We start from the raw sequence: 59,719 nt of genomic DNA on the forward strand, positions 1-59,719 counted from the left end.
CGAATATTCCATCGAAGACCGTTGATGAAATGATTAATCTTGTCATTTTCACTTGGTACGAACCGTTGGGCAAACTGAAGCTTCCGATTGAACTCGGTTTCATATTCAATCACCGACATGAATCCCTGTTTAAGCTCTAGGAATTTCTTCTCAAGCTTTTGTTTCAAATCATCCGGGCAATATTGTTCGAAGAACAGCACTTGAAACTCTTCCCATGTCGTTCTATCCGTAGTATTAGGATCCATTGATTGATATGTGGCGTTCCACCAAGTGAGTGCACGATCGGTAAATGTCGATGTAGCATAACGTACTTTATCCTCCTCCTGTACGTAAACAATCCTGAAGACCTTTTCAGTGTTTTCGACCCATTGCATTGCAAGTACTGGGTCCGTCTGTCCCGATAACTCTGTAGCCCCACTGCTTCTAAATTATTTAAATAAAGGTCGGTCCGACCTTGGTTTGGGTACGTCTTCATTAACCGGCTTCGGTCCTTGGACAATCGGATTCTGAGCATTAACTGGATTTTGCACTTCAGATAACTTTCTTTCAAACTCTATTCTTTGCTCTCGTAGAGCAGCCCGTGTTTGATCATTCATTATTCTCAATAACCTCTCAATACGAGGTGATAGATGGGTTTCATCGTCATTGTCCACATTTTCTTGGACATTCCCTTCTAAGTTGAGGTTGTCATCCCCAATTTCTTGAGAAACTGGTGCGTTGCTAGATGCATCGTGATCAGACATCATACTGAAATTATAATACATAAATATAGGGGTCAAATAATATTCTAACCCTTGTACACCAACAAATCCTAGGTTTCTCCTATTGGTCTATATCCCATATAATCATAACTTAGTCACTATACAATGTTAATACCTAAGTTTGAGTCTGAATATCATTAATGATATCCAGTTCACTCAAACCATAGCTTTGATACCATATTTGTAACATCTCGCTTGAGCAAACCCCAATTTACGAATCTTATAAAATCTCCAATAAAATGTAATTTACTGATTATTAGGACTAAAAATTGAACCTAATTATTTTAAAAGTTTTGCCAAAACCATCAGGGCCAAGAATGGAAAATCTGAAAATGTTGCTGAAACAACTAAGTYWKGAAGAAGTCCARAGGCGATGAAAATGGACCAGAGGCGAGACTATGAAGGACCAGAGGCGATGAATTGGTCCAGAGGCCATGAAGGACCAGAGGCCATGAAGGACCAGACGCAATGGTTGGACCAGAGGGGTAATGGTTGGACCAGAGGGGCAATGGTTGGACCAGAGGCGAGAGTATGAAGGACCAGAGGCAATGGTTAGACCAGAGGGGCAATGGTTGGACCAGAGGCCATGAAGGACCAGAGGCCATGAAGCACCAGAGACCATGAAGGACCAGAGGCATGAAGGACCAGAGGCATGAAGGACCAGAGGCATGAAGGACCAGAGGCATGAAGGACCAGAGACCATTCAATGGTCCAGAGACTAACACCTTGAAATACACAAATCTGGGCATAACATTAATTAACCTCAAAATATGGGATATTAATTTCTAGAAAAACAACGAAATATTCGTTCTATTTTAGTGATAAAACCACCCAAAACACAATTCCAAATCGGATATAAAGGATTTTACTTACAATCCAAATTATGTAGCCAAAAGAATACGGGACAAGACTATATATATATATATATATATATAAGCTAATATTTACCCAAAAGCAAGATCGATATCTTCAAGATCCCCGGTAAATCTTCAAGTCAAACAACGGAATCTTTCTTTTTGTCCGTCTTCTTTCCTGAAAGAGGTTGCCACTTAAATAGCCAACGCTTAGTGAGTTAAATAGTTAAATATTACATATCAATATCACACATGTTTATAAACACACATAATAAACTTTTATCAATAATAGAGTTCAAGACATTATGCAGATGTGAACCGAGACTTACAAGGAACCGAGTGAACAATTACGTACCGGATGCCAAGATCATTGGATTCCAAATTCAAATCACCATAGTATACCATACCATTGATGCTCAATACAACAAGGATACAGGATCAACAACCAAATATATTCAGCAACGTTAGAATACCAATAAATATCAAGAACCAAGAGATCGAATCGGTATACATAACGAAGACAGTGCATCCCCCCGTCCTTCACTTTCCGGGCTCATACCAAAGTCTGAGTCAGAATCATACATCACGGGAAACCTCGCACTGCCCGCCTTCCTCTACCGGGTATGTGCCAAGGTTCCCTACTCATTGCTCTTCCTCCTTTTTGAGCAATGAGTATTCACAACCACAGAAAGTCTCACCCGTCCAACCCGGGATCTTGACTTCGCCATAAACTTCCAGTGTGCCACACGAAGTAGTACTCGTACTATGGCGTACAACACAAGGAGCAAAACAAACAAGTCCGAATCCGGAAAACAGACCGATGTACCAAGATAGTAATATGGAATCGACTCAAGAGACGGAATCAAAGACAAATCAAGATCGTGTGACTTCATTCAAGACCAAAACATTCATATGAAAATATATATGTTCAAATCAATATGTAACAATTAACTAAATAACTCACCGGGCAACCGTGTAATACCGAAAAGCTCCGAATTGAGCTCACAAAGCAAGTCCAATCTACCACACTTAGATTGCTTTCAAAATATCAAAACATGTCCTAATTACCCCCTGGAGTAAATGTACAAAATCTCATAAGCAACCGATATAAGAAACCCATGATATACACATATCCTATTTGAACATTTTACCTAAATTTCTATGTACAGCTACTGCATGCAGAACTATTTTGCTCATTTTAAGCTCGAAATCATGTCTTGATCATAAAATAAGAAATAAACTAGACTCAAATATCTAACTAATGAAATTGGCCTCACCTTATTTGGATTTTTCTACGATTTTATACAGATTTTCAAAACCTGCACACTTTCAATGCATTCAAAAGTCGAAAATTCTCATTTTCATACATTTTCCTCAAACCATTTCGATTCCAAAATATTCCAACTTCTGAATCTCAACTTAATATAATATATTTGACATAAACATCCAAAATCCAACCTTTATTTTATCATTTATATTATCTTCCAAATCATTGACTTAATCAAGTCAAAGTTCATATGATGAACTTGCATAAATCTTGATAATCTCTTGAATCTAATGACCATTTCATGTCATAAACACTAAAAAGTACTCATTTTATACACTTAAGATCAAACCCATATGAAACCCTAACTCTATCTCAACATGCAATCCATAAAACAATAATGTCAACCAAGAACAAGTGCAAAAATAGATTATACCTTACTTGATGATCAAATCCTCCCAAGATCTTGTAGTTCTTCTTTGATTTGAGTTGAATCAAGCCTATGTGTCTGAAAATCACACCACTAGTGTGTGTGTGAGTTATGGACTTAGATGACATGAAAAATGGGCCAAAACTCAAATTTATAATGCTAAAACTCGAGTTGGGCCGGGTTGGCCCGTGTAGGTACCCATTTTGACCATCAACACTTAAAATATTCATAACTTTTCGCTCGGAACTCCGTTTTCTATGAGATTTTTGCCTACACGCTCATAAAGAGATAATCTATAACATCCAACAACAATATTTCAGAAAATATCTCCCAAGAAAATCAGTTTTACGTATCTATTTGACGTAAAAAAAATTTTTTTCCAAATCCTCTAATATATTCTTAAGAAATAAAATTCTAAAACTTCAAACCTAAACTCCCACTAAATCATAAACTCTCTTTAACCCAAAAGTTAAATATACCAAGCAAATAATTGGGCATATTAGAAATTAGATGTTACAGGTGATCCTATGAAGTTTAGTTTAATAGGTACATCTTTAGTGATGGTAGGTGTAAGGGTGGTTTCAATAGGTGATTGGGCAGGGGATGGATCACACTCTGGTTCCTCCCTAATCATCCTATCCATGGCTGCCAAAGCTGCACTAACAGAGTGCTTAAGGGATGAATTTCCCTTTTTTGGTGCTTGGGCAGCCATAGAAGGCTGATTTTGGATCATGGCAATAGCAGGGGCACAAGTTGCTGTCTTGAGCCCCAAAACTTCATTGGAGGCTGCCATGGCCTCATCCACAGTCTTTCTCAACATAAAGCCAACACTGGATTGAGGGTATACAAGAAAACTAGACAGTAAATCCATAGTCAAAGGTCTAGTGATTTTCAAACCTGTATGGAGCCTTTCTGTCATGCTTGGAGGTATGCTTGGAGTGATCATTTGTGTAGCTGCCTCTGCCAGGGTATTTAAAGAGGCAGAGTCCTCTTTTGTTGATCTGGATGCACTAGCTTGAGCAGCAGGTCTCTCTGGTGGTGAATCACTATCATCAGATAGTGCAATCACAGTGCCCTTCTTCTGCTTGACTGCCTTGAAATTGGTAAGGCCCTTAGCTCTGCTTCTGGTCATTATGAAGGTAGCTTGATATTGTGGTTGTGGTTCAAACCTTACAACTCTTTGGGATTGAGTTTGAGTTTGAGTTTGAGGAGGTGGCTGGGTTTTAGCAAAAGGAACTTGCCTCAAGGGAATGGCATCAATGGGTTCCTCTTCACTCTCACTAGAGTGATCATGGCTGTTTACAAGGGGCATGGAATCAGAATCTCCTTCTCTTCTTCTTGGCCTTGACTTAAGAATGGCCATACAGAGGGAACAAGGGAATGATTTTTGGAGGCAAGGAGAAATCAATGACTGTGAATAGTGGCTAGAGACAAACCCGAATGGTGTATGAACAGTGGTTAGGGTTTTTAAAGCCTCTAAACTTCATCTCCAAGATTGTAGCCTCAAAAATTTCAGATTTTCACTGATCAATGACAGTTATCGAGTGATTAGTCAGAAATGGTACCTTCCTTAACAATGCCAGTTCATTGAAGTCTTGTCCTTCTCGAGAATGGTTATTTGATGCTCTCTGGCTGATTGTTCTTGGTATGATGGAGCGAGTACAATGATGGAAGTCTCGCCTGAGTTGAGAGTTTGGAGATGAAAGGATGGTCACCGGTCGTGGTCTGGTATGAATGCGAGGGATCTTTGACAGGCCGTACCAAACTCGAGCTGTGATGTTAGGCCTTTTCTCCATGGGCTTTGTGACTTGGGCTGCTTTAAACACGGTCTTCTCTTTTGGGCTTTTTCAATCACGGCCTGCTAATAAGAAAAGCAATTGGGCCAAGCTTTTCTTTGGCCGACTTGGTTAATCAAATTGGGCCATTTGCTTTGAATTAAATTCCAGCCCAAAGATTAAAACAAAACCCAAATTTTAAATATAAAACCTAACTAAATATATATATTAAGAAAGAATTAGATAATTATTCTAGAAAATGAAGAAAAATAAAAATAAAAGCTTTACCTAAAAAAATGTAAAAATAACATAATAACTTATAGAAAAAAAAAATATATATATATATATATATGTGTGTATGTATAAAGACTTAATATTTACAACAAACTATTATTTTAGAAATAAAACCTCAATAGGTTGCGTAAAAACCATTTAACCAAAGAAAGATTTCACTCGTTGCCCGTTTACTTTGAAAGTAGTACCCCTCTCCAGATCTATCAGGTTAATTACTCTGTAGGGGTATACTTTGGAAATAACGAAAGGTCTGGTCCATCTGGAATTCAGCTTTCCAGGAAATAACTTTAACCTTGAATTGAACAATAGGACTTTTTGGCCTTCTGTGAACTCTTTTGGAAGAATCTTTTTATCATGCCTTTTTTTTTTGTATTTTCTTTGTATAACTTAGCATTTTTCATAGGAAAAATTCCCATATTCTTCCAGTTCATAGAGCTGCAAAGTCCTTTTTCTTCAGGCCTCATCTAAACTCATGTTAAGTTCCTTAATGGCCCAATAGGCTTTGTGCTCTAATTCCATAGGTAAATGACAAGCTTTTCCAAAGACCAATTTATAGGGAGACATACCAATAGGGGTTTTGTAAACAGTCCGGTAGGCCCATAACACATCATCTAACTTAGAGGCCCAATTCTTTCTATGTGGCTTGACTACTTTGGCCAAAATCCCTTTTATCTCCCTATTTGACAATTCAGCTAATCCGTTGGTCTGGGGATGGTAGTGTGATAACCAGGTTTTGGTTATTACCCAAGGTATTTATTATGTGAATTAATTAATTATGTGGATACATGTTTACATGAAATAAATATGTGAATATGTGTAGTTTATGCATGGGAATATATGTGCATAATGTGTAAGGGTATACATATATATATATATATATATGCAATGTATGAAATAATATGTAAAAGTATTTTTGTGCCTGCATGCATGAATGAATTGGTTATATGCATGAATATGGGGGGAGGGGAACCGACGTTCGAAATTTGGAAAGTATAAATAGGAGGGCTTTGGAAGAGGCAAAAGTTTCTTACCGCTTTGAGATTTTGGAAATTTTGACAGAAGAGTTGTCCGAAGATCTAGTGTTGATCAAGTTGGCCTTTGCATTTATTATCTTCTTCAAAATATGAGTTCATTCTTAAAGGTGGGTGATTTCTAAACCCTTTTTGCATAAAATTTGTTACTGGTTTTTACTTGAATGGTGTTTATTTTTGGAAAGAAATCAGTTATTCAATTAATGTTTTTATTCGGACAAGGGGTGACCGGATTAAGTCTAAACCGGACAAAGCTTGTCCGGATTACTCTTAAACCGGATAGGAGGTGTCCGATTTATTCATAAATCGCCTAAGTGTTGTGCGATTTAGGGTGTTAGTGAGAATTTTGAAATATGTAAACCAGACAAAGGTTTTGAACGGAGAAGTATGAATACGACCAAGTATTGAGCGGTTTAGCCTTAAATCGCTTAAGGGTCATGCGGATTAGTAATAAACCGATCACGTATTGAGCAGTTTAGTCTTAAACCGATCATGTGTTGTCCGGATTGTTTTAAACCGGACATGAGTCATGCGATTTAGTCTTAAATCGACCAAGTGTTGTCCAGATTATATATCCGGATAACTTATCCGGGTGACCTATATTTGATTTTCAAATGTTGAATATTTTGGACATTTATATAATTTAAAAATGTCTATTATTGGGTTTAATTATGGATTTATAAAAGGGGTATTTTATATCTTTTTAAATAAAAGATATGTTCCTACCAAGCGTGGTGACGTAAGTCTGTTTTGGTATGGAACTGGATTTGTGAAAATGGTTTGTCATAAAGGGCAAGTATTGCCTTAAATTTTTCCGTTAAATATTTACAAAGGAATGGTCTAATAATTCAGAGAATCTTTGGTTACAATATTTGTTTCATACTGAGAATGTTGGATCTTTAAGCAGATGTATTTATTAATAGAACTGAGGTTCTTGAGTTTATTCTTTTATACATGTCACTAAGGACTGTATTAGTTGATGGTATTGCAAATATTTCTGAGCAAATATACTTTATTATAGTTTGGTGTTTATTACCATGTATTTGCAAGGAAGGGATTTACTCACTAGACCCTTCTGGTCTAACCCTCATTTTCTGTTTTAAAATTATGCAACGCAGGAATGGTGTCCAGGGATATTAAAGGGAAAGGGAAAATGTGATTATTTTCCTAACCTGTTATCTGCTTTTGAAGATCTGTTTAAGATTGCTTATTTTGAAGATACATGTTGTATTACATGTGTTAGTACAGGATTTGTCTTGGAATTTTTCATATGTAGATTTTGTACATATAGGAATCCTTGTACTAGTGGGACCTTGGGATGTAAACTATATTTCGATGTAATGAAATATGTGTTATATGCACATGTGGTGTTTAGGGGTGTTACAGAAGTGGTATCAGAGCCTTAGTTTAAGAGATTTAAGTATTTGAAGCATGATGCCTAGACTTAAACTGTCATTTGCATGTTAAGAGTCCAAGACATAATTAGTATCATTGGGAATGAAATATAATGGGTTAAAGAGGGCAGTATGGAAGGTGAATTCGAATTACAATGGCCAATGTAATTAATGAATTTATAGGTACATACCAATACTCGGATACCATATTATATTTGGGAATATGAATACGTGATAATTAATACTAAAATATCTGTAGATGTCTAGTCGATCGCGAAGATCAGAAATAATATCCCGCCCTGAATTTGAAGAAAGGGAGAAATCTCCCGTTAATCCACCAACCTATGCTTCAAGGAGTAGAGGACGTGGAAGGGTTAGGGGTAGAGGTCGAGGAAGAAGTCAGATTCCTGAGAGGAGTCAGGCCGAGATTCGCCCTGATCAAGGGGAATCTATTTCGGGGAATGCTCAACAAAAACAGAGGCAACAATCAGAATTTATAACTAGAAACGATCTGGCAGAAAAATTGGAAAACTGAGGGAAACTCTGATATCCATTATGGGACTGCCAGCWAGAGTAGAAATCGAGCGAGTTGGAATTAATCCTCCAGCTCCTTCAGCAGGCAGCAATACTCAGGGAGGGGATATAAAGATGTTTCTAACATGTAAACCTCCAACTTTTTTAGGACAAAGAGATCCAGTAAAAGCAATGTGCTGGATAAAAGAGATTGAATTGGTATTCAACACCAGTAGATGTTCTGAAGAAAATAAGGTTAGGTTTGCAGTGTCTATGCTTAAATCTAGTGCTTTATATTGGTGGGATGTGGAGTCCTCAGCACAACCGAATATACTGCAGACAATGTCTTGGGAAGAATTTGTGAATAAATTTAAAACACAATTCTGTCCTACGACAACAGTTAGACAAACAGAGGAGGATTTTCTGAAACTGGAGCAAGGGAATAGATCTGTATGGGATTATGTCGAGAAATTTATTGAATTTTCTCGTTTTGCAGAGCATTATGTTTCTTCAGAGTCTCGAAAAGTGGAAAGATATATTTGGGATTGAAACCCTCCATCCGAGAGTTCATGATTGCTATGAATCCTAATACTTTCTCTTTAGCCGTCAATTTTGTTGAAGTTACTGAAAGAAATAAGAATCGGCAAGGTGAAGAGAAAATAATAGAGAAAAGAAAGTAGGTGGGGTCTGCAGTCAGTTTTTGAAGACCCAAGTTTATTAAGTCAGATAACCATGCTCTACAGTCACTACCTATTGGGACTTGTCCATAGTCTCAGCAGGTGCATAAAGGGAATTGTCCACCTGAACCAAAGAGATGCTATCGTTGTGGTGAGGCAGGGCATTTGTCAAGGGACTGCACTACACCCAAAAGATGTTTTCAATGCAATTCACTTGACCATATCCGACCGAACTGTCCACAATTAAGAGTTCCTCATTTGACAATGGGAGGAAATGCTCCAAGTATTCGTGGAAGGCCTAGTGCACGGAGGGGAGGCCAGAGTGGAGCCAGAGGTAGATCGTTCCAAATGACAAAGAACGAGGCAGAAGCAACCCCAAATATGGTAACAGGTACCTTTCTTATGAATTTTATACGTGCTAAGGTGTTGTTTGATTCTGGTGCAAAATTTTCATTTGTATCACCATCATTTGCTCAATTTGCATGCTTGAATTTTGTGCTCCTTGATGATGAATTAGTAGTTGACACTTCTAATAGTCAAAATTATGTTACTAGAGTATTCAATAATCGTATTATTGCTATTGAGGGGTATGAATTACCGATTCGACTGTTTCCTATGCCGATGAAAGAATTTGATATAGTGGTGGGTATGGACTGGTTGGCAGAGCATCAGGCCAGTATTATTTGTAATAAGAAGATGATTAGAATTACTCTGCCAGATCAAGGAACAGTTATTATTTATGGTGATTGTCAGGATCATCATACTAGTTTATTATCTGTGTTAAAAGCCCGAAAGTGTATTCAAAAGGGGTATCAGGGGTATTTAGCATATGTTGTTGATACAAAGAAAGAGAAAAAAAGAGGAATTGATTCCAATTGTTAATGAATACACGGAAGTCTTTCCAGAGGATTTGTCTGGGTTACCACCAGATCGAGTCATCGAATTTCGAATTGATCTTATACCTGGAGCAGCACCAGTAGCTAAGGCACCGTATAGATTGGCTCCTTCGGAATTAAAAGAGTTGGTTACTCAGTTGAAGGATCTGACTGATAAAGGATTCATCCGACCTAGCACTTCACCTTGGGGTGCTCCGGTCTTATTTGTCAAGAAGAAAGATGGATCTATGCGAATGAGTATAGACTATCGAGAATTATATAAATTGACCATCAAGAACAAGTATCCTCTGCCAATGATTGATGACTTGTTTGATCGATTGGTAGGAGCAAGTTATTTCTCCAAAATCAATTTAAGGTCGGGGTATCATCAACTTAAAGTTAGGGAGGAAGACGTTGCCACAACAACTTTTCGTACTAGGTACGGGCATCATTAATTTTTTGTTATGCCGTTCGGCTTAACTAATGGGCCCGCAACTTTTACGGATTTGATGAATAGAGTATGTAAGGAATATCTTGATAAATTTGTTATTGTATTTATCGATGATATTCTTATATACTCTAAAACTGAAGAAGAGCACGCGAAACATCTTCGCCTGATACTGAATTGTTGAAAAGAGAAAAGTTCTATGCCAAATTGTTCAAATGTGAGTTCTGGTTAAGGGAAGTCCAATTCTTGGGTCACGTTATTTCAGAAGCAGGGGTGAAGGTAGATCCAGCCAAAATAGAAGCAGTTGAAAAATGGGAAGCTCCAAAGACTCCTTTTGAAGTCCGAAGCTTTTTGGGACTGGCAGGCTACTACCGTAAGTTCATTCAGGACTTTTCTAAGATAGCCGTGCCATTAACCAAATTGACTCGGAAGAATATTAAGTTTCAGTGTGAAAAAGAACAGCAAGAAGCTTTCCAACTATTGAAGGATCACCTTTGTAGTGCGCCGGTGTTAACCCTACCTGATGGATCCGAAAATTTTGTGGTATACAGTGATGCTTCGAAGTTAGGGTTGGGATGTGTTTTGATGCAGAGTGAAAAAGTGATTTCTTATGCGTCAAGACAATTGAAGGATCATGAGAAGCAGTATCCGACTAATGATATGGAGTTAGCCACGGTGGTATTCGCTCTAAAAATCTGGAGGCATTATCTTCTGGAAACAAAGTGCTAGATTTATACAGATCACAAGAGTCTACAACATCTGTTTAACCAGAAAGATTTAAATATGCGACAACGTTGGTGGATTGAACTTGTTAATGATTATGATTATGAAATCCTTTACCACCTAGGAAAAGCCAACGTGGTAGCTGACGCTTTAAGTTATAATAAAAAGGAGCGAGACTATTAAAACTGTGGCAATGAGAATAAGTTTAGTCCCTGATATTCGTAAAGAAATTATGAGATGTCAGAAGGAAACTATGAAAGAAGATCTTATCAAGTAAGAAAGGTTGGGTAAGATGATTTTAACCTTGGAACCAAACGACAAAGGGATTATGTGTTTTCAAGGGCGAATTTGGGTACCATGTTTTGGGCATATCTGGAAAGTAATTTTGAATGAAAGCCATAAGTCCCGATACTCTATTAATCCAGGTACCAATAAGATGTATCGAGATCTAAAATCTTTTTATTGGTGGCCCGGATTGAAGAAAGATATCACTAGATACATGGAACAATGTTTAACATGTTTACAGGTTAAGATCGAACATCAGAAACCGTATGGAATTCTTCAATCTTTGGAGATTCCTGTATGGAAATGGGACCACATTACAGTGGATTTCGTCATGAAGCTACCTCGAACTCAAAAGGGATATGACGCGATCTGGGTAATTGTTGATCGCCTATCTAAGTCAGCACAGTTTCTGCCTATAAGAGAAAATTACTCTTTAGAGAAGCTGGCTCAGGTTTATATCAAAGAAATTATAACCAGACACGGTGTTCCACTGTCTATTGTTTCTGATAGAGATAGTCGTTTCACCTCAAAGTTTTGGGAAAAGTTTGCATAAAGCTTTGGGGTCTGAAATTCGGTTAAGTACAGCCTATCATCCGCAAACAGACGGGCAAAGTGAAAAAACTATCCAGACTCTTGAAGATATGTTGAGAAGCTGTATCGTTGACTTCGAGGGATCATGGGAAAATCATTTGCCATTAATAGAGTTTGTGTATAATAATAGTTATCATTCCAGCATTCAAGCGGCACCATATGAAGTACTGTATGGACGTAAATGTCGAATGCCGTTGTGTTGGAACGAAGTGGGTGAGAGGCAGTTAACGGGTCCTGAGATTGTTCTAGAAACTTCTGAGAAGATTGAACAGATCCGAGAAAGAATCAGAAAAGTATAAGATCGCCAGAAAAGTTATGTTGATAATTGCCGAAAGCCGATTGAATTTTGTGTAGGTGATTTTGTGATGTTGAAAGTTTCGCCATGGAAGGGTGTCATCAGATTTGGGAAGAAGGGTAAGCTCAGTCCGAAGTATGTTGGGCCGTTAAGAATAAGTAAATGAATCAGGCCAGTGGCGTACCAGTTAGAACTACCAGAAGAACTAAGTCTAATTCATAACACTTTCCATGTATTGAATTTGCGGAAATGTTTAGCTGATCTGAGTCTTGCTGTACCATTACCAGAGGTCAAACTAGACAGTAAACTAAACTTTTTGGAAACACCAGAACGTAATTGACCGAAAGATTAGAGTGTTGAGAAACAAAGAAATCAGTCTGGTTAAAGTACAGTGGAAGTTTAACAAAGGACCAGAAGCGACTTGGGAATTGGAATCAGAAATGAGAGCAGATTATCCATGGCTCTTTGATTAAAGAAATTCCGGCACAAAATTCTTTTGAATGGTGGATAATGTGATAACCGGGTTCTGGTTATTACCCAAGGTATTTATTATGTGAATTACTTAATTATGTGGATACATGTTTACATGAAATAAATATGTGAATATGTGTAGTTTATGCATGGGAATATATGTGCATAATGTGTAAGTGTATATATATATGATATATATATATATATATATATATGCAATGTATGAAATAATATGTAAAAGTGTTTTTGTTCCTGCATGAATGAATGAATTGGTTATATGCATGCATATGGGGGGAGGGGAGTCGACTTTCCAAATTTGGAAAGTATAAATTGGAGGGCTTTGGAAGAGGCAAAAGTTTCTTACCTCTTTGAGATTTTGGAAATTTTGAGAGAAGAGTTGTCCGGAGATCTATTGTTGATCAAGTTGGCCTTTGCATTTATTATCTTCTTCAAAATCTGAGTTCATTCTTAAAGGTGAGTGATTTCTAAACCCTTTTTGCATAAAATTTGTTACTGGTTTTACTTGAATGTTGTTTATTTTTGGAAAGAAATCATTTATTCAATTAAGGTTTTTATTCGGACAAGGGGTGACCAGATTAAGCCTAAACCGGACAAAGCTTGTCCGGATTACTCTTAAACCGGATAGGAGGTGTCCAATTTATTCATAAATCACTTAAGTGTTGTGCGGTTTAGGGTGTTAGTGAGAATTTTGAAATATGTAAACCGGACAAAGGTTTTGAACGGAGAAGTATGAATACGACCAAGCATTGAGCGGTTTAGCCTTAAATCGCTTAAGGGTCATGCAGATTAGTTATAAATCGATCATGTATTGAGCGATTTAGTCTTAAACCGATCATGTGTTGTCCGGATTGTTTTAAAACTGGACATGAGTCATGCGATTAAGTCTTAAATCGACCAAGTGTTATCCGGATTATATATCCGGATAACTTATCCGGATGACCTATATTTGATATTCAAATGTTGAATATTTTAGACATTTATATAATTTAAAAATGTCTATTATTGGGTTTAATTATGGATTTATAAAAGGGGTATTTTATATCTTTTTAAATAAAAGATATGTTCCTACCAAGCGTGGTGACGTAAGTCTATTTTGGTATGGAACTGGATTTGGGAAAATGTTTCTACCAAGCGTGGTGACGTAAGTCTGTTTTGGTATGAAACTATAGTTTGGGAAACCTTCCTACCAAGCGTGGTGACGTAAGTCTGTTTTGGTATGGAAGTGGATTTTATAAAACTGTTTCTACCAAGCGTGGTGACGTAAGTCTGTTTTGGTATGAAACTTGTTTTTAAGTAATAGTTCTCCCAGACGTGGTGACTTTTGTCTGTTCTGGCTTGGAACTGGAAATGGGTACTTTCAGACGTGGTGACTTTTGTCTATTCTGATAAGTAGCCCTGTTTTGATGAAGGAATAAGGGTGGCATATCAAGGAGAGGTGTACTTGGAATATGGGAGGCATTGTCATATGTGGATAATATTATAACTCTTATTATTATTAATAACTAGACTTAATAACTTTGAATCATCATTTCTTTGTGACCTGATGAATTAGAGATATTATTCCTATTAGAAACAATAATTTAGATGTTATTGAGAAGGGGAAAATGGGTTGTCATAAAGGGCAAATATTGCCTTAAATCTTTCCATTAAATATTTACAAAGGAATGGCCTATTAATTCAGAGAATCTTTGGTTACAATATTTGTTTCAAACTGAGAATGTTGGATCTTTAAGCAGATGTATTTATTAATAGAACTGAGGTTCTTGAGTTTATTCTTTTATACATGTCACTAAGGACTGTATTAGTTGATGGTATTGCAAATATTTCTGAGCAAATATACTTTATTATAGTTTGGTGTTTATTACCCTGCATTTGCAAGGAAGGGATTTACTCACTAGACCCTTCTGGTCTAACCCTCATTTTCTGTTTTAAAATTCTGCAATGCAGGAATGGCGGGGTCTAGGGATATTAAAGAGAAAGGGAAAATGTGATTATTTTCCTAACCTGTTATATGCCTTTGAAGATCTGCTTAAGATTGCTTATTTTGAAGATACATGTTGTATTACATGTGTTAGTACAGGAATTGTCTTGGAATTTTTCATATGTAGATTTTGTACATATAGGAATTCTTGCACTAGTGGGACCTTGGGATGTAAACTATATTTTCATGTAATAAAATATGTGTTATATGCAAATATGGTGTTTGGGGGTGTTATAGAAGTGGTATCAGAGCCTTAGTTTAAGAGATTTAGGTATTTAAAGCATGTTGCCTAGATTTAAACTTTCATTTGCATGTTAAGAGTCCCGGACATAATTAGTATCATTGGGAATAAAATATAATGGGTTAAAGAGGGCATTATATAAGGTGAATTCGAATTACGAATGTCCAATGTAATTATGAATTTACAGGTACATACCAATACAGGATACCATATTATATTTGGGAATATGAATACGTGACAATTAATACTAAAATATCTACAGATGTCTAGTCGATCGCGAAGATTAGAAAGAATTGCCCGCCCTGAATTTGAAGAAAGGGAGGAATCTCCCGTTAATCCACCAAACTATGCTTCTAGGAGTAGAGGACGTGGAAGGGGTAGGGGTAGGGGTAGGGGTAGAGGTCGAGGAAGAAGTCAGATTCCTGAGAGGAGTCAGGCCGAGATTCGCCCTGATCAAGGAGAATCTATTTCTGGGAATGCTCAACAAGAACAGAGGCAACAATCAGAATTTATAACTAGAAACGATCTGGCAGAAGAAATGGGAAAACTGAGGGAAACTCTGATATCCATTATGGGACTGCCAGCTAGAGTAGAAGTCGAGCGAGTTGGAATTAATCCTCCAGCTCCTTTAGCAGGCGGCAATACTCAGGGAAGGGATATAAAGATGTTTCTGACATGTAAACCTCCAACTTTTTCAGGAGAAAGAGATCCAGTAAAAGCAATGTGCTGGATAAAAGAGATTGAATTGGTATTCAACACCAGTATATGTTCTGAAGAAAATAAGGTTAGGTTTGCAGTGTCTATGCTTAAATCTAATGCTTTATATTGGTGGGATGTGGAGTCCTCAGCACAACCGAATATACTGCAGACAATGTCTTGGGAAAAATTTGTGAATAAATTTAAAACACAATTATGTCCTACGACAGCAGTTAGACAAACGGAGGAGGATTATAGAAACTGGAGCAAGGGAATAGATCTGTACGGTATTATACCAAGAAATTTATTGAATTTTCTCGTTTTGTGGAGCATTATGTTTCTTCAGAGTCTCGAAAAGTGGAAAGATATATTTGGGGATTGAAATCCTCCATCCGAGAGTTCGTGATTGCTATGAACCCTAATACTTTCTCTTTAGCCGTCAATGCTGTCGAAGTTACTGAAAGAAATAAGAATCGGCAAGGTGAAAAGAAAATAATAGAGAAAAGAAGGTAGGAAGGGTCTTTAGTCAGTTTTCGAAGACCTAAGTTTATTAAGTCAGATAACCGTGCTCCAGATTCACTACCTGTTGGGACTTGTCCACGGTGTCAGCAGGTGCATCAAGGGAATTGTCCACCGGAACCAAAGAGATGCTATCGTTGTGGTGAGGCAGGGCATTTGTCAAGGGACTGCACTACACCCAAAAGATGTTTTCAATGCAATTCACTTGACCATATCCGACCAAATTGTCCACAATTAAAGGGAAAGGGAAAATGTGATTATTTTCCTAACCTGTTATCTGCTTTTGAAGTTCTGCTTAAGATTGCTTATTTTGAAGATACATGTTGTATTACTTGTGTTAGTACAAGATTTGTCTTGGAATTTTTCATATGTATATTTTGTACATATAGGAATCCTTGTACTAGTGGGACCTTGGGATGTAAACAATATTTCCATGTAATGAAATATGTGTTATATGCAAATGTGGTGTTTGGGGTGTTACAGGTAGGCAGTTGCTACCCTATGCTTGATGTCATATTTTTCCAGAACTTCTTCTAACATGTTGTTTATGAAGTGAGTGCCTTCATCACTAATTAAGGCACGAGGTGACCAAATCTAGTGAATATGTGCTTTTGTAAACACTTAACAACTGTTTTAGCATCATTGAAATGGCAAGCCATGGCTTCCACCCATTTGAACACATAGTCCACAACTACCAATATGTAGGCACAATTATTGGATAGAGGAAAAGGTCCCATAAAGTCTATWCYCCAAACATCAAATAATTCTATTTCTAGAATCCCGTTTAAAGGCATTTCATTTCTTCTAGAGATATTTTCACTCCTCTGACACTCATTGCAACTTTTTACAAAGTTTTGAGCATCATTGTGCAAAGTAGGCCAGTAGAATTCAGATTGTAAAACCTTGGATGCTGTCCTACTTTCTCCAAAATGTCCTCCACAAGGTCCTGCATGGCAGTGCTTTAGAACTGATGTCACTTCTTCTTTTGCGATGCATCTTCTGATCTCCTGATCTGCACAAATTTTAAACAAGAAAGGGTCATCCCATAAATATTTCTTTGAATCATAGATGAGCTTCTTTCTTTGATACTTATTAAATTCCTTGGGAATAATCCCACAAGCTAAGTAATTAACAAGATCAGCAAACCAAGGCACTGCAGTATGATTAAGAACCAAAATTCTTTCATCTGAAAATACTTCACAAATGTCACTACTTTGCACTTGTTTATCTTGTTTTTTCAATTTTGACAAATGGTCAGCCACTTGATTATCCACCCCTTTTCTATCAATGATTTCCAAATCAAACTCTTGCAAAAGCAAGACCCACCTTATTAACCTTGGCTTTGCATCCTTTTTAGAAATAAGGTACTTGATGGCAGCGTTATCAGTATGAACAATCACTTTGGTTCCCATCAAGTATGATCTGAATTTTTCAAAAGCAAAGACCATGGCTAATAATTTCTTTTCAGTAGTGGTGTAATTGATTTGAGCATCATTAAGAGTTTTGCTTGCATAATAAACAGTGTGAAAAATCTTTTCTTTCTTTTGACCTAACACTACACCAACTGCCCAGTCACTAGCATCACTCATTATTTCAAAGGGTCTGGACCAATAAGGTGTTATTACCACAGGAGCAGTGACCAATGCTTCTTTTAAAATGTTGAAAGCTTTTCTACAATCTTCATTAAAATTGAAAACATGGTCATGCTGTAATAATAAACAAAGTTGTTTTGATATTTTTGAAAAATCTTTAATGAATCTCCTATAAAAACCTATATGTCCTAGAAACTTCTAATCCCCTTTACAGTTGTTGGTTCAGGCAACTTCTCAATTACCTCTTACTTTGCTTTATCAACTTCAATGCTTCTTTTGGAAATTAAATGCCCTAACACTATGCATTCTTTTACCATAAAGTGACATTTTTCCCAGTTCAAAACCAAATCTATTTCTTCATATCTTTTTAAGACTTTTTTCAAGGTTTTGCAAACATAGGTCATATGATGTCCCATAAACTGAAAAATCATCCATGAAAATTTCATGGAGTGTTCTAACATATCAGAGAAAATTGACATCATACACCTCTGGAAAGTGGCAGGTGCATTACAAAGTCCAAAAGGCATTCTTCTAAAAGCAAAAGTTCTATATGGAGATGTGAAAGTAGTCTTTTCCTGGTCATCTGGTGCTATGGCAATATGATTGTAACCGGAATAGCCATCTAAGAAACAATAAAACTCTTTTCCTACTAGTCTATCTAACATTTGGTCTATGAAGGGTAATGGAAAATGGTATTTTTGAGTGGCTTTATTAAGCCTTCTATAGTCCATACATATCCTCCAACTAGTTACTGTTCTAGTAGGTATAAGTTCATTCTTCTCATTTGGTACAACAGTGACTCCTCCCTTTTTGGGTACACATTGCACAGGACTGACACAAGTACTACTAGCAATAGGATAAATTATGCCAGCATCAAGCCATTTTAAAATCTCCTTTTTGACAACCTCCTTCATAACAAGATTTAACCTTCTTTGAGGCTCAACGGAGGTGAAACTTTTGTCTTCTAAAATAATTTTATGTTGATAAATGATGGGACTTATCCCCTTAATGTCAGCAATGGTCCATCCTATGGCCTTGGTATGAAGTTTCAACATGTCAACCAACTTTTCTTCTTGGTCAGCTTCTAATGATGAAATAATGACTGGCAATTTCCCTGAATCTCCTAAAAAGGCATACTTCAAATGTGAGGGAAGTTTTTTTAACTCTAAATTTGGGGCAACATCTAAGGAAGGAACAAGAGTCTTCCTACCCTCGGTTTCTAAAACTTCAAAAGCAGCAGACTCTTGTGGTGTTTCTAATTCCTCAAAATCTTCCTCTTCATCACTATCAGTCTCAGATAAACCTAAGATTTCCCCCAAACTTTTCTCTTGACACCAGGTTTCTATCAGACTCAAAGTAGAACACTCTTCTCTTTCTTCAGGGTACCTAAGGGAATTAAAAACATTAAAAGTCACTTGTTGGTCTTGGACTATCATGGTTAATTCTCCCTTCTGTACATCTATCAAGGTTCTGCTAGTAGCTAGGAAAGGTCTACCTAAGATGATGGGAATGTCTTTGTCGGCCACAAAATCTAGGATGATAAAATCAGCTGGGAAAATAATCTTATCAACCTGAACTAGGACATCCTCAATTTTTCCCCTGGGATAGGCTATGGACTTATCAGCTAACTGAAGAGTTACAGTTGTAGGTCTAGCTTCACCTATGCCTAGGGTATTGAAGACAGATAAAGGCATAAGGTTTATACTAGCACCTAAGTCACATAGAGCTTTTACTATCTCTTTTCCTCCAATTGAACAAGGGATTGTAAAATTTCCAGGATCTTTCATCTTAGGAAGGATTTTACTGGACAACAAAGCACTGCACCATTCAGTCAGAGCTATAGTCTCATATTCATTCAACTTTTTCTTTTTACTCAAAATGTCTTTTAAAAACTTTGCAAAGCTTGGCATCTGCTCAATAGCTTCAACCAAGGGTATGTTTATGTGCAACTRTTTAAAAACATCAAGAAACTTTTTAAATTGTAATTCTTCCTTTTGATTCCTTAATCTTTGGGGATAAGGAATATAAGGAGTGACTGCAATAGGAGAAGTAGTCTTTCGAAGAGTTGGTGCTGGAATGGGTTTCAAAACTGGTCTTACAATGGGTTCTGATTCAGTTCTATCAGGGATTATAGGACTGGTCTGTTCATCTATTGCAGGACTGTCACCAGATTGTGACACATCCACTACAACACTTTCTTAGGGAGTCTGGGTTGTCTTGGGTTCATCAGGAAATAACAATGGAAAATCTGATCTTTCTGGAACGGCCATACTATCTATGTGCCTGACTATGAGTTGAGGCTCACTAGTACTCTCTGAATGGTTCACAGGAATGGAGTCACAAAATCTAGTACAGAGGTAACAGAATCTTGTTCTACACTTTTCTTTTCAATCTCTGCTTTGTTTGGTTCTTTTTGTTCTTTTTGGGTATTTTCTAAATAATTCTTTCCACTCCTTAAAGTAACAACCTTAACATGCTCATTTCCTTCCCTCTAAGGTATCTCTGTATCACTAGGTAGAGAACCTACTGGTCTTTTTCTTATCTCCAAAGCCATTTGTCCCATTTGAGTTTCGAGATTTTTAATTGAAGCTTGAGTTTGGGTTATAAAACCCTTCATCATTGCTTCCAAGGAAGTAGATGATTCAAATTGTTGTTTGGGCTTGCTTTGGAAAGAAGATTGATGATTCTGAAAATTAGCATGTTGATTATTATGAGTGCCTTGATGCGCTTGCGAGTGAAAATTGGATTGTCCTTGCAGTTGAAAATTGGATTGTCCTTGCGGTTGAAAATTGGACTGTCTTTGAGGCTTTTGCATTGGTGGATTAAGAGCTGGACTATGCCATGAAAAATTTGGATGATTTTTCCATCCAGGATTATAAGTCTACGAAAATGGTCAAGTCTTATTGACAAAATTTACATGCTCAGGATTTCCAGGACAATGCTCAAAAGAGTGACCTTCACCACAGTACATGCATTGCACTGATTGAACATTAGGATTAAAGGTATTAGCATCATATTGCACATGTGGGCTAGATGTTAGATTTGAAATTAGCTTAGTGATCTGAGCTGTTAATGCTGAGACAACATCTACCTCATTTATTCCGGCTGTTTTCTTCAGTGGCATTGCATGTGGGTCAGACCATTGTGCGTTATTGTTAGAAATCTTTTCAAGTATGTCAAAACCTTCATTATAGGTACAAGATGTGAAAGCTCCGCCTACAGTAACATCAAGCATTTGTCTAGCTAGGATATTTAAGCCACTGTAAAATGTCTCTAGTTGTATACAGTACGGAATGCCATGGCGAGGGCATTTTCTCAGCAGCTCTTTATACCTTTCCCATGCATCAGGAACTGCTTCATCATCCAATTGTCTAAAAGTACAAATTTCATTCCTGGACTTAGTGCCATTTCATTCCATGTAGTCACAGAGTCTGGTTGCAAAGAATTGTACTATGCTCTTGCTCGATCCCTTAGCGAAAATGGAAAAAGTTTTAGTCTTAGAGCATCATCTAAAACATCAGGGATGAGAAAAGAGTCTGTGATTTCCATAAAAGAACGCATATGAGAATGAGGATCTTCAGAAGATAAACCAGCGTACTGGCCGTTTGTTTGAAGCATTTGAAACGTCAGTGGTTTAAGTGAAAAATGGGTGGCACCAATGGTAGGCTTACGTATTCCTATGTGCAGTTGAGTTAAGTTAGGAATAGCATATGCCATAATGCCACCATTTTTAGCATTTGCAAGACGAAAGATGTTTTGAGCCTCATCCTCGGGTGGAATATTTGGTTCATTTCTAATTATACCTTCTCCGTCAATAATCACATTTTCTGCCACTGTTTCAGTGTTTAAAGCTCGAAGAGCTCTTTGCACTCTTCTTCGTTGTCTGAAAGTTTGTTCAATATCTGGATCAAGTTGAAAAAATTCACCGTGCGACAGCCTTGTCATGCACGGTGCATTCAAAAAGATGGTAGAAAAACTAACCTTTATAAACTTTACTTTAAAAAGAAAAAATTCAGCGTGCTATCCCCGGCAGCGACGCCAAAAACTTGCTCGTCGGTTTATTCAACCTTAGATTTCAACACAAAAATAGAACTCGGCACAAGTATACACCTTGAACTACTGTCGTCTTGTAACAAGTAATAACGGTAAAATACCAGATATCGTTGCCACAGAGATAGCCTTACAAAGTTCGTCAAAAGTCCAGTTTATAAAAACTAATTTCAGATGGCGAAATGAGGGATTTGATTTATCTAAAATTGGGTGATTTGATTAACAACTAAGAAAATATCAGTCTTAAAAAGAAGCACAGGGTGCAACAGTTGATTAAGACACTAAACAAATGATTCAGCAAAAAGGTGACATAGCATTCCTGTCATAATTATCTAAAATCAATAAATGATTTTATATAACTGTCACAGTATCAACTATCGGGTCAGACAGCCTCCCAGGAGCACACACCGGTCAACGTGCTATCGATACGATATCATTTATGTTAGACGTCGTGAATCCTAGCACAACAAAATGTTACCATCATACACCGTAGGAGTATAGCATTTGTCAGACACTAAAGCTATTTATAGCCTTCTCCTATTACCTCATATTTTGAAAGTGAATACATTTTTATACACAAAATGAGTTGTCAATTAATTTTAATGTAATCCTCAAATGAAATATTAAGCACCTGAAACAAATAGTAGACTATAATGCTAATAAGACACCTTTGTACTTTCACATCGGTTTTGGTCTTAATTTCCCGTTACACCCCAAGCTAGGGCATTTAGCCCATCATCGCTTGGTTTCTTCTCTCGAAGGATGTAAGGACTGAAGAATAAATAACTGATACGGAAAAGTAAATTGCAGAAAGTAAATTGCAGAAAGTAAATTGCAAGAAATGGAAATACTGGAATTTAAAGTACTGGAAAGTAAATGACAGAAATATAAATGACTGAAAGTAAATTGCTGGAAATTAAAATACAGAAAACTAAATTGCAGTAAAGTAAAATGCAGAAAAGTAAAGACAGAAATGTAAAAGACTGAAATATAAAGACTGAAATGTAAAAGACAGAAATTAAATTACTAATAACTAAATACTATTAATTAAAATTAATCTAAGACATGATGTAAAGTAAGTACTTGATGAGATGAAAATGTGACAAATGAAAACCTTGAAAAGAGGAGTTGACTTTGAAGAAACTTGGAAGACAAGTAACAAAACTTGCAAAACAAGTTTCGTTACTAAAACCGAAAAGTTACTTGCAAGTCTTAAGAACAGTTTATTTAGTCTACGTAAATTAATCGTGAGCCACAAAGGATGAAATCCAATGTAAAGCAACAGAGATCGACTAATTTGTAACTTGCAACGAAAGTCAGAAAACGTATTGTAACTTGGAAATAAGAACAGAAATGACATGAAGATTTAAATACGAACACTTGAATTAAAACTTGAGAGCAATCGTAACTTTACTTCACAAAAATCGATTCTTGGTTGGAAGCAAGAAAACCGAAAGCATAAATATCAAAAGCAATAATCTAGAGAGTAATTGCATTAACACAAAGATTATATGTGTAAGTGGTAAAAAACAAGTAAGTAATTCTTTAAAACAAAGCCTTAAGCCTCTATTTATAGGCTAAGGAAGCTTGCACATGAGAGTCATCTAATAGGACAAAAAGGTCTTCAAAAGTTGGCTTTGACCAGGCCCAAGGCCTTTGATCCATCATCTTAAAGGGAGCAGCCCAAGGAAATTCGGCCCAGACAAAAGGTGCAGCTCACGGGCTGGTGCTATAGGATTCTGTCACACCTGCTCCTACAGGACTACTGCAGGATTTGGCCCAAAAATCATCAAAAATTTGCATAAACAGAGAATTAACATTAGATATGATATATTACTACTATTATATAAAGAAGACATAAAAAGACTGAATTAAGACACTAATGGGCAAATAAAACAAGTGAAAATGGTTAAGAAAATGATGTAATAAGGTTAATAAATTAACACTTATCACTTAGATTGTTTAGATAGGTTATCTTTACCTTATCTTTTTCGCATACAATCTTGTAAAATCTGTACTGATCCTTCTTTATCAGTATATAATTTAAATTTGAAAAGTTTACTGTGTTTGTATTCATTCCCCCCCCCTTCTACAAACTGTTTTTAAATATCTTGTAAACCCTAACGGGACCAGCAAGTGGTCAGACCAGTGTTTTCTTTTCTTGTTGTTTAGTTGTTTTTCTGAATTATATTATCTCTTTCTCTAGATAACTTTACTGCTTTCAAATGGTTTTATAAAACAGAAACACACACTTTCGTGATAATGGCTCTCTTGACAAACCTCCTCGGTTTATCCGAGACAACTTTAGTCCTTGGAAGAATCAGATGTCCCTCTTTCTGGAAGGTGTGGATCCTGAAATTCCACACTTTATAAAAAATGGACTATATGCTCCATATGCTATTTCCCCAGCTGTTCCTGAAACAGCTACGACTGCCGCGATTTCTGAACGGCAGATTCCAAAACTCCCTCATCAATGGAGTAATGAAGACAAGAAGAAGATAGCTATATACACTCGTGCTAGGTCTATAATAGCTATGTCTCTTCTTGATGAGGTTTATTACTCTGTAATGAAGATGAGAACCTCGAAATCCATGTAAGACACTTTATGTGTTCAATATGAAGGAACCTCTCAGGTTCAAGAATCGAGAAAGATTAACTTAGTAAGACAATACGAAACTTTCTCTGTGGAAAGACTGAGACATTGTCTGAAGTACACCAACGTTTTAGTTGTCTTCTTATCAATTTAAGGACTGTCGGCAGGGAATATTCCAATTCTGAAACTTTAACGAAGTTTCTGGAATGTTTACCTGAATCTTGGGATACTTATGCCATGTATCTAAAGATGTCCAATGACATGTCCTCTCTCTCTCTCTTAGCACCCTATATGGGAAACTGCTCAATCATGAGCAGTCTCGACAGCTGAAAAGAAATCTAATCAAGGATTCTAGATAAATGAACAGCTCTCCGTTAGCTCTAATCTCTAAAGATACTTCAACTGAACTCCCATCTTCTTCTTCTTCTTCAGTCCTTCCTCCTATCACTATCACTGAGTTAGATTCTACTAACTCTGAGGATCTATCAGAATCTCATATTGCAGACTTTGATGAATCACTGGCGCTGTTAACTAAATCTTTTAGAAGATTCGCCAGGAAAAGTAACTTTCGCAGATCTCCTTCGCTGACCATCAAGGAAAAGCCAAAGTCTGATAATATAGACAAGGCTTCAACGATCTGCTACAATTGTCACCGCAAGGGTCACTTTGCTGGTGAGTGCAGGTCTAAGAAGGCTGTGACGCCATCTTCTAAAATCCCATTCTCCTTTAGATCTAAAGATGAAAAATACCTGAAGTTGAAGGAGAAGTACAAGAAGATGAAAAGTTCCCAGCAAAAGGCCAAAGGTCTTGTCGCTGAAGAGCATGACTAGGCTGATTGGTCTGATGAATCATCATCTAATGAGGAAAACACAGCCTATCTCTGCTTGATGGCCAAGGATGTCAAAGAAGAAGCTTCTGAGACGTCAACTTCTAATGATCCCTCATCATCATCTCTTGCTCATGTATGTCTCCTAAATGAACCCTCTTCTTCTTCCTCCTCTAGCCTATCAGCATTAGATACGCTGACGGTGGACCTTTACAATGCCCTGAATGGAAAATCTAAAGCAGAAATGCTTAATCTTGATCTTCAAGAAAAACTGAAGATTTGTCATTCAAAGATCAAAGAGTTGACTAAGATCGAAGAAGATCTTAAAGATCGGGTCATTATGAACCAAACAATCACTATCGAACACGAACAGTCTATCGCTGAGCGTGAGCAAACAATTGTTGAACTCAAGGCTGAGAAGGCTACCATTGAAGGATGGTGGAAAGCCTCTATCAAAGCCTCAAAGATCATTAACGCTCAGATCCCTGCCAAATTAAATACTGGTCTAGGCTTCTCCTATGATCAGGAAGACAGTGTCACTGACAGATCCATGCTCAAGTTTGGCACCTTTGTCTCTTCTATTCCTGACACTTCTTCCTCTCAGTCTTCTTTAGCTGATAGTCATCTTGATGGAATTCCTTTGAGTTCAGGTTGTAAAGACAAGGGGTAAATTCATTGTCACAGCACCTCCTCCTAAGAATTCTAACAAGTCAAATAGATCTAAATCTATTCCTTCAGCTTGTAAACCTTTTTTTTCTTCTTCTTCTTCTTCAGGGACCAAGAAATCTGAAGCTAATAAAAAATCTAAGTCTCAGCTAAAGGTGAATGCTTCACGTAAGGACTCCAAATCCTCAAAAGTTCCTCCTAGAACTAATAAGAAGGGAATCCTTGGAGCTTGTCCCTTTTCAAATTTGGTACTTCATAGCCCTAAAGCTACCTTTAGTTATAGAAAGTGTAAACACTATGGTGAAACTACACACATTGCTAGTAAGTGTCCTTCTGTTGCCAAGGATGGTCCACCAGTCAAGGGTAAGAAAGTAGATAAGGCTGAGAAATCAACCAAAGAAAAATCTATCACTAAGACTATTAAAGCAACCAAGGTGAAGAAAACCACTGGAGCCTCCTCTTCAGGCTCAGTGAAGACAATAACTAACACTAAGTCGTCAGCGTCAGTTGTTGTGATTCCCTCTACCACTGAAGCCTCTTTGTCAAGATCAGTGAAGACACCCACTGACTCTATTTCTCTAGCATCAGCGCTTGTTCCTTTTTTCCACTAAAACCTGTCCAGGTTCAGGGAAGCCGTCTTTTGACGCTGGTTCTTCAGTTTCAGTAGATGAAGCCTTTAACATTGTTGGAGCTAAATAGATGGGTACCCAAAGCATTTTTAAACTGTTCCCTTGTGCAGGAAGTCAAAGGCATATGGTATCTCGATAGTGGATGCTTAAGGCACATGACCAAAGACAAATCCCTATTCATCGACTACAAGGAAGAAAGAGGCCCTTCCGTGACCTTTGGAGGTAACAGAAAAGGATATACCAGAAGTTTTGGTATATTAACCAACGGTGCAACCACATTCGGGCGTGTTGGATACGTTAAAAGACTGAAGCACAACCTTCTCAGCATCAGTCAGCTGTGTGACAAAGTCTACATAGTGAAGTTCTCCAAGAATTCATGTTATATCTATGACAAGGATGATAAGGTTTCCTTAACCAGTTCTCGTCTAGAGAATGTCTACATCATCATCATAGATTCTTCTCTCACTAAGAATAGTTGTTTCCTCTCTAAAGCTTCGTCATATATCAACTGACTGTGGCACAAATGACTTTCTCACCTTAACTTCAAGACACTCAGCGAGTTGTCTAGAAATGATCTTGTCACTGGTCTTCCTCAACACTCCTTTGCAAAAGAATCTCTTCAGTGACATCGCCTCTTCAGCTACTGCACATGGATCTCTTTGGTCCAGTGAATGTGCAATCTATCGCTGGAAAGAAGTATACACTCGTCATTATGGATGAGTACTCCAGGTACACTTGGGTCTTCTTTCTCAGATCCAAAAGTGAAACACCTGAAGACGTCATTTCATTCATCAAGAAGATAGAAGTACTTAACAATATTAAAGTACGATCTATTAGAAATGACCATGGTACTGAGTTCAAAAAACAATACTATGGATAACTTTTTTGAGGATAAGGGAATTTCTAACAACTTTTCTTCAATGAGAACTTCTCAACAAAATGGGTCATTGAAAGAAGAAACTGAATAATCATTGAGACCGATCGATCAATGCTCAGCAAGTCCCATCTCCCAACTAATTTCCGAGCCAAAGATGTCAACACCGCTTGTTTCACTCAAAATCGGTCGCTGATCGTTAAGAGGTTTAAGAAGACAGCTTACGAACTTTTCCATGGCCAAAAGCCCTCTATCAGCTTTTTATATATCTTTGGTTGCACGTGTTATATTCTCAACAACCGTGATCAACTTGGAAAGTTCGATCCCAAAGCTGATGAAGAAATCTTTTTTGGATATTCTTTAGTGTCCAAAGCCTTCAGAGTATTCAACAAACGCCGACAGACGATAGAAGAAACTATTCATGTCACATTTGATGAATCTCAATCAGCTAATTCTAAACCCACCATAAATGATGACGAAGAATTAGAAAACTAGATGTTTTCTCAGTATGGACAACCTGAAGCTTCCTTCAGCGTTTCTCTCAACACTGAAGCCACAGAAGCTGAAAATGATCCATTAATCATTCCAGTTGCAGCTAATCACACCAATGTGTCTTCTTCAGAGATCACTGATGTGCCCATTAGCTGTGTTCCTCCTTCTACTTCAAACACTGATCAATCAGTGAATGAAATGCCTTCAGCATCTGAACTTATATCAGTCGCTGAATCTGAGGCTCTTTTAGCAATTGTTCCAATTGTTGAAGAATCTACAGCTGAAGCCTCATCCTTTATTTCTGAACTTCTATTCTCTAATGATAATCCTCTATGTAATATTTGGTTAAGTATTTTAAGAGTTTTAAAGTTATTCATATATATATATATATATATATGAAGAATGAGAGTGTGTGTGTGTGTGTGTTTGTGGTTTTTGGTTTTAAAAAAATTGTTAAAAAGGGGGGGAAGTCGGCTGTATGTCACACCCCATAAAGATCCCCACTTACTATAAATAGTAAATGGGGTGCATAAGGAAAAAGTTTTACACACTCTTGAATTAGGGAAGTCTCCTTATCATATTATCCGGATCGGCTGGAAAGGAAAGAAGAATCAAAACTAAAAAGGTGAGTGTATTACGCTTTTGAGTATTAATTGTTTGTATGCAATTCATTGCTATTTGAAACTGCCCTACTATGAATCTCACTATATATTGTGTGGATTTCAACCTTAAACCGGACAAATGTTGTCCGGATTCCAAGAGGCAACCGGATATCTTCCGAGTTTATCCTAAACCGCCCAAGAGGCAACCGGATATCTTCCTAAACCGCCCAAGAGGCAACCAGATATCTCCCTCAATCGCCCAAAAGGCAACCCGATTCTCTTTAAACCGCTCGAGTATCAACCTGATTTCCCTTAAACCGGCCAAGGGATGTCCAGATATATATCTAAACCGATTAAGGGTTAATTGTTGTTTGTCTAAATCACTCAAGATTAGTTGTCCGGATTCCAAGTCCAGTTGTTATCCGGATTATCAATGCGGTTGAAGTTGATCAGATTTCATGTCCGGTCAATACTATATTAATTATAATTTCACGATATAATGGCGGTGTAACCGCGAGAGAGATGAAATGGCGGTGTAATCGCGAGAGGAAAAGAATCTATAACAAATATAGATAAAATGTTTGTGTCTGTACAGGTTTGATTCTAAACTGTTAGTTTGGAATATAAGTTATTTGTAGGAGATTTGTACACTCACTAGACCTTTTGGTTCTAATGCTCAGTTGTTGGACTAACTTGTTTTGCAGGTCATCATACATCGCAAGATAAAGGCAAGGGGAAAGTTTGAAGATGATATTTAGATGCACATAAATGTATTAAACAAAGTTTTTGTTAGCTCATGTTTTGTAAATAATGTTACATTTTGTTTTATGGATATGATTATGTGGATTATCTGTACGGAGAAATTGTGAGATGTTATACTCTACCAGCTCAACGATGGACTAAAGACCATCTTATTCATCAAATTCTTGGTGATCCAGGTGCAGGTATTCAGACTCATTGTGGTCTAGGTAATATCTGTCTTTTTGTCAATTTTCTTTATTTATTTAAGCCCAAGAAGATCAATGATGCTATCACAGACCCTAGCTCGGTCATTACCATGCAAGAGGAGCTCATTGAGTTTGATAAAAACAAATTCTGGTACCTTGTCCCACGTCCATCTGACAAAACAGTGATAGGCACCAAATGGGTCTATCGCGACAAGTTAGATGAAGAAGGTGTGGTAACCCGTAACAAGACTCGACTTGTTGCTCAGGGTTATAGACAAGAAGAACGGATCAATTATAACGAGACCTTCGCACTAGTGGCTTGACTCGAAGCAATTCGACTCTTTCTAGCCTTTGTTGCCCATAGAGATTTCAAAGTCTACCAGATGGATGTAAAGAGCGCTTTCCTTAATGGAAAACTTCAAGAGGAAGTTTATGTTGAACAACCTCCAGRGTTTCTTGACCCTAAGTATCCAAACCATGTCTATCGTTTGGATAAAGCTCTTTATGAGCTAAAACAGGCTCCTCGTGCCTGGTATGATACCCTATCCTCGTTTCTCATCTATGAAAAATTCGTTCGTGGAAAGATTTACCAGACCTTATTTCTTAGGAATGTTAAAGGTCATATCATTCTAGTCCAAATATATGTCGATGATATTATTTTTGGCTCCACTAATCCCTCTTTATGTTTTCGATTCGCTGATCGCATGAAGAAAGAATACCAAATGAGTATGATGGGAGAAATAACATTCTTTTAAGGTCACCAGATCAAGCAATCAGATAAAAGTATCTTTATCAGTCAAAGTAAGTATGTCTATGATATGCTGAAAAAGTTTGATCTCTTTAACAGCTCATCTATGAAGACTCCTATGGCTCCTCCACTCTCTCTTAACAAGGATCCAAATGGAAAGCCTGTAAATGTAACTGTTTATAAAGGAATGATCGGCTCTCTGCTGTATCTCACAGCTAGTCGACTAGATATCATGTATTCTGCTTATTTATGTGCATGATATCAATTTGAACCTAAGGAATCCCATCTGATCGCTGTAAAACACATCTTCAGATGCCTGAAGGGAACTCCTAACTTGGGTCTCTGGTACCCTAAGGGTTCAGGTTTTGACCTAATAGGTTATTCGGATGGTGATTTTGCAGATTGCAAGATCGATAGGAAAAGCACCACTAGAGGCTGTCAACTTCAAGGTGGAAAGTTGGTGAGCTGGACAAGTAAGAAGCAAAACTCAGTGTCCACATCAACCGCTAAATCCGATATGTAGCCGCTGGAAGTTGTTGTGCCCAAGTTCTTTGGATAAAAAACCAGCTGAATGACTATGATCTTCAGTTCTCAAAGATCCCTATCTATTGTGATAGCACTAGTGCTATTGCAATTGCAAACAACCCTGTACTTCACTCCAAGACTAAACATATAGAGACCATATATCATTTTATCAGAGATCATGTTATGAATGGTGATATTGAACTTCACTTTGTTCCCACTCGATAACTTATTCTTAAAACTTTGAACTATTCTTCTTCTTCTTCTATGAAACTGTTGTTTGGTATTTTAAGAACCTTGTTCACTTAAAACACAAACAGAAAGATTAATAACACAATATCATTCTTGGTTATAATCTAAAGTTTCAAAAACACTATTCTTCTTGAAAAACCCTAATATCTTCTTTGTGGATTTTTCAAAAGAAGTTTTATTGTTCTAAAACTTAAAAATATCACAATCAAATCTTGGACTCCTAATATAAACTGATTTTTTTTTCTTATTTCTTAACAAAAACAAAAAAGAACGTGAACTTTTCCGTTGAAGTCGTTTCCTTCAAGGCAAACAACCACATTGCCTTGTTCGACATCCTTACCAACAAAAAGATTTATGACGACATTGCTGCCTTCCTCAGGATGTCCCCCATCGCCTACGCTCTAAATCATGAACCTGTCATGGTTAAGGTGTCCCTTCAGCAATTCTGGATGACCGCTGAAGTGGTGCAAGAAATGGACAAGAACGGCCAACAGGTGGAGAAAATCTCCTTCACCTTCTATCGAATGACTATGAGCTTTGGTGTAACCACTCTCAGGCATGGTCTTCGCGTCCCTAAGGGTCCTTTCGACAGCGACCCTACGATTGAAGAAATCATTGCATGCCTCGATGACATTGGCTACCAATGGCCAATGAAGAAGGACTCCAGCGATCCTCTCAAATCGTGGTCCAAGATAGAGAAGAACCGCATGTCTACAGTGTGGCAGTTCCTCTTCTCTTACTTCATCCAGAGCATGGGTGGAAAGACTGGCGGTCAGGATCAAGCATCCAAGGTTGCTCTCACAATCGGCGTCTCAGTCATCCGTCGCCGACCGATCAACTATGCTGTAGTGATCTTCGACGACTTGGCGCTCAAGCTGAACAAGCGTCAGAGGGAGAAAGTGGTTCCCCACACCCGTTTTCTATCAATGGTTTTCGCCAAGATGTTTGGTGAAAAATACTCCAAGGAAGGTAACCTTCCTGTGTGCAAGCTTGGATCCAGGATTCTGGATCACAAGATAAGTGATGGAGATGTTGCACTCTCTTCAGTGGTGCAATATTTTTTAATTTCTCCTTCTTCTTCTTCCTCCAAGGTGGTCAAGATAAGGGAAAACCCCTAAAGTCTAACCCAGCCACCACAACCATTTCTTCCAAACACCCATCTCAACCAACTCTTGGTTCTCCTTCGAGGACCAAGAAGGCCAAAAAGGGGACAACACGTCTCTGGCTGTGACCTCTCAAAAGGTCTCATTTATTGAAAGTAGCCTTACCCCCGAGGAAATTTTAGTCAGCCTTCCCAGCTCTTTAGTGATATCTGAAATCACTGTCGTACCAGTGGCTCCTCTCCCAACCGCCTCAGTGACCCAAATCATTGATGCTAAGAATATCAACGTGGCCACAGCTGAATACTCACTACCTACAGTCTCAGCCATCTTCTCCTCCCCTCCTTCATTGGTCTTTACACGTATCTATGAGTCATTAGTGACTGTCCTCCTTGATGATGATACACCCACCACTGGACCTGAGGTAGCTCCTCTCGAGGCTCCTCAGCATACTGGTGCTTATCCTCATGAATGCACCATGGAGCCTACCAGCGTTAATTCTTCAGATAACGCTGAAGACTCCTCAAGTACTCCATCTTCCTACCTACTCAATTCCTCTATCCCTGGGCATCTTAATGCTCACTCTCATTCTTTTTCAGGTCCATCTGAGGAACAAGCCATGGACGTAGAATACGACATGGCTACGAACGTGAAGTTGCTCATCCCCACAGTCGAGATTGTGTTCATCAAGATGGACGAGGTCCAAAAAGTCATGTCTCGCAGGGACGAAGTAGATGCTGACCCTCAGCCATCAGGGCTGAAGTTCAAGAGGTCAAAGGCCAGCTCTCCATTCTACAAGTGGCTGTTCAAGCATATGTTGAGGCCATCGCTGCTCTAACAAGCAAGGACGATGAAGCAAACTCCTAATATGTCCAGCATGCAGAGCTAATGCAGCAAGTTTTGCCGCTCTCAATCGACCAGTGCCAGCGCTTCTACCCTCTTTCACTGCTGATGACCGTGCCTAGCTTAATGAAGTGTGTGAAGCAACAATCAGCCTAGCCAGCACTCTGACGTGACTAGAGGAAATAATGGTGCTCCAAAACTAGAGCGTTGACCAACTCTCTGGCTATTGGTCTAGAGCTATCGCCAGAGATGGGGAGATAAAGTCTGATGCTGGACCATCTATTGCTGCTGCCGCCCCTGAACCTGCTGCTCCAGCAACCAATGAAGCTGAAGCTGAGGTTGTTAATGAAATCCTAACCTCCTGTGAAGCTCTTACAGCTGAGAAAGTTGATGTCGTCCGAGCTGACGTTGAAGCTGGCGACGAAGGCCTTCCCATCACCTTTGCAACTAATGCTAGTGATGTGGAAGATGATGATGAAGAGGATAACGATGAAGATGGTGAGTCTCCCCCGACCTCCCTGACTCCGGCACTGACCTGGACGATGATGACGACTTTATTATCCAGTACCAGCGACCTGCTATTGCCACGAAAGGTGTCGCCCTTAGGGATTCCGCATCCCAGGGGGAGCAAAGGGAAGATGAGGCCACTCAAGAAACGCAACAGGGCACCAAGTCGAAAGGCAAAGGTGTTGCTGAAGAAGGGAACCTCAAGTTACTTTTCAAATCCCTTGAACCCTTATATAACGAGTCCTCAAGCCTAATCACAATAACATCCATGTACCAACTCTCCATCCCCTCAACTACCTGCGGTCGGCTGGAGGAATGGGTCCCTGAGAACCCAACCCCCAACACTCCTACCGACCAGCAGATGACACGGCTCACGGAGTCATTCGACCAAACTAGAGTAAAAATTCCTCTTCGTACCTCTTGTTGTGGTGAGTTCGACTTCCTGACTGAAGCTGAAAGACTCGAGGCTCTCAAGGTCGAGGAAGAACTTGAACTTCAAAAAAAAAACATACTGAGGACAGCTTAAAGCTGGCCAAGTCTCTAGCCGCCAAAATTCTTCCAAAGAAAAAAGCCAAAAAGACGGTGGACATTGTCCAGGCCCAAGCTAAGCTTCTATTTATTGTAGAGCCTGAACATGAAAAGAACCTGAAGCTGGCCGATCGTGACAAGCGCTGGAGCGAAGTATGCCTGAATAAGAGAATCAGCCTTCATCCAATTTCAAACATCAGCATCAGTGGATGGATAAAAGACGGTGGGTTGCTGATATCGATGCTCATCACCAGGGATAACCTTGAGGCGGTCACCGAGTACCCTTCCTACCTAGGCGAATATAGCTACAGCGAATGGCTGGAGATTCGCCAAGCCATTCAGTACTCAAAATCTCGACATAAACCGATTGTCAAAGACATCATCAACGAGCTGATCAAGAAGGTGTCCAGGTATGTCACAATCCCTTAAAAGCCAATGCTGAAGAAAGGTGGAAGAAGGAAAAGGCCTTCAATCCCTAATAACGGACCATACCTGAGTAATGAACATGAAACAAAGTTCTCCTTGGATGAAGTCCTAAAGGCTTTGAAGAAGCCAGACATATCAATGCTAAATCTCTCACTGCCAGCGAAGGGTCCTTACATACCAAACATTATGCATGTGAAGCCTAAGTTAGGACTTATATTCCTTGACTATGATGGCAAAGTAAGATTTCAAAGAATGTCTGAGTTACATCTATGCCCAATGGAACATCTTGGATACCTCAGGTTCTGGCTAGATGAAGACTTCAAAGGTGAAATGATGGACCGCAAGATCAGAAGGGAGTTTCTACGTCGAAAGGAGCTTTGAGAAAATGTACGTGGCTTCATTAATCTGAACAACTTAGACTAGTTACTTTCCTTTGTTAATTGTCCATTCACTGTGTAAACCTTTTCTATTCTATGTCTACTTTCAGTGTTCAACTTATATTTTGTAAGTCTAAGACATCTACTGAATGACTTGTAATATTTTATTTTGAAATCAATATAAGTATTTCTTGTGCATCACTGAAAAAGATCCCTGAAAAGAGTAATAGGGACACAAGTCTATGAGTTTCAGTGTTACTCTTACATTAACTGATAATCTATAAGTCAGTGAACATGCTTTCAGTTTCAGTTTCCCTTCTTATACATTTTCTTAAACTTATACTTAAGAAAATTTCTAAGTAAAGATTGACTCAATGAAAAAGATCCCAAAATAGTAAAAGGGACATGAAATTTATAAGTAACTTTTCCTTACTGCTATTTGATAAGACAATTTCTTTATGTTGCTTTGTCATCATCAAATGGGGGGAGATTGTTGATCCTCTCTCTCAGTGATTTGATGATAATCTCTTTTACTTTATAAGAAGTATTTTTGTTTATGTCTTTCAGTTCCAGTGATCATCACTAAGTCTGTTCAATGATTGCTAAGAACACGTAATGTAAATCCATTAGCGACATCGATACTTCAAGAAGAGAAAACTCACACCAAATAACCTTCAATGAAAGTCGAAGACTGAAACTGAAGATTAGAGACTGGCGTGTTCGTGATCTGAAGCGCCATTCAGTGATTACAACCTGGTCAACATATGTGTGAAGGCTACCCAAGCCTCAACGAATGCTGAAGAGACCTTCAGGGTTATTCTAGCATTCAACGATCAAATGAAGCTTGTTAAACAATATTGTTTTTGTCTTGTCCTTCCACACACAAAGGACAAACCCATACCCTTTCTAGATTATACTATGGTACGAAACGATTAGTTGACTCTACTACCCACCAACTCCATGAAAGGATGTCTGCTCATGAATAGGCTTTTGTACTATTCACTGTAGCAAATGACAAGTCTTTCTTTAAAGGCTTGACGTGTGTTTAAACCCTACTGCATTGCATTAAATGTACATTCAGTCACCCATTTTTCTACTTGTTTCATTATTGATGATCCTTATAAATGCACTTTACAATATGCAAGTTTGATATTTGAACTTGTGATATTTAGATTGACGTAAACAATTTTTATTAACTTAAACAACTTTTTCGTGTTTCAAACAGATTGGATTGCGTATCTAATGATAAAGAAGAACTCGTAACCTAATCAAGAAAAACCCTTCAAAATTAAATATTGAAGAAGATCATGAGATCCTCCTTTCTAAATGCATTTCAATCTTTGGTTCTTAATTTTGTCCTAATTGTGTTCTAAAATTGAATCAAGTGTTTTATAACATTAAGCGGGCAATTTTCGAGTTTTTCAACCTTGAGTGTTCATTAATAAACTTTTTCGATCTTTCTTATCTTTTTTGGATTTTGTGGAATGATTTAGAATAAAGAGATGGATTTGGAGCCTTTGATTTGTAGGGTTTGGAATGGAATTGAATCCCATTCTTTATAGATAATTTATATATATATATATATATATATAAATTATAAATAGTTATAAAATTAATTAAATTACCTTTTATTAATTGATTATCACAAAATAAATATTTTTAGCATATTTTAAAACATTATTACAAACAAATCTCGGTGAAATACCAATTACCCTATGGGATTTCCAAATCAAATGTTTGTAAGAGTTCAATTATGGGCTTTCCTTTAAATATATACACGATTAAAATAAAATCGAATTTCAAATCCGACCGAATCCCACAAACCAAAGTCCGCAATGAAATTATAGTGACCTTCAAAAAGTAAAGATTAAAGTAAACTACAAATTTGTTCCCTCTGTTTTGTCGAAAATAACATTTTTTATCCTTACAGTTTCGAAATTACAAAATAGTTATCGTGGTTTTATAAAAACTTCCGGATTTGGTCCTTCTGTTTAATGGCCGTTAAAAAAATCAGGTTAAATAAGAGACATTTTCGTTCTTTAATCGATTTCTTTGTCTTTTACCCAATCAAGAACCACACAGACAAAAATCATAAAAATGATTTTAATAGGTTAAAGACGGAAAAAATTGATAACGAAACGAAAATGTCTCTCATTTAATAGAATATTTTAATGTTTGTTAAAAGAAGGGATCGAATTAAGACGTTCTTATAAACCAGGATGACTATCTTCTAATCTATACTATATTATAAAGCATTTGATAAAACTCTTAAACACGATTTTTTATGCACGAAGTACTGTTTATTGATGCATATTACTTAAAAATTAATATTACAAGTAAATTATGCATAAGTACAACTTATTAAAGCTCCATACTTGAATTCGTCTAACTAACTGCAGATAAACATAATCAACTATTGGATAAACATAATCAACTATTGGATAAACATCTCATTTTAAATATAAAAAATATAAAATATAATTAGGATAATCATTGATAACTAACAGAATACTTATTTATTATCTTTTTAAAAAATTATATTATTAAACCTAAATTAAATTTCTTTGTTACTAAACCTAAATTATCTATACTATATTATAAAGCATTTGACAAAAACTCTTAAAAACGATTTTTTATGCACGAAGTACTGTTTATTGATGCATATTACTTAAATTTTAAGATTACAAGTAAATTGTGCATAAGTACAACTTATTAAAGTTCCATATACTTAAATTCGTCATACTAACTACAGATAAACATAATCAAATATTGGATAAACATCTCATTTTAAATATAAAAAATCTAAAATATAATTAAGATAATCATTGATAACTAATAAAATAATTAGTTATTATATTAATAAAAAATTATATTATTAAACCTAAATTAAATTTATTTGTTACTAAACCTAAATTAAAATATAATTAAAAATTTAATCAAGCAAATTATGTCAAAACATAAGGACTTTTAAAAAGATTAATTTGATACTGGTATCAATATTTTTTTTTTCAAAATTTTATGATATTTTTAAATTTATATTTTTATTCAAAAATAAAAACATTATCACTTTATCAAAACCACATAAAACCAATGTTTACTTAAAATTCAAGATTACAAGTAAATTATGCATTACTTAACATTTAAGATTACAAGTAAATTGTGTGTATGTACAACTTATTAAAGCTCCATTTTTTAATTCGTATAACTAACCGCAGATAAACATAATCAAATTTAGGATAAACATCTCATTTTAAATACAAAAAAAATCTAAAATATAATTAAGATAATCATTGAGTTCTAACAAAATTATTATCTTTAAAAAATTTATATTAGTCAAAAATAAATTACCTCACTATTAGATCTAAATTAAATTATAATAAAAAATTGAATTAAATAAATTATAAAAAAAAAACTTTTAAATAGTTAATTTGATATTAATATCAATATATCTTTTTCAAATTTTTTATGATATCTTCGAATTTATTTTTATTCAAAAATAAAAACATTATTTTTATCAAAACCACATAAACCGTATTATATATCAACAAAGACAAAAGATAAAACGAAATATTAAAATAAAGATGTATCTCGCTGCATTGCACGAGTACCATTTTAGTTTTAAATTTATAGAGATGAAAATTATTATTTTCAACAAAGTATAGAAACCAAATTTGTAGTTTACTCTAACGATTAAAACTGATAATTTTGGAAAGGTAAGTCTTAACTTTGGAGTTATGGGAAAATAAAATAGAATAGAATAGAATGGAATGTAGTAAGCTTGAGCCAAAGGATTGGAATGGGAATCTAAAAGTTATATGTTATATGTAAATGATTCCTTTGGTTTCCTCCACTTGTACATATTCCAGTTTTATGATCACAAGCCAAAATCACATGCATATATGAATTTTAACCTTAAAACCATATATATTCATTCATCTCATTAATTTCATCCCTACCTTCCAAACCATGGCCATGCCAACCTCTATGCTTATGTTCTTTCTATGGATCTTGCTTCTTTCATCAGGTACACATTTACTTTAACAAAATCGGATTTATAGCAAACTAAAACATGTAAACTTGTTTAGACGTCAAAAAACGTCTTATAAACTTATTGCAACACTTTTACATACAACTTAGAATTGTTTGTTCCTATAAACCAATCTGTTAGATACTGTTGGTATCATATATAAACCCGATTTTGTTGTAAGGAGTGATTCATGTCACGTAAATTCACCATCTTCTTTAGATTTTCTAACACGATATGTTGACAATTGACAGGAAACATATTATTGGAATGTGCAAGAATTTTCACCATAACAAATGATTGTGATGAAACGATTTGGCCAGCGATCACCCCTGGTGACAGCTTCGGGGGTGGAGGATACGCACTAAAAGCGAAAGAATCCAGGGTCCACACTGCACCCGTTGGTTGGTCAGGTCGAATCTGGGGTCGAACCAAGTGCAACTTCAACAGCAATGGCAATGGAACATGCCTAACGGGTCGATGTGGCTCATCCCTCCAGTGTTCTGGCTCGGGCGAAACCCCAGCCACACTTGCTGAATTCACACTCACGACATTGGAATTCTACGATGTTAGCCTTGTCGACGGATTTAACTTGCCCATGTCTGTTAAACCCATTAATGGTAAAGGAAACTGCAGCGTTGCTGGATGCATAGGCGATCTGCGCAATAACTGTCCTTCGGAACTTTCTGTTAAATCCGGTGGTAAGGTGGCAGCTTGTCGAAGTGCATGTGACGTGTTTAACACCGACCAATATTGTTGTCGTGGTAATTACGGGAACCCGTCGACTTGCCAACCTACGTATTACTCGAAGAAATTTAAGGAAGCATGCCCTACTTCTTACAGTTATGCATATGATGATCCAACAAGTATTTTTACTTGTTCTGGGGCTGATTACCTTATCACATTTTGTGCACCCAAGTATTGATTCTTTCTCTCTTTTCATACTCCATTATTTTCTCTGGTTTTGATAGCATTACAACAAAATGATTGGGTTTATAAGATTCAAAAATTACTAAGGGGCCGTTTACCAAATATTTATCCGGTAAGCACTTATCGGTAAAATTCATTATTATTATTTACTTACCGGGTAAGATTTTAGTCAACAAAAAACGGCTTTCTATGCAACAATTTATCCGGTAAGAGCTGACCGTGATAAGAGTCATTGCCTCACTTACCGGGTAAGATTTTTGGTTCTTATCATATTCATCCGATAAGGTAATATAACTTGGTAAGCACTTACTCAAATAAGCATTTGATAAACGGCCCTAAGTGTCTTAATAGATTGTTTTATATAACTTAAGTTTACAGTACCACACAATAAAGTGTCTTATCCACTCGTTTAGGCTCTAGTGGAGATCTCATTTTTCGTGGTTTGAATCGAGACACTGCCAAAGTTTTTGTGGCTGTAAAGGTTCAACTATGGTCGCCTAGGAGATTTGTCGGTGCATGTAAGCAGGCCAGATAGTACTTACGGTTACTCAAAAAACAGCCATATCTAAAAGTGTTATACTAAGTTTATACAACGCTTTTGGGAGTCTTAAGAAGTCTTTTAAGAAAATTCTAAAATAAAGCGCCATATTAGCTATTTTTACGAAACATTTTTTAAAAAATTATATTGTAAAAACAAGTGTATTATAAAAAGAAGTGTTTATAGGACACTTCTCAAAAGTGTCTTATGAAATGCGACACTTTGTTTTAAAAATATAATAGAAACTTGTTAAGTCGTCCAAAAACATATTATAATACTCCACATAGAACGTTTTATATATTGTTTGGTCCTATACATTTAAGTTCTATAAAACAGTCTATTAAGACACATTGTCATTTTTGGCTTCCTATAAATTAACCCGATTGATTTGTCATAGTGTAGTGACGATGGTTAACTAGTTTTGGTTGGATTTCAGGAACCGAACTCAATGCATGTATCACGACAAGAGGCTGACTTGTAGCGGATCTACAGCGGGTTTCTCAACCAACTGGATGTCGTCTTTGATGATTGCTTTAACAATGGTTTCTTTATGGACAATGATGTAATTAACCGATGTTTTCTTTCTTTTTCGAGCTATCTGTTATTATATATAACTTGTTTCGTCTTTCTTCCCATGTTTATTAATCGAGAATCCATGCTGGGATGGTTTTCGATCATGTGCTTTAGATTTGATTCCTACTTGACGATGAAGTCATACTCGTCTGCTTCTATTTTTGCCAGCTTTACTGCAATCCCATGTAAAACAAGGAATGAAAATTATGAAAACTTGTTAAGATGATCGATGATGCTTAATTTGGGATGGGTCGTAGACAAGGTCGTTCGCTATAAGATTTACGACATCGTTCAGAGTTGTGCAAATAGACTATCAACCACATCGTCAATCATGATAAATGCTACAAGTACAAAATAAAGGGGCATCTTAGGCGGAAATTTCCATCGAAAATCCATTGAAAAGTTTGGTTTTTCGACGACTTTTCTCGAAGATAATAATTTGGTCGAAAAAACAAAATTTTCGACCAAGTTTTATATATGATTATGTAATTGCAAGAACGAGTCTACAATAGCTAGAAGGCTCTCTTAAAGGGCATACATAATGGTGTGGTCTATCCATGATTTTTTACCAACCAGCTGCAACTTTACAAGAGTAAAGTTGTTCGATGTGTTTTTAGCCGAATCTCACTGTTTTGAAGGGATTTTTTAAGTTTTTTTTTTTTTTTTTTTTTTTTCGGTTTTGTGATTTTTTTTTATTTTTTTTTTTTTTTTTTTTTTTTTTTGATAGAGAGGGGGAAGACCCCACCAGATCAAGAAAAAAAACGCTAAAAGCCTGACAATAACGTGCTCGGGTGGGAGGTAAACCTCAACCACCAGAAAAAACCAAGGCACCCCGAGGAGAATGAAAGGAAGGGAAGAGGAATTTGTGAAGTTTTTTGATCGATTTCGAGAGACTTTTTCGTAAGTTATTTTGATTATTGCTTCCACATAAGCAAGTTTCGAGGTCTTGACCTTTCACAAACCGGTCCGGTCCTTGTCGGTCCTGGACGTGAAATCTTTAACCAAATCAAGCTCTAAGGCCTCAACCAAGCACATAAATCAAGCTCGAAGGCCTTGTCCAAATTTGCGCCTTTTTGTACGTCTCGGTTCGGCTGTTGGAAGGGTCAACGGCTTTCAATGTAAAGGTGTGCAAAACACGAATGGTCCAAAACTCAAACCGAAATAAAATGTTTGTGCAAAACCCCAATGTTTTCATTGGCAAAAACCAAGGCTTGCGGCGTGATTTTGAAGGATGTCTTATGGTTACATTTTATCGGGATTAGTGTGGAATAAAATGGGTAAGAAATTGCAACATATACAATGTTTTACCATCAACAGAAGTTGAATTACTTCTCCTGGTTCACATTAACGACAATCAGATGCTTATAGTTTAGCCTTTCATGGCTACTTCCAACATGAACTTTGTTTGAATTCAAAACTGGAAAACGAAAGGATTCATTAAAATTTGGGAATCAAAAAGCTACATCAAAATTCAATCTAATCATCGGCAGTGGCTAATTGCAAGGAAAGCAGCTCTTCTTCAGGTATGATTTTGATATGGCAATCCGATTTGGGATACGAAACACAGAGCAACGAGTATCCACGCTCAATCACGTCGTCACTCAGCATCCCTTCGCTCTGATTAACGCTTCCGCTAAGCAATTTTGCAGGGCAAGTCATACACACTCCCAGCTTGCAATCATGTGGTACGTCCAATCCTGTATCCAACGCTTTCTCCAGTATCGTTTCGTCTGGATCTACCTCCAGTTCCGTCGTTTGACCCTCGTGTTCGATTGATACTTTGTAAGAGCAGGTGGTGGTGGAACGGAGGCGGCAACGATGAAGCGAGCGGAAACTGATGGTGGTGGGTTGGTGTTTGGGAGCGGTGAGTGTGAAGGAAGGAGAGGAAGTGATGTGAAAGGTGGATGCTGTGGAGGCTGCCATGGCGGAAGAGAAGGAAGGGATGTGTGGTGTGGTTCTACTCTTGATAAGGTTTTGTTTCTGTAGGCTTCATTTCATTTTGTTTTCCGTGTGATTGCAATTTAAGTGTAATACATTATTTTCTCTCTCTCAATTTTATTGGGTGATTTTAAATAGGAAAAATCATCAAAGTATCAAAATATACTTAATAAATTAATAAATAGTCATTTTCTATAATTTTTTATCAAAATGACCATATATATTGCCTTCTGAGGCATGTTGATCATACGGGAACGATTTGACCATTTTTGACCCAAAAAGTACACAATTTTTTTTAATTGATTTGGAATCCTACATATATCTTATTTGAGGGACAAGGTATCTTATTTTTCTATAAAAAGGGATCGCCCCCACTTACCTCAGGATCTACCCCGGGGCGATCTGACCCCTACTTTGTATTCTAGTGCACAAAATATAACTATATATAGCTTGTGTCTTCTCATTCATTTTTCTTCACACTCAGTCCTCACTTCTACCCTCATATCTTCTAGATTGACAAATTTTCCTCACATCTATTCTCACAACCCTTAACCTTTGAACACATTCTACTATTACAACCCTTAACCCATTAAATACAATCTACCATCACAACCCTTAATCCTTAAACATAATCTACCATCACAACTCTTAAGCCTTAACCCATTAAAAACAATACACCATCACACCCTTCACCTTTAAACACAAATATAAAACCATGTCAAAGTGATAACATTTTTGTGTATATTCAAAGTCACAGTTCATTCCAAACGATAAATGGTGACTTAGAGTGTATGCGGTTAGGATCCCCCATACATATATTACCTTTGCCTTCGCCAATAACACATTCTGGTTTGGTTAAACGTGTTGCAAAAAAGTTAAGTTTACGTAGTCCTTTAAGATTATTTTATAAAAATAATTCCTTATAAAAATTATATGAGTTAGACGACGACGACGATGTGATGATGTTCCAAAACGTTGCTCATCAAAGTTTACAGGAAATGTTGACACTCTTTGTTGTCGACGATGGTGGTTATGGGGGAAATTCATCAAGTGTCGTAATCCATCAAAGTTTACTTGGCGGTAGTGGTGCAAACATATACGATCAAAACACTTTTTACCCCGGTGGTAGTGGTGGAAATCCAAACACTTTCTTCCCTGGTGGTGTTGGTAAAAATTCATATTTTGAACCAAAAAATCTTGTTGATCATAACAGTTATTTGGTTCAAAATTCGAACCAGTCTCCGAAACAGTACCTGATCCAGTCTCCGGAATAGTCAAAAACTTTATGGGAGGTAGATATGGATAAAGATATTTCTGTTGCAGCAGAAATTTTGAATATACCCGAAAACGATAACTCAGATGCTGAAGAAATCCATCCGATAAGAAAATAGTGTTTGGGGTATGCTCGACCCAACACCTTGCCTAGCCCCTGTTATCAAACCTAGACAGAGAAACATTTCCTACCAGCGTACATCTCATGTAAAAATTCTTCAAACCTTTGACTCGAAGGAAGCACTGAAGCTCGCATTGAAATTAAAATGCGTTTATGAAAACTTCTGGATAAAGGTTAAAAAATGAACCAAACACCAGTACGAGGCGGTGTGTCACTTCGGTTTAGACTGTGATTGGAGTTTAATGGTTGTTTTTATTGATGGTACCAGTATATTTCATGTTCAAAAATTGCGTGATGAATACACATGTTCAAGGCCCCCATATCCACCCAAAACACGGTAATGCTAATAAAAAGGTTTTGGGTCATGTATTGGCAGATATTTTAAAGGATTATAGGAGAGTGTACCATGGAAAAGAAATTATGGAAGATGTGAACTAAAGGTTCAATATTAGCATAGTCAAGCATGGCGAGAAAAGATGTATGCTTTGCAACTGTTGAGGGGGACCCCTGAATCGTCGTTTAACCTACTCCCGATTTATTGTCACAATATAAAGATAGAAAATCTGGGGACTATGACAGAGATCATGCCATAATTTTATGTTTTGAAGTTTATATTTATAACCTCGTTCATCTGCAAATTCGCTCGTTTCTTGGACACCTGTGACCGCTTCTTATAATGGACGGTGCACATCTGAAGGGACCATACATGGGCACCATGTTCTTAGCGGTCATCATGGATGGAAACAACGAGATCGTACCCATTGGAATAGAAGTGGGGAAGAAAAAAAGTGGCCCGTCATGGACATGGTTTTTATATAAGTTGAGGCAATGTATCAATGAAATGCCCAATTTAACCTTCGAAACCTATAGGGCTGCCTCTATCGAGTTGGCCATAAGAACTGTATTCCCCAACATGCACCATGGACTTTGTCGTCGGTATTTTAGCCAGAACTTGCGCCTAATCTCGAGTAGAGACAAAAGAAAAATGTGGATGTTCTAGGAGGCATGAAAAGCTTATAGGGTGTTGTACTTTGAAGCTACAATGGATTTGATGCGACACAGTCTACCTAACACCGCTCAATATCTTGAGGAAGTTGGTTACATTAGATGGGAAATATCACACTTCTCTGGATTGTGTTACAGTGCAATGACTTCCAATAGTGTCGAGTCTATCAACCCAGTAACCCGGTTTGAACGTTACCTTCCGATAACAATGTTAGTTGAATTTTATCAGGTGATATTGCAACAAATGGTATTTTATACATCGGCATAACGGAGGTAAATGCAACCATCCAAAACTATATGTATGATTATGGAACATGGGCTAATGTTATCATTTATTTGCGGCACAAATGATAAATGTAGCGACACCTTGGGCGGAGGCAAAAATTGAAAAGAGAATCCATAGGAGTGCAACATGGAGGGTATATCCCATTAGTGAGTTGTTGTTTGAAGTTGATGATAGGTATAAGAACGGAAAGTGCGATTTGCATGCTAAGACTTGTAGATGCATGCAATGGGCAACTTTCTAGTACACCTTACGGTCATGTCATATATGTTGCTTGAAATTTAGATATTCAAAACTGCAGTCGATTTTGTTCGGTTTGGTTCAACTCCAATTCTTATCGGGCAACATGCGAGGAGGAAGTAAATCCCCTTCAACCAAAAGCTGAATATGTGTTGCCCGATGAACTTATGACCTTCCTACCGCCTCCTATGAACATATAAAACTCTGTAGACCACGCAACCGTGACCGTATCCCGTCATGAGACGAGGAACCGATAGTGAAAACTTGCAGTCGATGCCACCAGAGTGGACATTTTCGTTATAATTGTCCAAGTCCGATGCCATCTCCTAGGTCGACGCATGAAAGTTCAAGCAGTCGTCGAAGATCGGTTAGTTGAACAACCGATTGTGGTTCGTCTCAGCCTGCTACTACACAAGACTATGTATTTAATACTAGTGATTTAAGTAAGTAAATGTAGAGGCAAAGGTTTTTAAAAGGGTTAATTTACACTAACCTATTATTGTAATGTTTTTAAATATTTGAATTTTAATGTTAAGTAATTTTTGTTTTTGAAAAATATGACGTGGACTGTAGAATGACAAATTAAATGAGGGGCTTCTATTAAATATTTTAAATAGATGAAAGTATATTATAATATAATGGATTAAAAAGCTTTTAAATAGATAAGAGTATAAATACATGAACATTAACCATTAATACATAGACATTGCATAACTAACATCAATTAAGACAACAACATTCATACATAACATTACCATGAAAACATCAATGAGAACAACAACATTAATACATAAACATGTTTGCTAATTCCCTTCTGGATAAAGTTGTTCGCAACATTCAATCCAGTACTGCATTTCATTGATCATTTCCTGCATCACGGGGTACCCTTTCGCTATGTCCTTCACAAGTTTTTCCTCAGCTCGAATATCTTTCTGCAATTGCTTTATAGTCTTCTTCTTCTCTTCGATTGCTTCCTCCATTTTACTGTGCCTTTCCATGTTTCTCCACCAATCATCACCGATCTCCTTAATCTCCGCTTCAGTTTTTTCTATGGATTTCTTCATCCTGGTATGCATGATTTGAGAAGGCGGAGGGTTTGATGATGATGGGTTTCCATCCATTTCTTCCAGAAAGTGGACAAGTAATTGTATAAGATTTAATATGGTCGGTATGAAGTTGTGATTTTTGGTTTCACGAGGCATCCTATCACACTATTGCCCTCTACCCAAGCTTACAAGATTCGTCCGGAAAGCTTGACCTATACCCCCGACTTATGTATTATTGCCCCTACCCCTAGATTTGTCATTGTGTTGTAAAATAGTGTCATAAACTTTCCATGGACTTGTTTAGTTGTGTCTGACAATATTCGTCATTAAAGCTTATAAGATTCGTCCGGAAAGTCTGACCTATACCCCTTACTTATGTAGTATCTCCACCTATCCCTAGAGTTGTCATTGTGTTGTAAAATCGGTTCATAAAGTTTCAATGGACTTGTTAAATCGTGTCTAACAATATTCGTCATTAAATCTTACAAGGTTCATTCGGAAATTCTGACCTCTTCCCCACTATTTATGCACTATCGGCCCTTACCCTTAAAGCTATCACAGTGTTGTCAAATCTGGTCATAAAGTTGCCATGACCAAAGTGTAAATTATTATAATTTCAGGGACCAACCGTGTCATAGTGTTATTCTCTATCCATCCCTATATAATGGAAGATGTTAGAAGACTTATTGCTTGTTATCTTTTCCTATTTTCTCTATAACAACGGATGAAAGCTCTTACAGTTCTAATTTTAAACATCCAAGGACGGATGAGGAGTGGGAGAGAATGAGAGAAGAATGGATAACAAGTCAACTACCACTGAAAATGCCCGATTATTCGAGGAAGGATATCAAGAAATACCAACTCAAATTGGATATACTACTTCAACAGCATGCAGAGCTCGGTTCCGAAAAGGAGAAGATTGAACATGAGATGAACGAAAGGAAGAGATGGATTGCTGATGCAAAACAACATATTAAGCATCAACAAGGATGGATTGTTGATACAAGAAAAAAAAAAGAAAAATAAATAGGAGGAAAAACTGAACCATGATGCATGATTCGAACTTGTATGCAGAGAGACTGGAAAAAACATTAGGTGGAATGAAGAGGACATTGAAAAATACATGAGATCAATAGAAAGACTTAAAGAACTCTATCCGCATTATAAAATATAGTTGTATTTCGATTAATTATAGCTGTCAATGTTCCTAATTCGATTAATTATTATTGTCAATGTCCCTAGTTCGAACTTTTCTAAATGGTGATGATATGACAAGTCCCCCTATGTTCCCTATAAATAACCTTGTTTTCCATCACAAACTTGTTCCACCATCAAGTATTCATTCACTCTAAACTCAGTAGGTAAAAAATGGTGAGGCATTGCAACTGTGGCGCTGATGCAATCATCCAAACGTCATGAACTGGTTACAACACAGGCCGTTGATTCTTTTTTTGTTCATGTTTCCGATATGAAACCTTCGCATATAATTGTTTTTTCATATATATATATATATATTCCTTACTTTTTACAGGGAAGAAATTGTGGATTTATTGATTGGCTTGACCCACCCATGTGCCCTAGTGTTGGTCATGTTAAGGTCTACAAGATGTGTATAACAGTTTGTAGAAGGGGGGGATGAATACAAACACAGTAAACTTTTCAAATTAAAAATATATATTGATAAAGAAGGATCAATACAGATTTTACAAGATTGTTTGCGGAAAGATAAGGTAAATATAACCTATCTAAACAATCTAAAGTTACACACTAGTTCTTAGCAAATAAAGAAAAAATTTGCTGTAAAAGACTTAGAAGAAAGTAAGTTCTTTCTGAGAAAGAACTATTTAGAATACATTAAAGGGATTCTAACTTGCTCTAGAAGATGAGCATATTGTGTTCTTAGATATGTGTTCTTTTACTTATGAATGTGAGTTAGGGTTCAAGTGTAAGTATCAGTCAAGAGTATCTCTGCATGGAGATAGAACACATCTATTTATACCCATTACCTTAAATGCACATTTAATGCAATGTGGTAGGGTTAGAACACGCGTCAAGCCTTTAGAGAAAGACTTGTCCTTCGCTACAGTGAATAGTACAAAATCCTATTCATGAGCAGACATCCTTTCACAAGTGGATGGGTAGTAGAGTCAACTAATCGGCTCCGTACCGTACTATACTTTAGAAAGGGTATGGGTTTGTCCTTTGTGTGTATGAGGACAAGACAAAAGAAATCGTGCTCAACAAGCTTCTTTTGATCGCTGAATGCTGGAATAACCTGAAGGTCTCCTCAGCATTTGCTGAGGCTTGGGCAGTCTTCACACATATATAGACTAGGTTGTAATCACTAAATATCGCTTCAGATCACGTACTCGCCAGTCTCTAATATTCAGTTTCAGTCTTCGACTTTCGCTGAAGGTTCGTTGGTGTGAGTTTTGTCTTCTTGAAGTATCGCTGTTGCTGATGGATTTTACAGTACAAGTTCTTCAGCGATCACTGAACAGACTCAGTGATGATCGCTGGAACTGAAAAGACAGAAACATAAATAATTCGTATAAGGTAAAAGGGATTATCATCAAATCACTGAGAGAGAGGATCAACAATCTCCCCCTATTTGATGATAACAAGACAACATAAAGAAAGTTGTCTTATCAAATAATAGTAAGAAAAAGTTACATATAAAGTACATGTCTCTTTTAACTATTTTGGGATCTTTTTCAATGATTTAGTCTTTACTTAGAAAATTTTCCTAAGTTTAAGTCTAACAAAAATTACAAGAAGGGAAACTGAAACTGAAAGCTTATTCACTGACTTATAGATTGTCAGTGAATGTAAGAGTAACACTGGAACTCATAGACTTGTGTCCCTCTTACTCTTTTCAGGGATCTTTTTCAATGATGCACAAAAACACTTATATTAAATTCAAAGGAGATATTACAAGAGTTTCAGTACTTGTCTAAACTTACAAAGTATAAGTATAATCACTGAAAGTAGATATAGTAAATAGATTACAATACATGGACAATATTACAAAGGAAATAAACTAGTCTAAGTTGTTCAGATTTATGTAACCAGGTACATCTTCTCCAAGCTTCTTTCAACGTTGAAATTCCCTGCATATCTTTCGGTCCATAACTCTTCCTTTTAAGTCATCATCTAGCCAGAACATGAGATAAACGAGGTGTTCCATAGGGAATAGATGTAACTTAGACATTCTCTGAAATCTTACTTCACCATCATAGTCAAGGAATATAACTTCTGACTCAGGTTTGAAGTACATAGTGTTTGGTATATAAGGACCCTTTGCTGGTAAAGCAAGATTCAACATAGAGATGTTTGGACTTTGCTTCATTTCGTTCCTCAGGGATGGTCCATCATTAGGAATAGAAGGTCTTTTCTTTCTTCCTCCTTTCTTCAGCATTGGCCTTTCAGGGACTGCGACATACCTGGACACATTCTTGATCAGATTGCTGATGATGTCTTCGATAATTGGCTTACATCTGGATTTGGAGCGCTGAATGGCTTGTCTGATTTCTAGCTATTCGCTGTAGCCATACTCGCGAAGATAGGAAGGATACTTGGTCATGACATCGAGATTATCCCTGGTGATGAGCATTGAGAGCAATGTTCCACCGTCTTTTGATCATCCGTTGATGTTGATGCTCTTAATTGAGTGAGGACTTACTTTTTTGTTCATGCTTGCTTTGCTCCAGTGCTTATCCCGCTCAGCCAGCTTCAGGCTTTTCTTGTGCTCAGCTTCTGCAAGAGAGAGGATCTTAGCTTGGGCTTGGGTAGAGTTCACCTTCTGTTTGGACTTTCTCTTGGGAAAAACTTTCTCAGCTAGAGACTTGGCCAGCTTTCGACAGTCCTCAATCTACTTCTTTTGAAGTTCTAGCTCTTCTTCAGCTCTTAATGCCTCGAGTCTCTCAGCTTCAGTCAGGAAGTCGAACTCACCACCACTAGAGGTACGAATAGAATTTTTACTCTAGTTTGGTAGAGTGACTCCCTGAGTTGAGTCATTTGTTGGTCGATGGGAGTGCTGGAGATAGGGTTCTCAGGGACGCATTCCAGCCGACCGCATGTAGTAGATGGAATTTCAAGTTGATATAGGAAAATGATGACTACCTGAGAGGTGGAGTCATCATATAAGGGTTGAGGGTATTGAAACAATACCTTCAGGTTCCCTTCTTCAGCGACGCCTTTTGCCTTTCGACTTAGGGTCCTAGTCCTTCTCAGGAGCAGACTCTTCTTTCCTTTGCTCCCCTTGGGATACGGAATCCCTGAGGGCAACTCCTTTGGTGGCAGTTGTTGGATGCTGGAACTAGATGGTGAAGTCATCTTCATCATCGTCATCATCATCGTCATCGTCACTAAGATCGCTGCCAGAGTTCGGGAGATCAGGTTCATCACCTTCCTCGTCATCTTCTTCATCATTTTCATCTTCCACATCACCAACAACAGGTGAAGAGGTGATGGGAAGGTCATCATCACGAGGGATGGTATCAACGTCCTCAGCTATAGCAGCTTCACCGAAGATTGGGATATCACAGTCAACCTGAACATTAGCTTCAACTTTAGGAGCTTTAGCTTCAACTTTGTTGGTTGCTTGTTCAACAGATGGTCCAACAATAGCGTTGGACCTTATCTCCCCCTCTCTGGCTATGGCTTGAGAGCATATGCCAGAGAGTTGGTCCACACTTTGAATCTAGAGAACCATCATCTCCTCTAGTCACGTCAGAGCGCTGGCCAGGATGTTCGTCGCTTCTCACGTCTCATTAAGCTGAGCACGGTCATCAACGGTGAAGGAGGGAGGAGTCACTGGTGCTGGTTGGCGAATAGCGACCAAGACTTGTTGGAGGAGCTCCTCCTGCTAGAGAGACTGAGCTTGTGCTTCATCAGCCCTGCTTTAAAGAGCAACGATGGTTTCAATATTAGCTCTAACTGCCTCTTGAAGAGAGGAGAGCTGGCTCTTGACTTATTGGACTTCAGCCTTGAGAGATGAGATGTCCGCAGTGACGTCTTCTTTGCGAGGCACATATTTATGGACTTCGTCCATTTTTATAGAGACAGTCTCGACAGCTAGGAGAAGGAGATTAACGTCTATCGCTATGTCGTACTCATCTTCTTCTTGGTCCATCGTTTGAGCCGCAGAAGGACCTGAAAGTGAAGGAGAGTGAGAAAATAGAAGCTCGGGGTTAGAAGAAGTGAAGGGGTAGGAAGATGGAATACCTGAGGGGTCATCAGCAACATCCAAAGGATTATAGCTGGTTGGCTCCATAATGCACTCGAGAGGATGAGCACCAGTATACTGAGTAGCCTCGAGAGGAGCTACCTTAGGTCCAGTGGTGAATGTCTCATCATCAGGGAGGATTGGCACTGATGATTTATTGACATGTGCAGCGACCAAGGAAGGAGGGGATGAGAAGATGGCTGAGAGAACTTGTGGTTGTTCAGCGGTGGCGGCCCTGATATTCACACCTTCAGTGATTTGTGTCACTGAGGCAGTTGGGGTAGGTGCCACTGATACGACAGTGATTTCAGGGATCACTGAAGAGTTGGGGAAGCTATCTGAAAATGCCTCAGGGTTAAGGTTAGTTTCAATAGCTGAGACCTGTAGAGAGGTCACAGCCGGAGATGTGGCTATCCCCTTTTTGGCTTTCTTGGCTTTCTGAGGAGAACCAAGAGTTGGTTGTGAAGGTCATTTGAAAGAAGGGGTTTTGGTGGCTGGGATAGACGCAAGGGGGGTTTGCCTTTGTCTTCACCACCTGAGGAAGAGAAGGAGGGAAGAAGTGGACAACTGAGGAGAGTGCAATATCTCCTTCTCTAAGCTTGTGATCCAGAATCCTGGATCCAAGCCTGCACAGCGGGAGGTTACCTTCCTTGGAGTATTTTTTGCCAAAGATCTTGGCGAAAACCTTGGAGAGGAACCTGGTGTAGGGAACCACCTTTTCTCGTTGGCGCTTGTTCAACTTCAGTTCCAAGTCATCGAAAATGACAGCAACGTAGTTTATCGCGCGATGCTGGATCACAGATACTCCTATTGTGAGGGCGACACGTGAGGCTGATCATGTCCGCCAGTCTTCCCACTCATAGATTGGATAAAATGGGAGAAAAGATATTGCCATACAACTGACATCCTGTTCTTCTTGATCTTGGATAAGGATTTGATGGGCTCGCTGGTGTCCTTCTTCAGTGGCCATTGATAGCCAATGGCAACAAGACATGCAAAGATCTCGGCAGTGGAGTGTTCACTGTAGGGACCCTTTGGAAATCATAGAGCGTGCCTCAGGGTGGCCATGCCGAAGCTGACAGTCATGTGATTGAAGGTGAAGGACATTTTCTCCACCTGTCAACCGTGTTTATCTTCTTCTTGCACCACTTCAGCAGTTAACCAGAATTGCTGAAGGGCCTCCCTAACCATGACAGGTTCATGGTTGAGAGTTAAGGCAGGAGGAGACGTCTTGAGGAATGTCCGACAAGGCAACATGGTTGTTAGCCTTGAAGGAGATGTCATCAATCGAGAAGTTGACGTTCTTGGCAGCCATTTTTCTGTTTTTGATAAGAAAAAAAGAGAGAAAAACAATTGTTAGTAGTCCAAGATTTGTTTATTGTTTTAAGTTTTACAACAATAAAATTTCTTTTGAAAAATCCACAAAGAGATATTAGGGTTTTTCAAGTAGATTATAGTTTTTGAAACAAGATTATAACCAAGAAGAAGAATGTGTTGTCAATCTTTATGTTTTTGTTTTAAGAGAATAAAGTTCTTAAAATAGCAAACATGTGTTTCATAGAAAGAAGAAGAAAAAGTTCTAAGTTTAAACAAAAATAAGTATCGACCTTAGATTAGTAGAGAAGAAGGTCGAAGGTTTGAGTTCTTAGGTGTTTTTGAGTTTTTGCTTGCAAATTCTTTTGGGCAGAGTTTCGTCAAAGATTTTTTGTAAGCATAAAGAAAATATGAGGAAGAGATCCCATATTTATAGGTAGGAAGAGAGAGGAAAAATACGACGGTTGAGGAAAGGCCATGATTAGAAATATGGCATGTTCTCATCCATGATTGGATGGAAGATAAAGTAGGTTGCGTGTGTCAGACCTTTTTGCGCGTCTCAAAGCATTTTGTATTGTAAACAGAGAATGTCGTCATTATGATGGTTCATTAACTATTTCTTTTAAAAACGAAAAGGTTTTTAAGAAATTTAAAGAGTCACATACAGTGTTAGAAAGATCACTGAATAAACCTTTTAAAACATTTTGATCACTGAAGATAAAAAGCTTCAGTGATGATTTTGTTTTAAGATTAAGAACTGAAAATAACTTAGATTATATTTTCATAAGGACTTCAGTGTCAGTGATAATAGAGTCACTGAAACTGACATTTAAAAATATTTTAATCACTGAAGATGGAAAGGTTCAGTGATCATATTGATTTTAAGAAAAATATAAGTATAAAAGAGATATACTTACATGAAAATGTTCAGTGAGCAAAAGAATCACTGAAACAAACTTTTAAAATATTTTGATCACTGAAGAAGGAAAGCTTCAACGACAGTTTTAAGTTTTAAGAAAAAGAGTAAGTAAACATACCTTAGAGAGAGTTGATACATTTACTCAAGAGTTCAGTGATAGAGATAGAGCACTTAATCATTTCACTTACTGATTGACGTGTATAGCTGAAGAAAATTATTCAGCATTTAGCATCCCCAGTTCACTGATCAAGATGTTAAATCTTGTCTCATCAAGAGGCTTGGTGAAAAGGTCAGCGAGCTGATAATCAGTTGGAACAAAGTGAAGTTCAATGTCACCAYTCATAACATGATCTCTGATAAAATGATATTTGATCTCTATATGTTTGGTCTTGGAGTGAAGTACAGGGTTGTTAGCGTTGCAATAGCACTGGTGCTATCACAATAGATATGAATATTTAAGAACTGAAGATCATAGTCTTTTAGCAGGTTTTTCATCCAAAGAACTTGAGCACAACAACTTCCAGAAGCTACATATTCAACTTCAACGATTGATGTGGACACTGAGTTTTGCTTCTTACTTGTCCAGCTCACCAACTTTCCACCTAGAAGGTGACAGCCTCCAATAGTGTTTTTCCTATCGATCTTGCAACCTGTAAAATCACTATTCGAATAACCTATTAGGTCAAAACCTGAACCCTTAGGGTACCAGAGACCCAAGTTAGGAGTTCCCTTCAGGCATCTGAAGATGTGTTTTACAGCGATCCTTGTTGATAGATAGTGGTGGAGCCATTGGAGTCTTCATAGATGAGCTATTTGATAAATCAGACTTCTTCAGCATATCGCGGACATACTTACTTTGACTGATAAAGATACCTTTATCTGATTGCTTGATCTGGAGACCTAAAAAGAAGGTTAATTCTCCCATCATGCTCATCTGGTATTCTTTCTTCATGCGATCAGCGAATCGAAAAAATAAAGAGAGATTAGCGGAACCAAAAATAATACCATCGACATAAATTTGGACTAGAATGATATGACCTTTAACTTTCCTAAGAAACAAGGTCTGGTCAATCTTTCCACGAACAAATTTCGCAGAGATGAGAAATGAGGAGAGGGTATCATACCAGGCACGGGGGGCCTGTTTCAACCTATAAAGAGCTTTATCCAACCGACAGACATGGTTTGGATACTTACGGTCAAGAAACCCTGGAGGTTGTTCAACATAARCTTCCTCTTGAAGTTTTCCATTAAGGAAAGCGCTATTTACATCCATTTAGTAGACTTTAAAGTCTCTATGGGCAGCAAAGGCTAGRAAGAGTCGAATTGCTTCGAGTCTAGCCATTGGTGCGAAGGTCTCGTCATAGTCGATTCCTTCTTCTTGTCTATAACCTTCCACAACAAATCGAGCCTTGTTACGGGATACCACACCTTCTTCATATAACTTGTTGCGATAGACCCATTTGGTGCCTATCACTGTTTTGTCAGATGGACGTGAGACAAGGTACCAAACTTTGTTCCTATCAAACTCAATGAGCTCCTCTTGCATGGAAATGATCCAACTAGGGTCTGAGATAGCATCACTGATCTTCTTGGGTTCAACTAAGGAAAGAAATTTGACAAAGAGACATATATTACCTAGACCATGACGAGTCTTAATACCTACACCTGGATCACCAAGAATTTGATGAATTGGATGGTCTTTAGTCCATCGTTGAGCTGGTAGAGGAGTATCATCTGAGTAGAGAAGTTCAGGAACAGTGAATGAGGCGTCAGCTGCAGTATCTTCAGCGATTGGAACAATTTCTAAAGGAGCCTCAAATTCAGCGACTGAAACAGGTTCAGATGCTGAAGGCATTTCATTCACTAATTGATCAATGTTTGGAGTAGAAGGAGTGTAACACCCTCATTTTCATCAAGAGAGATGTCAGATAATCTGAAACATTTCCTTAATAAATACACCAAAGTAATGGCAAATTTAAAACCATTTAAACTATTACAGCGGAAGTCTTTGAATCATCAAAGTTTTAACTTAGGTTCAAACCCACCTTCACTTGGGGTTAAGTTACAAAAGATCATTACAGCGCATCTTAGACAAAAGTCTAAAATGAGATAATAATAGGCAACACTCTAAGCATGTCCCTTGCCTTTGTCCGTCCTCGAACTACCTGGGCCTGAGATGCATACTATGGTCACCTTATAAAGCTCAGTGAGTTCATGGTTTTCGTGTATAAAAACATTGTACATCATACATTTCAACTTGTAAACCTTGTACCAAGTAGCATGCAATTTCTGAAAACATGCAACACTGAAAGAATTGAGATGTCATAAATTATCTGTCTGGAATGGGTCATTTAGTCACAAACACATCCTGGGTTGATACTTCATTCTCGATTGATCACCCACTTGTCTGGGTAGTGTTTTATACTGGTCGTGACTTATTAGTCACCAACACGCCCTGGGTGTCACAATCTTAACTTATCACCCACTTGTCCGGGTAGTGTTTTATACTGGTCGTGACTTACTGGTCAAATGCCCACCCTTAAATCATCAAACTTTAGTATGGAAAAGCATACTAGAGTTATTCGAATCGTGATTAAACACATAGCATGCAACTGATCATAAAACGTCATACATGTAAAACATATCATGTATGTAAAGTGAAACATCATGCATTTGTACCATCATCATATAAATCGTATAATGCTTGAAAATAAATTTATACATAGGTATGCATCCCATTGTAAGTCTCATGAAGACTCACCTGATAACGTAGAGTGCTTAACTAATGGCGCTGACTGGTAACCTACAATTTATAATAGCAAATAGTACGTAAATGATTACTTTCTCCCCAATGGCTATCATAAAAGTCAACTTACGGTCAATTTTGTCAGCTTGGGTCAACCTTGGTCAACTATGCTTAGGAACGTTCTTCGTAACAACAAAATTAGACCAGAGCCTTTGTGGACGACCAGAGCCTCTGGTTGCCTTGATAGAGCCTCTGGACTCTTAAGTCCTTTGGGACCAGAGCCTCTGTGGTTGCATTGACAGAGCCCCTCTGCTTGTATCCCATACTTAGAAAATAATTCCACATCGAGGACCAGAGCCCCTCTGTGGTCTCCCTTCCAGAGCTTCTGGTCTCACGACCAGAGCCTCTGGTTCAACTATACTTAGAAAACAATTCACCACGGGCCAGAGCCCCTCTGGTCTCCATCTCTTCCAGAGCTTCTGGTCTCACGACCAGAGCCTCTGGTTGAACTATACTCAGAAAACAATTCACCACGGGCCAGAGCCCCTCTGGTCTCCATCTCTTCCAGAGCTTCTGGTCTCACGACCAGAGCCTCTGGTTGAACTATACTTAGAAAACAATTCACCACGGGCCAGAGCCCCTCTGGTCTCCATCTCTTCTAGAGCCTCTGGTCTCGCGACCAGAGCCTCTGGTTCTTAACTAGACAGAACATATTGGGCCTAAGACCAGAGCTTCTGCGACTTAACTAAAATCATTTCATTAAGGGCCATAGCCCCTCTGGTCTCCATTTCTTCCAGAGCCTCTAGTCTCGCGACCAGAGCCTCTGGTCTCGCGACCAGAGCCTCTGGTTCCAAATCACATACATAAATTTAAGGGCCAAAGCTCCTTTGTGGCCTCATAACTTGATACAGAGCTCTGCTGTCCTTCATAACTTGGTACAGGGTTCTCACAACTTGAAACAGAGCTCATGCAGAGCCTCTGACTAGCATAACTGGACACAGAGCTCTCATGCAAAGCTTCTAGCATGATACAGAGCTCTCATGCAGAGCTTCTAACATGATACAGAGCTCTCATGCAGAACTTCTAACATGATACAGAGCTCTCATGCAGAGCTTCTAACGTGATACAGAGCTCTCATGCAGAGCTTCTGTATACCATTTTCTAAGTGGTTTTTACAGTGATACAGTATGTTTATCATTTGAAATCTAAACCTTGAAATCGAACCTTAAAACACAAATTTCGACGCGAGCCTTCTAGGGTTCCATACAGGACCGATGGCATAGCTAAACCTTGTATCAATATAAAATTTGGGTCAAGTAATTACCTCTAAACGACGGGAAGCAAGGGGTTTCGTGCCTGGTCTGAACTCCGGTTCCTCCCTCTCTCAAGCTCGACGATTCCTTCTTCTTAAAAAAATAACTACTCTAGACCAGTACCCCTGATTTATACTCAAGCGGTTTGGCCTATTAGTTGACCAAATCGGCCAAATCTCGATTTTTAGGCTGCGAGACTGTCTTCTCCACAGCCTGCAACCATGCAGGTCGCAGTTTTCCCTTATGGGCCAGGCATCGCCTGCCCTCTCTTGCCTCTCCCAACGTCAACAGTTGGCCCTCCTTTAATAAGAGCCTTCAGCCGAGCCCAAAACCAGCAAGATTTAACTTATTCAAATTTGAATTTGATTTAATATATATATATATATATATATATATTTATATATATAAATAAAATTGAAGTAATAAAATACATTATTTATTCCTCGAAATTTTTTGTTTTACAATTCTCCCTTCCTTCAAGAAATTCAGTCCTCGGAATTAACACTTGCTAAAACCACCGGGGATACTTAGATCTCATTTCCTCTTCTGGCTCCCACGTCATTTCTGCGCCTTTATGGAATTTCCACTTAACTAGCACCAATGGTATACTTTTGTTTCTTAGTCTTTTCGTCTTCTTATCCAATATACCAATTGGTTCTTCCACATAGGCGAGTTTGTCGTTGACCTCGATGTCTTCCAAATCTACAACAGTCGACTCGTCAGCTAGACATTTTCTCAAGTTTGACACATGAAAGGTGTTGTGAATACCACTTAACTCTTATGGTAGTTTCAACCGATAAGCAACTGCTCYTACTCTTGCAGTTATCTCAAATGGTCCGATATACCTTGGGCTTAGCTTACCCTTCTTTCCAAATCTCACGACCCCCTTCCATGGCGATATTCTTAACAAAACCTTTTCACCTACGTGGAATTCCAAAGGTCGAAGTCTTCTATCCGCATAACTCTTTTGTCTATCTTGTGCAACCCTTAGCCTATCCCTGATCTGTATGATTTTATCAGATGTCTATTGGACTAACTCAGGTCCAGCTAGTTGTCTTTCTCCAATGTCTGCCTAACAAATTGGAGTTCTACACTTACGGCCATATAATGCTTCAAATGGCGCCGCCTTGATGCTCGAATGTTAACTATTGTTATAAGCAAATTCTATCAGTGGGAGGTGGTTGTCCCAACTACCTCCAAAGTCAATCACGCAAGCTCTCAACATATCTTCTAGTGTTTGTATCGTCCTCTCGCTCTGGCCATCAGTTTGAGGATGATATGCAGTACTCATGTTCAGCCGCGACCCCATTTCTTGTTGAAAGCTTGACCAAAACCTTGAAGTAAACCTAGCATCTCTATCAGAGACAATGGATATCGGCACTCCATGCCTTGACACAATCTCGTTGACATAAAGTTGGGCCAATCTTTCCAATGTATACTTGTCGCTAATCGGTAGGAAGTGAGCCGATTTCGTTAGTCGGTCCACAATTACCCATATGGCGTCGTGCCCCTTTACC

The 59,719-nt window shown here is 37.9% G+C and overlaps 2 protein-coding genes and 1 non-coding gene across 3 annotated transcripts; 2 read left to right on the forward strand and 1 right to left on the reverse strand.

Annotated features, from left to right (window-relative positions):
- The first annotated feature begins 21,024 nt into the window (after window positions 1-21,024).
- LOC112501353 lies at window positions 21,025-21,131 on the forward strand. The gene has a single exon (XR_003067484.1). It is a non-coding gene; the product is annotated as a small nucleolar RNA R71 (small nucleolar RNA).
- Window positions 21,132-38,687: 17,556 nt separating this feature from the next.
- LOC112500720 (pathogenesis-related protein 5) lies at window positions 38,688-39,662 on the forward strand. The gene is made up of 2 exons (XM_025104286.1): window positions 38,688-38,737; window positions 38,992-39,662. The coding sequence occupies exons 1-2, from the start codon at window positions 38,698-38,700 to the stop codon at window positions 39,660-39,662; spliced, it is 711 nt and encodes a 236-aa protein (XP_024960054.1). The 5' UTR covers window positions 38,688-38,697.
- A 2,424-nt stretch (window positions 39,663-42,086) lies between these two features.
- On the reverse strand, window positions 42,087-42,789 carry LOC112500699 (ferredoxin C 1, chloroplastic). The gene has a single exon (XM_025104253.1). It carries the CDS (start codon window positions 42,699-42,701, stop codon window positions 42,255-42,257), a length of 447 nt encoding a protein of 148 aa, XP_024960021.1. The 5' UTR covers window positions 42,702-42,789; the 3' UTR covers window positions 42,087-42,254.
- Window positions 42,790-59,719: the final 16,930 nt, after the last annotated feature.

Source organism: Cynara cardunculus (assembly GCF_001531365.2).
Source record: "Cynara cardunculus var. scolymus isolate 2C chromosome LG 17, CcrdV1, whole genome shotgun sequence".
NCBI lineage: Eukaryota > Viridiplantae > Streptophyta > Magnoliopsida > Asterales > Asteraceae > Cynara > Cynara cardunculus.

Coding starts and splice junctions, on each gene's coding strand:
- LOC112500699 (XM_025104253.1), bottom strand. CDS start 42,701: ATGGCAGCCTCCACAGCATCCACCTTTCACATCACTTCCTCTCCTTCC.
- LOC112500720 (XM_025104286.1), top strand. CDS start 38,698: ATGCTTATGTTCTTTCTATGGATCTTGCTTCTTTCATCAG. Junction 38,738..38,991: donor GATCTTGCTTCTTTCATCAG/GTACACATTTAC, acceptor GACAATTGACAG/GAAACATATTATTGGAATGT.